This window comes from Lathyrus oleraceus, chromosome 5 (genome assembly GCF_024323335.1).
Source record: "Lathyrus oleraceus cultivar Zhongwan6 chromosome 5, CAAS_Psat_ZW6_1.0, whole genome shotgun sequence".
Taxonomy (NCBI): Eukaryota; Viridiplantae; Streptophyta; class Magnoliopsida; order Fabales; family Fabaceae; genus Lathyrus; species Lathyrus oleraceus.
Genome location: NC_066583.1, coordinates 487,707,082 through 487,779,170, shown reverse-complemented (window position 1 = coordinate 487,779,170; position 72,089 = coordinate 487,707,082). Strand labels below are relative to the sequence as shown.

The window sequence follows — 72,089 nt, the reverse complement described above, 5'->3', positions numbered from 1 at the left end:
AAAGTGCTCTCGCTGTTTTTAAACTCAATGCCTAATTTTTACTATCTAGCTCGAGCCTCACGCTCTCGTGATTGTTGGTTCTCACCTTAGTTAATTTCCCACTCTCGTGGCAAAATCGTATTAAATAGCTTCTCACGCTTTTGTGATAATGTTAATTAAATTTAAATTAAAAACCTCAGCCTAAAAGATTGTTTGAGAAAAAGAGTTTCACCGATTATTATTAAATCCCATCTAATTAAATTGTTACATACCGATACCGGTAATTTAGCCGGACATGTTAAAAAATGCAAACACAGAGTATAAACAGATTAACAGTGCAACAGACATAATCATAACAATAACAAGGCAATAATAATAATTTAATAAAAACCTGGCAATTGGATTAACAGAGTACGGCGAATCTTCGAGTACTTGAGCAGTCCTCCACAAGGCGGTAGGATTCTGCTTCTTCAATACAATTGCTTACTAAATTAAATAAAGTGTAGTAGCTCCCCAAGTGTAGGAAACTACTACTATGGCTAACTAGAAAACGGAAAGGAAAAGGGAAAAGGAAATTCTAAAAAGAATGGCAAATGAACTAAGGCAACGGAAATAAAGTTGTTGAAAAGAAAATAACTAAAAAGCTAGAATGTTGTAAAAATTAATTGCAAAGCGTAAGTGTAGATTTCCCATTTTTTTCCAACTTTGGTCCTTTATATATTGCTCTGGTAGGTCTTGGCGGTGGAGAAAATTAAGGGAGAGTAGTTGAATGAGGAATCCATGGGGGAGTCAAGCTGTTGGAGAGAATTTAGGCACGTTTGGGTGCCTCTGATTGACTGTTTCAAAGCGTAAAATCTGGTCGGGTGACGCTCGTCATGGGCCTGTGACGGTCGTCACAGGCTGGGTCGTGACGGTCGTCATGAAGCTTGTGACGGTCGTCACATCAGCAAATTTTGCATTCTGGTTTTCTGCTCTTTTCTATGCTTTCTCATCTGTTTCTTCTTCTTTTTTTTCCTTTTCTTCATTTTGTTCTTTAATGCTTGGAGATTTAAATACTGAAAAAACAACTCGAATGCTTGCGGAATAATCGGAATATTAATCAAAGTGGTATGATCTTTGAGTATAAATCAAGGCAAATATCTGATGCATTTTCGCGTTATCAAACTCCCCTAAACTTGAATCTTTGCTTGTCCTCAAGCAAATACAATTTGAAAACAGAGTTATACTCTAATACATTACCCATTCGTACGTGGTTGTCAGGTGGATTGTTAAGATGGACGATATTTAAGTAAAACACTAAAGATACTGTGACAACACGAGCATTAAGCTTTAGCGTAGATCTCTCCTTTGCACAAGCCAGTTCGAATCATGCTATTATATCTCAACCTAGTGTCTCTCGTTCCTATTTTACCCGGTTTCATTCTAGCGCAATCACATTAAGACCTTTGCCTCCGCACGCACTTAGTGAAGTAGCCGGTTAGTGACTTTGATCCTTTTCTTAGCACGGGGGTCTGGTACACTAGTGTGGTACCCCTTTATATATCCTCTTTTTGAAGGTTGTGGGGGACCGAGTCGTAGTTCGCCCTACCGAGTCCAGTAACAGGTACCTCTGGACCAACCAACTGGGGTTTCTGTTCCTTCTTTTTGTATATCTTTGCAACCTTTTGTATGGTTCGTTTATCAATTTCTTGATAGCAACAGTATGAAGGAATTTCTTAATTTGTAGGCTATAAACACTTATGTTCATCGGCTCTCCATGTCGATTGCGCTTGAGACGGTGCTGACTGCTAGTATAAACTACTAGGGGTTAATCTATAATGGAGACTTAAGGTGTCGGTATAATGGTTATTCAAACTGATCTCGTAGAAGTGAGGGATCTAGGGTGTCGGGACGGTATCAATCTTGCTAGATCTTTCTCAGTTTTCCTAACAAAACCTCTTCAAGACAACCTATATACTCGTAGGGTATGCATTTAATCTTAAGGAAAAAAAATTGTTATGCCAAAATATGTATAAATGATCGATAAGGACAAACAAAAAATTTTGTATTAGCTGAAAATACTAACAATAGAAACAAGTAGAGGAGTGATAAGAATTTCCTCCCACATTTAATCAATGCATTGTCCTCAATGCGACAGTATACAGAATAAAAAGAAAGAAACAAATGCCACTACTCGTCGTTACGCTGTTGGCTTCTGCGTGCTCTGACTCTTGCTTTTGCGCGCTCACCTCTTCCTCGCTGGATAGGGTCCAACCCCACATGCTGAGTGTACTCCTGGATGGCATCTACGCGATAAGCCAGGGCACTCATCTGGTCTGAAAGCTCCGCCATCCCTCTGATCATGCCAGTTTGCATAATCGTGATGATCCCGCTGTATTTGCTGGATCGCTTGCATCATTTCCGTCTGGCGGTCTTCCATTCTTTGGTTGTGTCGCAGCATTTCGGCATAGATGTTTTCCATGGTGGCTGGTCTTCGCTCGCTTCTCCTCTATCCTCGGGAAGATGTCTCTACAACGTACTCCTGAGGTGGCTGTGGCATGCCTCGGTCAAGCTCCTCCTCGACTTCATCTGCTCCATTACCAAGATTTCCTTCATTTACCTAAGGGGCATCCTGATCAAAAATCCAATTTGCCATATCTTTCGGATCTGTGTTGTTCCTGTTGGGCATGATGATGCTTCGCACTATCTTGTTTCTGACAACAGGATGATACTTCCCATCGTCTCTGGCTTTGATCAGGTGTGAAGCACGGCAGTAGTCGATGTCGAGGAATTCTGCTGGCAAAGTTGGCAAGTTTGCGAGCCTATCTCCCAGATTCAAGCCTAGTGCTATGGAGGTGATGATTCCCCCAAAACAAAACGCATGACTGCCTCTCATGCACACAGCCTGGATGTTGGCTAGTAGGAAAGGAGTGACATTGAACGCAATTGGGGCAAACACACAGTGAAGAAGGGAAAGTTCCTTGGAGTTTACCTTATGATTGCTGACTCTTCCAAAAACTGTATGCCCCAGGACTTGGTGGAAATATCTAATGGTTGGGTTGTGAATATATGTTGCGTTAAACGTATCCCAGCTCGTGGCGTTCACGTTGGTGAGGTTGTGCCAAACTTGAAATGCTATCTCTGACCATCCGTCAGGGATACAGCAGCGAATTCCTTCTCCATGTCGGAAACCAGGCATTCGCACTATTTGGGTTTGATTTAGGGAATACTCGGTGCCGAACATTCTAAATGTGGCGACTCCGGTGAGAAATTGAGTTGCGCCAGGGGGGTGTGATATAGGAGTAGGAACTTAGAAATTCCAGGATCAGCGCTTCGTAGGTTGGCTTCGGTGTGGTACACAGTTGCGTCAAGCTGGAGTTTGTCAGCATCCACTCCACGCCCTCCAAAAGTCCTAGCTCCGCCAGGAATTCAATATCAACATACCTCGTGGCTTGAATTGAGCGTTGGTAGAACTTGAGGTAGTTGTCTCTTTGGCGTTCCCCGACTTCTCCGTTTCTGAATACGATGGTTGAGAGGTCGGGCGTAGCTCTTTCTTGACGGGCCATTGATAAGGTTTATGAAGCTTTTGGTGTTGGTGGGTGAGATGGAATATTGTGAGTTACACGCTTGAAAAAAATGTAAAGAATTGAATAATGGTGAGCAGAATGGTATGAGTGAGGTAATTGATGAGGAAGATGAGAGGAAAAGCGCCTGCATTTATAGGCGAGCTCTCTGGAGTTCGTGATGGTCGTCACATGGGTGTGACGATCGTCACGCACAACGGGTGCGTAACGGTCGTCTGCAACGGTCAGATACTCGTAACGGTCATTTGCATGCAGTGTGACGATCGTGGCAGATCCGTGATGGTCGTCACGTCTGTGAGATGGGCGTCACACTATATGTGACGGTCGTCACACGCTTCTTTTCAATTTTCTCATTGAAGGTTGCAACAATTTTAATTACAGTAGCATATGATAACAATATAGTATGATAACTGACCAATTGAATTTAAAAGCATAAATGAATAAATAAATAAATATAGAAGCATAAATAAATGAATAGCAATGTTATTGAATTAATAGATTGAAATTAAATGTAACATAAAAAATAATAACGATAACAGAGCATTAAACAAAAGTAATAAAATAAATGTGCTCCCTCCCCACACAAAACAAAGCAGTGTTCTCATTGCTTAGTGCGAGTAGGAGAAATTAGTGGTCAGTAGTATTAGCCACGGTTTTGTCCCAATGCAGCTACAGCCTGGTTCAAGTGATGAAACTGCTAGACGGCAATATCCATAAGGCCTAAGATATCAAAGCGCATGATCTTTATCTCTTCTTTCACAATTGTGATGTCATCTTGGAAATCATTCAGACGGGTCAGAAGCATGGCAAGATTATCAGCATATGATGGAGGAACCGGTTCATCAATTTTATAGTAGTTGGGAGGTGTTTCAGGGTCAGATTCTTCCATATGGATAGGGTCATTGATATACTCATATTTAGGCGGTGTCTCGGGAGGTGAAGGTGGATCAATAGGGTGTTCATCTAAGTCATAAAGCCAGTTATTACGGTTGTGAACACTCGTTCTCTCATGGTTAGTCAAGGTAAATAGTCGGACCACTTCGTTATTGATTAGATAATCAAAAGTATTCGGCCCAAGGTTGCCTATGATTCTACGGTTAAGGCAAAATTCGATATCCATGGGTCGGATGTTTCCAAATGGTACATGCTCGTAAAGTGAGCGTCTAAGTCTGATGGTGTCTGCTATCATGGTTACTAGGCCACCTATTATTATTGGGGTACGATTGTTCTTAGCAAGGTGAACAAATCTCTCCATCATGAATGTCACGATATTGACATATTGACCTTGACCGACACATAGCAAGATGAAAAGTTCATCGCGGGACACTATGGCGTTGTTCTCTTCCTTACCAAATAGGTTGTAGGCCAGTATTTTATGGAAGTAGCAGATAGCAGGGTTATGGATCATTTGTGAGTGCATCTCATTCGGGTTAGGGTTTGAGTCTTCAGTTAAGCTACCCCAAAAGTCATCTAGGTCGATGTCATCTATTAGATCCTCCTGGTGGGTAGTAAAAACGAAAGGGCCACTAGGAAATCCTAGGAGGTCAACAAGGTCTCGACGGCTATAGGTGAAGTCCATGCTAAACAGCCTAAAGGATATCAACCCTTTGTTAAGTCTGTAACCATGCTCGGGGTTGTAAACCAGGGAGCTAAGGAATTCTAAGGTTAGTTCTTGGTAAGTGACAAACCGTCTCTTAATAGCCGCATTCTCCCACCCTAGCTGGTTAAAAATAAATAGGATGCTATCTCGGATACCTAACTTATCCATGGTAGGTCCATCATAATATATGGTCAATGTCATATCCTTCCGAGCTAGATAATCATACCGCCTTCTCTGAACTCTGCCTCTGAAAACTGTATCTACTTGTTGCATGATGAAAGTAAATAACTAACTAGTTAGTAACTTTCCTGTTTATCAGTATCCAATATGTCTAAGTTAGTAACTAGAAGCAACAAGAATGACTGCAAAGAATCAAGAATAGGGGAGCAAAAGATAAAGAAGAAAATCAAAGAAGGAAAATAGTTTGTAACAAAGATAACAAAAAAAAGGAAAAAGGGTGGGTTGTCTCCCACTAAGCACTTTGTTTAATGTCGTAAGTTCGACAGTAGCGTCGCGGTGTACTAGGTTTGGGGTTGAGCGGGCAGCTCTATGAGTCTAAGACTGTTCGAATAGTCTCTACTTTCAATATTATGATAATTCTTTAATCGCTGCCCGTTTACTATAAAAGGTTCACTATTCCTACCTTTTATTTCTATCGCACCGCTTTTGAGGACTTTGGTGATCTCGAAAGGGCTGGACCACCTAGATTTAAGTTTTCCTGGAAAAAGTTTAAGTCTTGAATTGAATAGTAGCACTATGTCGCCGACATTAAACTCCTATTGGGGTTTTGTAAGCCATCCTATAGGCCTACAGAGCTGCGTTTAGTTTGGATGACCAGTCTTTTCTGGATATTCCTACAGTCTTCTCTAGAATTTGTTTTATTTCTCGATTCGAGACTTCGACTTGCCCGCTAGTTTGTGGGTGATAAGGTGTCTCTACACGGTGTCGAACTCCATACTTCAGAAGAAGTTTTCCAAATATATTCGATATGAAGTGGGATCCACCGTCACTAACTACTAGTTTTGGCACACCGAATCTAGGAAATATGATGTTCTTGAACAACTTAATCACTACTCGTGTGTCATTTGTCGGAGAGGCTATAGCCTCGATCCATTTGAAACATAATCGACAACAATGAGTATATACTTATTACCAAAAGAAGATAGGAATGGTCCCATGAATTCAATCCCCCATACATCGAAGACTTCTACTTCTAAGATTCCTGTTTATGGCATTTCATCACGTCTTGAGATGTTTCCAGTGCGTTGGCACCGGTCGCATTTTATAACCGCATTATGGACATCTTTCTATAGAGTAGGCCAAAAGAGGCCTGCTTGCAGGATCTTAGTACAGGTCTTTGAGGTACTTGCATGCCCTCCATAGGGAGCAGAATGGCAATGAGAGATTATATCATCTATTTCATCCTCAGGAACACATCAATGGAAAATACCGTCGATACCTCTTTTGAAAAGTAGAGGTTCATCCCAGTAGTATTGTTTTAGATCGTGAAAGAATTTTTTCTTTTGTTGGTAAGATAGGTCCGATGGAAGTACTCCGACAGTTAGGTAGTTGACAAAATTAGCATACCATGGCAGAGTTACATTCGTATGTATTTCTTCCACGGATTCTTCTATTTCTGTATCATTTAATGTTAGTTCAGACATATCGCTTTCCATTTGGGCTATGAGTCGTTCGTAAGGGAAATCATCATTAATTGGGATTTGTTCAGGTTTATTCCCTTTGATTCGGGATAAGTGGTCTGCTATTACGTTTTCAGTACCTTTCTTATCTTTTATCTCTAAGTCAATTTCTTGTAAGAGCAGAATCCATCTTAAAAGTCTTGGTTCGGCATCCTTCTTGCTTAGCAGATATCTAATAGCGGCGTGGTCGGTATAGATGATAATTTTCGCCCCTACCAGGTAGGAATGGAATTTGTCCAAGGCGAACACGACGGCTAAAAGTTCTTTTTCAGTGGTGGCGGAGTTCATTTGGGTTGGATCTAGTGTTCTACTTGCATAGTAAATAACATGAAGCTTCTTATCCTTTCTTTGTCCTAGCAATGTGCCTACTGCATAATCACTCGCATCACACATGATTTTGAAAGGTAATCTCCAATCAGGTGGTTGCATTATGGGTGTGGTGATTATAGATGTTTTTAGTTGGTTGAACGTTGTTAAACATTTTTCATCAAATATAAAATCAGCGTCTTTCATTAATAGACCCATAAGCGGCTTGGTAATTTTAGAGGAATCTTTAATGAAACATAGGTAGAAACCGGCGTGTCCTAAAAAGCTTCGTATTTCTCGTACGGTTTTCGGAGGTTGAAGCTTCTCTATGATTTCGATCTTAGCTTTGTCTACTTCAATTCCTCTATCAGATACCACGTGACCTAACACGATTCCTTGTTGAACCATGAAATGGCATTTCTCCTAGTTTAAAACGAGGTTTACTTTTACGCATCTTTCGAGTACCATTTCAAGGTTTGATAGACATCCTTCGAAACTTTGCCCACAAATAGAAAAATCGTCCATAAAGACTTCCATGATGTCGTCTATAAAATCGGCGAAGATTGCCATCATGCATCTTTGAAATGTTGCGGGAGCGTTGCACAATCCAAATGGCATTCGTCGGTAAGCGAATGTACCATAAGGGCATGTGAAGGTAGTCTTTTCTTGGTCGTCAGGATGGATTGGGATTTGAAAGAATCCTGAATAACCGTCTAGATAGCAGAAGTGATTATGCTTAGCCAATCGTTCAAGCATTTGGTCAATGAAGGGTAGAGGGAAATGATCTTTCCGAGTGGCTTTGTTTAGTTTTCTATAGTCGATGCACATTCTACTTCTGGTCACAACTCTTTGTGCTATAGATTCGCCCTTCTCATTCTTAACGACTGTAACACCCCCTTTCTTGGGTACTACATGAACGAGGCTAACCCATTAACTATCGGAGATCGGGTATATGATTCCAGCATCTAGAAGTTTCTTTACTTCATCCTTGACTACCGTACTTAGGATTGGGTTGATCCTTCTCTGGTGTTCTCTAGAGGTTTTACGGTGTTCCTCCAGCATAATGTGATACATACAGATAGAAGGACTTATTCCTTTTAGATCGGTGATGTTATATCCTAACGCAGTTGGATATTTCCTTAGGACATCTAGTAATTTCTCAGTTTCCATCTGTCCCAAGTCAGCGTTGACTATTACTGGTCTTTTTAGTTTAGTGTCTAGGAATTCGTATCTTAGGTTCTTTGGTAGTGCTTTTAATTCCAAGTCAGGTTTCTTTGGGTATGGCATGTGGTTGGGTGTAAGTGCTAAGCATTCGCTTAGACTTTCGTTTTGGTATGGTTCATGCCAATTATCGTCTTCAAAGATTGGAGGGATTTGGATTTTCATTATATCAAAGTATGTGGTTTCTAGCATCTCCATCTCTCTCACGCACTCGTCTATGACATCGAGTAGATAACAGGTGCCGTCTATAGCTGGCGCTTGTAAGAATTGGGTCAAGATGAATTCAACCATTTCCTCTCCAACTTCGAATGTCAGCTTACCTCTCTTTACGTCTATTATGGCTCTGGCGGTAGCCAAGAATGTCCTTCCTAGTATGATAGGTGTAACACCCCCTTTTTCTACCCCAAAATACTTAACATATAATCAGAGTAAATGAGCACGTATGTAAACAAAAGGGCGTCACATCGACGTTTTCAAAAACTAAAAGCTTCCAAAAACCAACATCATTCATCATCAATATGCAATACACCTGGTCATTTAAAATAACACATTTCACTTATCATGAATATTCATGAATATGCGTTCGCAGTGGAAAATAATGAATACCCATGCATTTCATAAAATGATCCATGTCCCATACCATGATCATCTCTCAATAATCTCTTCAAGATAAAAGAAGACCATATCCATAATATTTGGCACTACGGCCTCTCAAACAGCAATTGCAAATAAACATGTTCATAAGTAATAGCATAATGCATATCCAAATAAGATATGAGTTCAATACTACTAATCTACCTGGTGTTACATGACCAGAGCATTGACTCACTACCTAGTCTCCAAACTAGAATACGGAAGCTCTCCGGCTAAATCTCGAATGAGCTACCTTCCACTTACTTCAGCAATACTACTCTTGAGTATCTGCGCGATGCCCATGTAAAGGAAACATTCAAACATAAAGGGTGAGAATTCAAATCATTATGAAGAAGCATAATAAGGCATAATGATTAAATCAACAATTAAAGGAATTCATCACACGTCGTATAACCATGTAAATAATACTAACCAACATTTATTTCACATGTTTCCAACATCCATCAAAACTCAAGGAGTACAATATTAAAATCCAATACTATATTCCCAAAATATACACATAACTACAATTATCACATAATCACATATTTTGCCAAGTTATGTATCCAAACATCACCAAATTCAATTACCAAATCTCATACACACATCACAATCACATCAATGCATACACTCAATTATCACATAACTCTAATGTGACTCAATGCAAGACATGTGACTCTATGCATGCGGTACCTCAATGTGAACCCAACGTTTCACCGCTTTCCGATTCAATATCTAGAATCCAAGCCACGCTTCCGATCCGGACAAGATCAAAGCCACTACGTCTATTTCCAATTAAGGATCAACGTCTACTACGCCTATTTCCAATTAAGGATCAACGTATGCTACGCCTATTTCCTTTCAACGATCAATGTCTACTACGCCTATTTCCAATTAAGGATCAACGTACGCTACGCCTATTTCCATTCAAGGATCAACGTCTAATACCATGTGAACCCACAGTTTCACCGCTTCCACTATGAAGCCGACCATGCCATGAATGAATGTACAAATACAAATGCATATGCAATTAAGATCATCTCTACCATCTTAACATTCCACATATCACCATAATTCAACCTATGAATTATCCACCAATGATACATATACACACTCATAACAATATATTATTCACAAATATAGGCTAATTATCAAATACGCACACTTAGATTTCATTTCAAAATGAATACAACTTTTAAAATCTCAATTTTTCATTTTTCAACAGTGTTAACCGGTTAACGCATTTAGGTAACCGGTTAAGGTGTCGGTATAATGGTTATTCAAACTGATCTCGTAGAAGTGAGGGATCTAGGGTGTCGGGACGGTATCAATCTTGCTAGATCTTTCTCAGTTTTCCTAACAAAACCTCTTCAAGACAACCTATATACTCGTAGGGTATGCATTTAATCTTAAGGAAAAAAAATTGTTATGCCAAAATATGTATAAATGATCGATAAGGACAAACAAAAAATTTTGTATTAGCTGAAAATACTAACAATAGAAACAAGTAGAGGAGTGATAAGAATTTCCTCCCACATTTAATCAATGCATTGTCCTCAATGCGACAGTATACAGAATAAAAAGAAAGAAACAAATGCCACTACTCGTCGTTACGCTGTTGGCTTCTGCGTGCTCTGACTCTTGCTTTTGCGCGCTCACCTCTTCCTCGCTGGATAGGGTCCAACCCCACATGCTGAGTGTACTCCTGGATGGCATCTACACGATAAGCCAGGGCACTCATCTGGTCTGAAAGCTCCGCCATCCCTCTGATCAGGCCAGTTTGCATAATCGTGATGATCCCGCTGTATTTGCTGGATCGCTTGCATCATTTCCGTCTGGCGGTCTTCCATTCTTTGGTTGTGTCGCAGCATTTCGGCATAGATGTTTTCCATGGTGGCTGGTCTTTGCTCGCTTCTCCTCTATCCTCGGGAAGATGTCTCTACAACGTACTCCTGAGGTGGCTGTGGCATGCCTCGGTCAAGCTCCTCCTCGACTTCATCTGCTCCATTACCAAGATTTCCTTCATTTACCTAAGGGGCATCCTGATCAAAAATCCAATTTGCCATATCTTTCGGATCTGTGTTGTTCCTGTTGGGCATGATGATGCTTCGCACTATCTTGTTTCTGACAACAGGATGATACTTCCCATCGTCTCTGGCTTTGATCAGGTGTGAAGCACGGCAGTAGTCGATGTCGAGGAATTCTGCTGGCAAAGTTGGCAAGTTTGCGAGCCTATCTCCCAGATTCAAGCCTAGTGCTATGGAGGTGATGATTCCCCCAAAACAAAACGCATGACTGCCTCTCATGCACACAGCCTGGATGTTGGCTAGTAGGAAAGGAGTGACATTGAACGCAATTGGGGCAAACACACAGTGAAGAAGGGAAAGTTCCTTGGAGTTTACCTTATGATTGCTGACTCTTCCAAAAACTGTATGCCCCAGGACTTGGTGGAAATATCTAATGGTTGGGTTGTGAATATATGTTGCGTTAAACGTATCCCAGCTCGTGGCGTTCACGTTGGTGAGGTTGTGCCAAACTTGAAATGCTATCTCTGACCATCCGTCAGGGATACAGCAGCGAATTCCTTCTCCATGTCGGAAACCAGGCATTCGCACTATTTGGGTTTGATTTAGGGAATACTCGGTGCCGAACATTCTAAATGTGGCGACTCCGGTGAGAAATTGAGTTGCGCCAGGGGGTGTGATATAGGAGTAGGAACTTAGAAATTCCAGGATCAGCGCTTCGTAGGTTGGCTTCGGTGTGGTACACAGTTGCGTCAAGCTGGAGTTTGTCAGCATCCACTCCACGCCCTCCAAAAGTCCTAGCTCCGCCAGGAATTCAATATCAACATACCTCGTGGCTTGAATTGAGCGTTGGTAGAACTTGAGGTAGTTGTCTCTTTGGCGTTCCCCGACTTCTCCGTTTCTGAATACGATGGTTGAGAGGTCGGGCGTAGCTCTTTCTTGACGGGCCATTGATAAGGTTTATGAAGCTTTTGGTGTTGGTGGGTGAGATGGAATATTGTGAGTTACACGCTTGAAAAAAATGTAAAGAATTGAATAATGGTGAGCAGAATGGTATGAGTGAGGTAATTGATGAGGAAGATGAGAGGAAAAGCGCCTGCATTTATAGGCGAGCTCTCTGGAGTTCGTGATGGTCGTCACATGGGTGTGACGATCGTCACGCACAACGGGTGCGTAACGGTCGTCTGCAACGGTCAGATACTCGTAACGGTCATTTGCATGCAGTGTGACGATCGTGGCAGATCCGTGATGGTCGTCACGTCTGTGAGATGGGCGTCACACTATATGTGACGGTCGTCACACGCTTCTTTTCAATTTTCTCATTGAAGGTTGCAACAATTTTAATTACAGTAGCATATGATAACAATATAGTATGATAACTGACCAATTGAATTTAAAAGCATAAATGAATAAATAAATAAATATAGAAGCATAAATAAATGAATAGCAATGTTATTGAATTAATAGATTGAAATTAAATGTAACATAAAAAATAATAACGATAACAGAGCATTAAACAAAAGTAATAAAATAAATGTGCTCCCTCCCCACACAAAACAAAGCAGTGTTCTCATTGCTTAGTGCGAGTAGGAGAAATTAGTGGTCAGTAGTATTAGCCACGGTTTTGTCCCAATGCAGCTACAGCCTGGTTCAAGTGATGAAACTGCTAGACGGCAATATCCATAAGGCCTAAGATATCAAAGCGCATGATCTTTATCTCTTCTTTCACAATTGTGATGTCATCTTGGAAATCATTCAGACGGGTCAGAAGCATGGCAAGATTATCAGCATATGATGGAGGAACCGGTTCATCAATTTTATAGTAGTTGGGAGGTGTTTCAGGGTCAGATTCTTCCATATGGATAGGGTCATTGATATACTCATATTTAGGCGGTGTCTCGGGAGGTGAAGGTGGATCAATAGGGTGTTCATCTAAGTCATAAAGCCAGTTATTACGGTTGTGAACACTCGTTCTCTCATGGTTAGTCAAGGTAAATAGTCGGACCACTTCGTTATTGATTAGATAATCAAAAGTATTCGGCCCAAGGTTGCCTATGATTCTACGGTTAAGGCAAAATTCGATATCCATGGGTCGGATGTTTCCAAATGGTACATGCTCGTAAAGTGAGCGTCTAAGTCTGATGGTGTCTGCTATCATGGTTACTAGGCCACCTATTATTATTGGGGTACGATTGTTCTTAGCAAGGTGAACAAATCTCTCCATCATGAATGTCACGATATTGACATATTGACCTTGACCGACACATAGCAAGATGAAAAGTTCATCGCGGGACACTATGGCGTTGTTCTCTTCCTTACCAAATAGGTTGTAGGCCAGTATTTTATGGAAGTAGCAGATAGCAGGGTTATGGATCATTTGTGAGTGCATCTCATTCGGGTTAGGGTTTGAGTCTTCAGTTAAGCTACCCCAAAAGTCATCTAGGTCGATGTCATCTATTAGATCCTCCTGGTGGGTAGTAAAAACGAAAGGGCCACTAGGAAATCCTAGGAGGTCAACAAGGTCTCGACGGCTATAGGTGAAGTCCATGCTAAACAGCCTAAAGGATATCAACCCTTTGTTAAGTCTGTAACCATGCTCGGGGTTGTAAACCAGGGAGCTAAGGAATTCTAAGGTTAGTTCTTGGTAAGTGACAAACCGTCTCTTAATAGCCGCATTCTCCCACCCTAGCTGGTTAAAAATAAATAGGATGCTATCTCGGATACCTAACTTATCCATGGTAGGTCCATCATAATATATGGTCAATGTCATATCCTTCCGAGCTAGATAATCATACCGCCTTCTCTGAACTCTGCCTCTGAAAACTGTATCTACTTGTTGCATGATGAAAGTAAATAACTAACTAGTTAGTAACTTTCCTGTTTATCAGTATCCAATATGTCTAAGTTAGTAACTAGAAGCAACAAGAATGACTGCAAAGAATCAAGAATAGGGGAGCAAAAGATAAAGAAGAAAATCAAAGAAGGAAAATAGTTTGTAACAAAGATAACAAAAAAAAGGAAAAAGGGTGGGTTGTCTCCCACTAAGCACTTTGTTTAATGTCGTAAGTTCGACAGTAGCGTCGCGGTGTACTAGGTTTGGGGTTGAGCGGGCAGCTCTATGAGTCTAAGACTGTTCGAATAGTCTCTACTTTCAATATTATGATAATTCTTTAATCGCTGCCCGTTTACTATAAAAGGTTCACTATTCCTACCTTTTATTTCTATCGCACCGCTTTTGAGGACTTTGGTGATCTCGAAAGGGCTGGACCACCTAGATTTAAGTTTTCCTGGAAAAAGTTTAAGTCTTGAATTGAATAGTAGCACTATGTCGCCGACATTAAACTCCTATTGGGGTTTTGTAAGCCATCCTATAGGCCTACAGAGCTGCGTTTAGTTTGGATGACCAGTCTTTTCTGGATATTCCTACAGTCTTCTCTAGAATTTGTTTTATTTCTCGATTCGAGACTTCGACTTGCCCGCTAGTTTGTGGGTGATAAGGTGTCTCTACACGGTGTCGAACTCCATACTTCAGAAGAAGTTTTCCAAATATATTCGATATGAAGTGGGATCCACCGTCACTAACTACTAGTTTTGGCACACCGAATCTAGGAAATATGATGTTCTTGAACAACTTAATCACTACTCGTGTGTCATTTGTCGGAGAGGCTATAGCCTCGATCCATTTTGAAACATAATCGACAACAATGAGTATATACTTATTACCAAAAGAAGATAGGAATGGTCCCATGAATTCAATCCCCCATACATCGAAGACTTCTACTTCTAAGATTCCTGTTTATGGCATTTCATCACGTCTTGAGATGTTTCCAGTGCGTTGGCACCGGTCGCATTTTATAACCGCATTATGGACATCTTTCTATAGAGTAGGCCAAAAGAGGCCTGCTTGCAGGATCTTAGTACAGGTCTTTGAGGTACTTGCATGCCCTCCATAGGGAGCAGAATGGCAATGAGAGATTATATCATCTATTTCATCCTCAGGAACACATCAATGGAAAATACCGTCGATACCTCTTTTGAAAAGTAGAGGTTCATCCCAGTAGTATTGTTTTAGATCGTGAAAGAATTTTTTCTTTTGTTGGTAAGATAGGTCCGATGGAAGTACTCCGACAGTTAGGTAGTTGACAAAATTAGCATACCATGGCAGAGTTACATTCGTATGTATTTCTTCCACGGATTCTTCTATTTCTGTATCATTTAATGTTAGTTCAGACATATCGCTTTCCATTTGGGCTATGAGTCGTTCGTAAGGGAAATCATCATTAATTGGGATTTGTTCAGGTTTATTCCCTTTGATTCGGGATAAGTGGTCTGCTATTACGTTTTCAGTACCTTTCTTATCTTTTATCTCTAAGTCAATTTCTTGTAAGAGCAGAATCCATCTTAAAAGTCTTGGTTCGGCATCCTTCTTGCTTAGCAGATATCTAATAGCGGCGTGGTCGGTATAGATGATAATTTTCGCCCCTACCAGGTAGGAATGGAATTTGTCCAAGGCGAACACGACGGCTAAAAGTTCTTTTTCAGTGGTGGCGGAGTTCATTTGGGTTGGATCTAGTGTTCTACTTGCATAGTAAATAACATGAAGCTTCTTATCCTTTCTTTGTCCTAGCAATGTGCCTACTGCATAATCACTCGCATCACACATGATTTTGAAAGGTAATCTCCAATCAGGTGGTTGCATTATGGGTGTGGTGATTATAGATGTTTTTAGTTGGTTGAACGTTGTTAAACATTTTTCATCAAATATAAAATCAGCGTCTTTCATTAATAGACCCATAAGCGGCTTGGTAATTTTAGAGGAATCTTTAATGAAACATAGGTAGAAACCGGCGTGTCCTAAAAAGCTTCGTATTTCTCGTACGGTTTTCGGAGGTTGAAGCTTCTCTATGATTTCGATCTTAGCTTTGTCTACTTCAATTCCTCTATCAGATACCACGTGACCTAACACGATTCCTTGTTGAACCATGAAATGGCATTTCTCCTAGTTTAAAACGAGGTTTACTTTTACGCATCTTTCGAGTACCATTTCAAGGTTTGATAGACATCCTTCGAAACTTTGCCCACAAATAGAAAAATCGTCCATAAAGACTTCCATGATGTCGTCTATAAAATCGGCGAAGATTGCCATCATGCATCTTTGAAATGTTGCGGGAGCGTTGCACAATCCAAATGGCATTCGTCGGTAAGCGAATGTACCATAAGGGCATGTGAAGGTAGTCTTTTCTTGGTCGTCAGGATGGATTGGGATTTGAAAGAATCCTGAATAACCGTCTAGATAGCAGAAGTGATTATGCTTAGCCAATCGTTCAAGCATTTGGTCAATGAAGGGTAGAGGGAAATGATCTTTCCGAGTGGCTTTGTTTAGTTTTCTATAGTCGATGCACATTCTACTTCTGGTCACAACTCTTTGTGCTATAGATTCGCCCTTCTCATTCTTAACGACTGTAACACCCCCTTTCTTGGGTACTACATGAACGAGGCTAACCCATTAACTATCGGAGATCGGGTATATGATTCCAGCATCTAGAAGTTTCTTTACTTCATCCTTGACTACCGTACTTAGGATTGGGTTGATCCTTCTCTGGTGTTCTCTAGAGGTTTTACGGTGTTCCTCCAGCATAATGTGATACATACAGATAGAAGGACTTATTCCTTTTAGATCGGTGATGTTATATCCTAACGCAGTTGGATATTTCCTTAGGACATCTAGTAATTTCTCAGTTTCCATCTGTCCCAAGTCAGCGTTGACTATTACTGGTCTTTTTAGTTTAGTGTCTAGGAATTCGTATCTTAGGTTCTTTGGTAGTGCTTTTAATTCCAAGTCAGGTTTCTTTGGGTATGGCATGTGGTTGGGTGTAAGTGCTAAGCATTCGCTTAGACTTTCGTTTTGGTATGGTTCATGCCAATTATCGTCTTCAAAGATTGGAGGGATTTGGATTTTCATTATATCAAAGTATGTGGTTTCTAGCATCTCCATCTCTCTCACGCACTCGTCTATGACATCGAGTAGATAACAGGTGCCGTCTATAGCTGGCGCTTGTAAGAATTGGGTCAAGATGAATTCAACCATTTCCTCTCCAACTTCGAATGTCAGCTTACCTCTCTTTACGTCTATTATGGCTCTGGCGGTAGCCAAGAATGTCCTTCCTAGTATGATAGGTGTAACACCCCCTTTTTCTACCCCAAAATACTTAACATATAATCAGAGTAAATGAGCACGTATGTAAACAAAAGGGCGTCACATCGACGTTTTCAAAAACTAAAAGCTTCCAAAAACCAACATCATTCATCATCAATATGCAATACACCTGGTCATTTAAAATAACACATTTCACTTATCATGAATATTCATGAATATGCGTTCGCATTGGAAAATAATGAATACCCATGCATTTCATAAAATGATCCATGTCCCATACCATGATCATCTCTCAATAATCTCTTCAAGATAAAAGAAGACCATATCCATAATATTTGGCACTACGGCCTCTCAAACAGCAATTGCAAATAAACATGTTCATAAGTAATAGCATAATGCATATCCAAATAAGATATGAGTTCAATACTACTAATCTACCTGGTGTTACATGACCAGAGCATTGACTCACTACCTAGTCTCCAAACTAGAATACGGAAGCTCTCCGGCTAAATCTCGAATGAGCTACCTTCCACTTACTTCAGCAATACTACTCTTGAGTATCTGCGCGATGCCCATGTAAAGGAAACATTCAAACATAAAGGGTGAGAATTCAAATCATTATGAAGAAGCATAATAAGGCATAATGATTAAATCAACAATTAAAGGAATTCATCACACGTCGTATAACCATGTAAATAATACTAACCAACATTTATTTCACATGTTTCCAACATCCATCAAAACTCAAGGAGTACAATATTAAAATCCAATACTATATTCCCAAAATATACACATAACTACAATTATCACATAATCACATATTTTGCCAAGTTATGTATCCAAACATCACCAAATTCAATTACCAAATCTCATACACACATCACAATCACATCAATGCATACACTCAATTATCACATAACTCTAATGTGACTCAATGCAAGACATGTGACTCTATGCATGCGGTACCTCAATGTGAACCCAACGTTTCACCGCTTTCCGATTCAATATCTAGAATCCAAGCCACGCTTCCGATCCGGACAAGATCAAAGCCACTACGTCTATTTCCAATTAAGGATCAACGTCTACTACGCCTATTTCCAATTAAGGATCAACGTATGCTACGCCTATTTCCTTTCAACGATCAATGTCTACTACGCCTATTTCCAATTAAGGATCAACGTACGCTACGCCTATTTCCATTCAAGGATCAACGTCTAATACCATGTGAACCCACAGTTTCACCGCTTCCACTATGAAGCCGACCATGCCATGAATGAATGTACAAATACAAATGCATATGCAATTAAGATCATCTCTACCATCTTAACATTCCACATATCACCATAATTCAACCTATGAATTATCCACCAATGATACATATACACACTCATAACAATATATTATTCACAAATATAGGCTAATTATCAAATACGCACACTTAGATTTCATTTCAAAATGAATACAACTTTTAAAATCTCAATTTTTCATTTTTCAACAGTGTTAACCGGTTAACGCATTTAGGTAACCGGTTAAGGTGTCGGTATAATGGTTATTCAAACTGATCTCGTAGAAGTGAGGGATCTAGGGTGTCGGGACGGTATCAATCTTGCTAGATCTTTCTCAGTTTTCCTAACAAAACCTCTTCAAGACAACCTATATACTCGTAGGGTATGCATTTAATCTTAAGGAAAAAAAATTGTTATGCCAAAATATGTATAAATGATCGATAAGGACAAACAAAAAATTTTGTATTAGCTGAAAATACTAACAATAGAAACAAGTAGAGGAGTGATAAGAATTTCCTCCCACATTTAATCAATGCATTGTCCTCAATGCGACAGTATACAGAATAAAAAGAAAGAAACAAATGCCACTACTCGTCGTTACGCTGTTGGCTTCTGCGTGCTCTGACTCTTGCTTTTGCGCGCTCACCTCTTCCTCGCTGGATAGGGTCCAACCCCACATGCTGAGTGTACTCCTGGATGGCATCTACACGATAAGCCAGGGCACTCATCTGGTCTGAAAGCTCCGCCATCCCTCTGATCATGCCAGTTTGCATAATCGTGATGATCCCGCTGTATTTGCTGGATCGCTTGCATCATTTCCGTCTGGCGGTCTTCCATTCTTTGGTTGTGTCGCAGCATTTCGGCATAGATGTTTTCCATGGTGGCTGGTCTTTGCTCGCTTCTCCTCTATCCTCGGGAAGATGTCTCTACAACGTACTCCTGAGGTGGCTGTGGCATGCCTCGGTCAAGCTCCTCCTCGACTTCATCTGCTCCATTACCAAGATTTCCTTCATTTACCTAAGGGGCATCCTGATCAAAAATCCAATTTGCCATATCTTTCGGATCTGTGTTGTTCCTGTTGGGCATGATGATGCTTCGCACTATCTTGTTTCTGACAACAGGATGATACTTCCCATCGTCTCTGGCTTTGATCAGGTGTGAAGCACGGCAGTAGTCGATGTCGAGGAATTCTGCTGGCAAAGTTGGCAAGTTTGCGAGCCTATCTCCCAGATTCAAGCCTAGTGCTATGGAGGTGATGATTCCCCCAAAACAAAACGCATGACTGCCTCTCATGCACACAGCCTGGATGTTGGCTAGTAGGAAAGGAGTGACATTGAACGCAATTGGGGCAAACACACAGTGAAGAAGGGAAAGTTCCTTGGAGTTTACCTTATGATTGCTGACTCTTCCAAAAACTGTATGCCCCAGGACTTGGTGGAAATATCTAATGGTTGGGTTGTGAATATATGTTGCGTTAAACGTATCCCAGCTCGTGGCGTTCACGTTGGTGAGGTTGTGCCAAACTTGAAATGCTATCTCTGACCATCCGTCAGGGATACAGCAGCGAATTCCTTCTCCATGTCGGAAACCAGGCATTCGCACTATTTGGGTTTGATTTAGGGAATACTCGGTGCCGAACATTCTAAATGTGGCGACTCCGGTGAGAAATTGAGTTGCGCCAGGGGGTGTGATATAGGAGTAGGAACTTAGAAATTCCAGGATCAGCGCTTCGTAGGTTGGCTTCGGTGTGGTACACAGTTGCGTCAAGCTGGAGTTTGTCAGCATCCACTCCACGCCCTCCAAAAGTCCTAGCTCCGCCAGGAATTCAATATCAACATACCTCGTGGCTTGAATTGAGCGTTGGTAGAACTTGAGGTAGTTGTCTCTTTGGCGTTCCCCGACTTCTCCGTTTCTGAATACGATGGTTGAGAGGTCGGGCGTAGCTCTTTCTTGACGGGCCATTGATAAGGTTTATGAAGCTTTTGGTGTTGGTGGGTGAGATGGAATATTGTGAGTTACACGCTTGAAAAAAATGTAAAGAATTGAATAATGGTGAGCAGAATGGTATGAGTGAGGTAATTGATGAGGAAGATGAGAGGAAAAGCGCCTGCATTTATAGGCGAGCTCTCTGGAGTTCGTGATGGTCGTCACATGGGTGTGACGATCGTCACGCACAACGGGTGCGTAACGGTCGTCTGCAACGGTCAGATACTCGTAACGGTCATTTGCATGCAGTGTGACGATCGTGGCAGATCCGTGATGGTCGTCACGTCTGTGAGATGGGCGTCACACTATATGTGACGGTCGTCACACGCTTCTTTTCAATTTTCTCATTGAAGGTTGCAACAATTTTAATTACAGTAGCATATGATAACAATATAGTATGATAACTGACCAATTGAATTTAAAAGCATAAATGAATAAATAAATAAATATAGAAGCATAAATAAATGAATAGCAATGTTATTGAATTAATAGATTGAAATTAAATGTAACATAAAAAATAATAACGATAACAGAGCATTAAACAAAAGTAATAAAATAAATGTGCTCCCTCCCCACACAAAACAAAGCAGTGTTCTCATTGCTTAGTGCGAGTAGGAGAAATTAGTGGTCAGTAGTATTAGCCACGGTTTTGTCCCAATGCAGCTACAGCCTGGTTCAAGTGATGAAACTGCTAGACGGCAATATCCATAAGGCCTAAGATATCAAAGCGCATGATCTTTATCTCTTCTTTCACAATTGTGATGTCATCTTGGAAATCATTCAGACGGGTCAGAAGCATGGCAAGATTATCAGCATATGATGGAGGAACCGGTTCATCAATTTTATAGTAGTTGGGAGGTGTTTCAGGGTCAGATTCTTCCATATGGATAGGGTCATTGATATACTCATATTTAGGCGGTGTCTCGGGAGGTGAAGGTGGATCAATAGGGTGTTCATCTAAGTCATAAAGCCAGTTATTACGGTTGTGAACACTCGTTCTCTCATGGTTAGTCAAGGTAAATAGTCGGACCACTTCGTTATTGATTAGATAATCAAAAGTATTCGGCCCAAGGTTGCCTATGATTCTACGGTTAAGGCAAAATTCGATATCCATGGGTCGGATGTTTCCAAATGGTACATGCTCGTAAAGTGAGCGTCTAAGTCTGATGGTGTCTGCTATCATGGTTACTAGGCCACCTATTATTATTGGGGTACGATTGTTCTTAGCAAGGTGAACAAATCTCTCCATCATGAATGTCACGATATTGACATATTGACCTTGACCGACACATAGCAAGATGAAAAGTTCATCGCGGGACACTATGGCGTTGTTCTCTTCCTTACCAAATAGGTTGTAGGCCAGTATTTTATGGAAGTAGCAGATAGCAGGGTTATGGATCATTTGTGAGTGCATCTCATTCGGGTTAGGGTTTGAGTCTTCAGTTAAGCTACCCCAAAAGTCATCTAGGTCGATGTCATCTATTAGATCCTCCTGGTGGGTAGTAAAAACGAAAGGGCCACTAGGAAATCCTAGGAGGTCAACAAGGTCTCGACGGCTATAGGTGAAGTCCATGCTAAACAGCCTAAAGGATATCAACCCTTTGTTAAGTTTGTAACCATGCTCGGGGTTGTAAACCAGGGAGCTAAGGAATTCTAAGGTTAGTTCTTGGTAAGTGACAAACCGTCTCTTAATAGCCGCATTCTCCCACCCTAGCTGGTTAAAAATAAATAGGATGCTATCTCGGATACCTAACTTATCCATGGTAGGTCCATCATAATATATGGTCAATGTCATATCCTTCCGAGCTAGATAATCATACCGCCTTCTCTGAACTCTGCCTCTGAAAACTGTATCTACTTGTTGCATGATGAAAGTAAATAACTAACTAGTTAGTAACTTTCCTGTTTATCAGTATCCAATATGTCTAAGTTAGTAACTAGAAGCAACAAGAATGACTGCAAAGAATCAAGAATAGGGGAGCAAAAGATAAAGAAGAAAATCAAAGAAGGAAAATAGTTTGTAACAAAGATAACAAAAAAAAGGAAAAAGGGTGGGTTGTCTCCCACTAAGCACTTTGTTTAATGTCGTAAGTTCGACAGTAGCGTCGCGGTGTACTAGGTTTGGGGTTGAGCGGGCAGCTCTATGAGTCTAAGACTGTTCGAATAGTCTCTACTTTCAATATTATGATAATTCTTTAATCGCTGCCCGTTTACTATAAAAGGTTCACTATTCCTACCTTTTATTTCTATCGCACCGCTTTTGAGGACTTTGGTGATCTCGAAAGGGCTGGACCACCTAGATTTAAGTTTTCCTGGAAAAAGTTTAAGTCTTGAATTGAATAGTAGCACTATGTCGCCGACATTAAACTCCTATTGGGGTTTTGTAAGCCATCCTATAGGCCTACAGAGCTGCGTTTAGTTTGGATGACCAGTCTTTTCTGGATATTCCTACAGTCTTCTCTAGAATTTGTTTTATTTCTCGATTCGAGACTTCGACTTGCCCGCTAGTTTGTGGGTGATAAGGTGTCTCTACACGGTGTCGAACTCCATACTTCAGAAGAAGTTTTCCAAATATATTCGATATGAAGTGGGATCCACCGTCACTAACTACTAGTTTTGGCACACCGAATCTAGGAAATATGATGTTCTTGAACAACTTAATCACTACTCGTGTGTCATTTGTCGGAGAGGCTATAGCCTCGATCCATTTTGAAACATAATCGACAACAATGAGTATATACTTATTACCAAAAGAAGATAGGAATGGTCCCATGAATTCAATCCCCCATACATCGAAGACTTCTACTTCTAAGATTCCTGTTTATGGCATTTCATCACGTCTTGAGATGTTTCCAGTGCGTTGGCACCGGTCGCATTTTATAACCGCATTATGGACATCTTTCTATAGAGTAGGCCAAAAGAGGCCTGCTTGCAGGATCTTAGTACAGGTCTTTGAGGTACTTGCATGCCCTCCATAGGGAGCAGAATGGCAATGAGAGATTATATCATCTATTTCATCCTCAGGAACACATCAATGGAAAATACCGTCGATACCTCTTTTGAAAAGTAGAGGTTCATCCCAGTAGTATTGTTTTAGATCGTGAAAGAATTTTTTCTTTTGTTGGTAAGATAGGTCCGATGGAAGTACTCCGACAGTTAGGTAGTTGACAAAATTAGCATACCATGGCAGAGTTACATTCGTATGTATTTCTTCCACGGATTCTTCTATTTCTGTATCATTTAATGTTAGTTCAGACATATCGCTTTCCATTTGGGCTATGAGTCGTTCGTAAGGGAAATCATCATTAATTGGGATTTGTTCAGGTTTATTCCCTTTGATTCGGGATAAGTGGTCTGCTATTACGTTTTCAGTACCTTTCTTATCTTTTATCTCTAAGTCAATTTCTTGTAAGAGCAGAATCCATCTTAAAAGTCTTGGTTCGGCATCCTTCTTGCTTAGCAGATATCTAATAGCGGCGTGGTCGGTATAGATGATAATTTTCGCCCCTACCAGGTAGGAATGGAATTTGTCCAAGGCGAACACGACGGCTAAAAGTTCTTTTTCAGTGGTGGCGGAGTTCATTTGGGTTGGATCTAGTGTTCTACTTGCATAGTAAATAACATGAAGCTTCTTATCCTTTCTTTGTCCTAGCAATGTGCCTACTGCGTAATCACTCGCATCACACATGATTTTGAAAGGTAATCTCCAATCAGGTGGTTGCATTATGGGTGTGGTGATTATAGATGTTTTTAGTTGGTTGAACGTTGTTAAACATTTTTCATCAAATATAAAATCAGCGTCTTTCATTAATAGACCCATAAGCGGCTTGGTAATTTTAGAGGAATCTTTAATGAAACATAGGTAGAAACCGGCGTGTCCTAAAAAGCTTCGTATTTCTCGTACGGTTTTCGGAGGTTGAAGCTTCTCTATGATTTCGATCTTAGCTTTGTCTACTTCAATTCCTCTATCAGATACCACGTGACCTAACACGATTCCTTGTTGAACCATGAAATGGCATTTCTCCTAGTTTAAAACGAGGTTTACTTTTACGCATCTTTCGAGTACCATTTCAAGGTTTGATAGACATCCTTCGAAACTTTGCCCACAAATAGAAAAATCGTCCATAAAGACTTCCATGATGTCGTCTATAAAATCGGCGAAGATTGCCATCATGCATCTTTGAAATGTTGCGGGAGCGTTGCACAATCCAAATGGCATTCGTCGGTAAGCGAATGTACCATAAGGGCATGTGAAGGTAGTCTTTTCTTGGTCGTCAGGATGGATTGGGATTTGAAAGAATCCTGAATAACCGTCTAGATAGCAGAAGTGATTATGCTTAGCCAATCGTTCAAGCATTTGGTCAATGAAGGGTAGAGGGAAATGATCTTTCCGAGTGGCTTTGTTTAGTTTTCTATAGTCGATGCACATTCTACTTCTGGTCACAACTCTTTGTGCTATAGATTCGCCCTTCTCATTCTTAACGACTGTAACACCCCCTTTCTTGGGTACTACATGAACGAGGCTAACCCATTAACTATCGGAGATCGGGTATATGATTCCAGCATCTAGAAGTTTCTTTACTTCATCCTTGACTACCGTACTTAGGATTGGGTTGATCCTTCTCTGGTGTTCTCTAGAGGTTTTACGGTGTTCCTCCAGCATAATGTGATACATACAGATAGAAGGACTTATTCCTTTTAGATCGGTGATGTTATATCCTAACGCAGTTGGATATTTCCTTAGGACATCTAGTAATTTCTCAGTTTCCATCTGTCCCAAGTCAGCGTTGACTATTACTGGTCTTTTTAGTTTAGTGTCTAGGAATTCGTATCTTAGGTTCTTTGGTAGTGCTTTTAATTCCAAGTCAGGTTTCTTTGGGTATGGCATGTGGTTGGGTGTAAGTGCTAAGCATTCGCTTAGACTTTCGTTTTGGTATGGTTCATGCCAATTATCGTCTTCAAAGATTGGAGGGATTTGGATTTTCATTATATCAAAGTATGTGGTTTCTAGCATCTCCATCTCTCTCACGCACTCGTCTATGACATCGAGTAGATAACAGGTGCCGTCTATAGCTGGCGCTTGTAAGAATTGGGTCAAGATGAATTCAACCATTTCCTCTCCAACTTCGAATGTCAGCTTACCTCTCTTTACGTCTATTATGGCTCTGGCGGTAGCCAAGAATGTCCTTCCTAGTATGATAGGTGTAACACCCCCTTTTTCTACCCCAAAATACTTAACATATAATCAGAGTAAATGAGCACGTATGTAAACAAAAGGGCGTCACATCGACGTTTTCAAAAACTAAAAGCTTCCAAAAACCAACATCATTCATCATCAATATGCAATACACCTGGTCATTTAAAATAACACATTTCACTTATCATGAATATTCATGAATATGCGTTCGCAGTGGAAAATAATGAATACCCATGCATTTCATAAAATGATCCATGTCCCATACCATGATCATCTCTCAATAATCTCTTCAAGATAAAAGAAGACCATATCCATAATATTTGGCACTACGGCCTCTCAAACAGCAATTGCAAATAAACATGTTCATAAGTAATAGCATAATGCGTATCCAAATAAGATATGAGTTCAATACTACTAATCTACCTGGTGTTACATGACCAGAGCATTGACTCACTACCTAGTCTCCAAACTAGAATACGGAAGCTCTCCGGCTAAATCTCGAATGAGCTACCTTCCACTTACTTCAGCAATACTACTCTTGAGTATCTGCGCGATGCCCATGTAAAGGAAACATTCAAACATAAAGGGTGAGAATTCAAATCATTATGAAGAAGCATAATAAGGCATAATGATTAAATCAACAATTAAAGGAATTCATCACACGTCGTATAACCATGTAAATAATACTAACCAACATTTATTTCACATGTTTCCAACATCCATCAAAACTCAAGGAGTACAATATTAAAATCCAATACTATATTCCCAAAATATACACATAACTACAATTATCACATAATCACATATTTTGCCAAGTTATGTATCCAAACATCACCAAATTCAATTACCAAATCTCATACACACATCACAATCACATCAATGCATACACTCAATTATCACATAACTCTAATGTGACTCAATGCAAGACATGTGACTCTATGCATGCGGTACCTCAATGTGAACCCAACGTTTCACCGCTTTCCGATTCAATATCTAGAATCCAAGCCACGCTTCCGATCCAGACAAGATCAAAGCCACTACGTCTATTTCCAATTAAGGATCAACGTCTACTACGCCTATTTCCAATTAAGGATCAACGTATGCTACGCCTATTTCCTTTCAACGATCAATGTCTACTACGCCTATTTCCAATTAAGGATCAACGTACGCTACGCCTATTTCCATTCAAGGATCAACGTCTAATACCATGTGAACCCACAGTTTCACCGCTTCCACTATGAAGCCGACCATGCCATGAATGAATGTACAAATACAAATGCATATGCAATTAAGATCATCTCTACCATCTTAACATTCCACATATCACCATAATTCAACCTATGAATTATCCACCAATGATACATATACACACTCATAACAATATATTATTCACAAATATAGGCTAATTATCAAATACGCACACTTAGATTTCATTTCAAAATGAATACAACTTTTAAAATCTCAATTTTTCATTTTTCAACAGTGTTAACCGGTTAACGCATTTAGGTAACCGGTTAACGCGTAACAAAATGCACTTCCTGGCAGATTTCAACAGTGTTAACCGGTTAACGCATTTGGTTAATCGGTTAACGCAAAACAAAAAGAAATTCCTGGCATATTTTCAACAGTGTTAACCGGTTAACGCATTTGGTTAATCGGTTAACGCAAAACAGAACACAATTTCTAAGCAGATTTTTAGCAAGTAACCGGTTAACGCTCGGTGGGTAACCGGTTACCACAAAAACAGAATGCAGAATTTTCTGCGTTTTTCATCGTTGGAGGACTTTCCGACCTCCGATTTCGATTCCGTAAAAAGCCAAACGTTCAGAAAATTATAACTCATACAATACTCTAAGTATATAAGGTTAATTTACAGTTTTAACACAATTAAATCGCCACAAATCAAAATACTCATCAAAACCTAACAATTTCAAACAACCATACAAAATTAGGGATTTTAACCTAAACATACTTCTACCCATTGACCCAATCATACTAACCCATAATAATAAGGATTCCCCCCTTACCTCTTCGATTTTCTGGAAACGCTAGCTCCTCTATTGTTCTTCCCCTCTTCTCCTTACTTTTCCTCTTCTCTTTCTCTATTGTTGTCAAATGATCAAATGAATCCTAATTCTCACTCTCCTCACCTCTTATATACTAGTATTACATTTGGGCTTAAGGAATGATACCTCTAATTTAATTAATAGGCCCAATAATACCTAGTATTATAATATCTCTATTTAATTCAAATAAATTAAACCAACACAATTAACACACCAAATTAATTAATATAATTAATTATTCAATTATATCTCATATCAACTAAATAATTAATTAACACACCAAATTAATTAATATAATCAATTGTTATACTACCTAACAACCAATTAATTAATTAACACTCCAAATAAATAAAATAAAATATAGTAATAATAATATAAGAAATAATTACTAAAATTAGGTTGTTACAATAGGTGTGCTGGCATCTTCTTTGGTGTCCATGATTATGAAGTCTGTAGGAATGTAAAATTGTCCTACACGTACGGGGACATTCTCTAGTATACCGACATGATATTTGATTGAGCGGTCAGCTAATTGAATAGACATCTTAGTCGGTCTTAATTCTCCCATACTGAGCCTTTTACAGATGGTTAAGGGTATTACACTAATGTTGGCTCCTAGATCGTATAGAGCTTTGTCTATGACGAATTTTCCAATGACACAGGGTATGGAAAAACTACCTGGGTCTTTTAGTTTGGGAGGCATGTTGTTTTGGATTATTGCGCTACACTCGACAGTAAGTGTAACTGTTTCGTTATTCTTAATCTTTTTCTTATTGGATAGGATTTCCTTAAGAAATTTGGCATAAGAGGGCATTTGTGTGATGGCTTTTGCGAAGGGTATCATAATGTTTAGTTGCTTCATAAGTTCAACAAATTTCCTAAATTGACTCGCAGTTTTAGAACTTGTGAGTCTTTGAGGATACGGAATGGGTGGTTTATAACGAGGCGGAGGCACACAAGGTTTTTCTTTCTCTTCGGCCTCTTGGGTATTATCTTCTATTTCCTTTGGTTCATTCACCTGCTCAGTTGAGGTTTTGTCTGGTTTTTGGTACATGGCAGGGTTTTGGAGTCTTGGATCCACGGGTCTGTCTATTTCTTTTCCACTCCTCGGTATAACGGAATTTGCATGTCCTTTTGGATTAGGTTGCGGCTGTCCAGGAAATGTTCCAGCTGGAGCGGCTGTAGATGCTTGATGTTGAGCCACTTGTGAAATCTGTGTTTCAAGCATTTTATTGTGGGTGGCTAAGGCGTCTACTTTGCTCGCTAGTTGTTTGAGTTGCTCGCTGGTATGTATGTTTTGGTTTAAGAAGTCTTTGTTTGTATGAGCTTGGGTAGCTATGAAGCTTTCCATCATTACTTCGAGATTTGACTTCCTAGGCATGTTAGGAGCATTATTAGTTGGCTTTTGATATCTAGGCGGAACAGCTGGTGCTTGGCCAGGTGTATACAGGGCATTGTTATTCTTATACGAGAAATTAGGATGGTTTTTCCAACCTGGGTTGTAGGTGTCCGAATAGGGATTTCCTTGTGTTTAATTCACTTGATCGGTTGGGACTCCTGCTAATATTTGACATTCTTGTGCAGTGTGTCCAGGGTTTCCACATAACTCACAGTTTGGAGTTACAGCAGCCACGGTGGTTGTGGGTGATATGGTCAAGTTATCTAATTTTTGAACAAGGGCATCTACCTTTGCATGAACATGGTTAAAGCTACTGATTTCGTACATTTCACCCTTTGTCTGGGACTTTTCCACTGGAGTTCTTTCACCTCCCCATTGGCAATGGTTTTGGGCCATGTTTTCAATGAGTTGATAGTCTTCGTTGTAGGGCTTGTCCATAAGTGCACCGTCCGTGGCAGCGTCTATTATCAGCCTTGTGTTATACATAAGTCCATTGTAAAATGTGTGAATGATCACCCAGTCTTCGAGACCGTGTGTAACACCTCAAAATTTGCCCTCCTCTCTTGGGACTAGCTAACATATTGCATATCATTTTTTTTAGGTCATTAAGCATTGCATGTTGCATATCATGTGGTTACATTGTGCAAGTCATTCTCTCAAGTCTTGGTCAGAAGATGAGGAAGTCAAAGTGCAAGCTAGGGTTTCATTGGACTGGTCATTAATCATCTGAGGATGTGGAGGTCCAAATTAGGGTTTCATGATTCTCAAAAGATATTGGTCTTCATCTTGTTTGAAATGATTCATCATCATCATCATGGTTTGACATCATCAAGTGTGGGATCAGATACCTTGAGATTAGGGTTTTGACCACTGGTCAACCCTAATCAGTTGCATTGGGCCAATCAGGGCATGGTTAGGAGATGGGGTTTATGATGGCTATGGGGATCATCCCATGATTTTATGGAGATTATTGAGGCTAGGGTTTCATCCTTGGGGCCATTTCATCAGAGAATTGGAGCTCAGATTGATCTATGCATTGCCAAATTCATCTATCAGTTGAAAAAGTCAATTGTGGTCAACTGTGCATGATTTAATGGATTTGGAGGTGAAATTGAGTTGGATACACTTCATTCATGTTGAAACAAGTGTTATTTGACATTGCAAAGCTTAAGAATGAAGAAAATCAAGTCAGGACAAAAATTGCCAAAAATAGAAAGTGACTTGTAATGGAAGTTTCCAAAAATGGAAAGTTTTTGACCACAAATTTACATGTCCAAGGAAGCTTCAAATGAAAATTTGTTCAACATGAAAGTTGTAGATCTTGGTCTCACCTTTCTAAAAAGTCCAAGAACTTGAAATTCCCATGTATGGTTGGCAAGTTATGGTCCATTCAATTTCAAAAATGACCCATAATCAAAGTGGCATAACTTCCACATGGAGTGTCCAAATTGAGTGATCTTTTTATGTGCAAACTCCATTTGACATGTACTTTCATGATGCATAATTGGAATTCATCAAAAATGGTCAATGTAAAAAGTCAATTTTCAAGTGTACAGTTAAAAATCCAAGGGCAAAATGGTCCAAGTTGAGAAATAATTGGAATTTTGGCATGGGAGTTTTTGCAACACCCCACAAATGCAAATTAGAGATGGTTTCAACTGTCATAACATGTTAAGGTGCAATATTTGGCAAAGGCATTTTGGAATTGCATTTGAAATTACACAAAGTGGCATAACATGGTGAAAATGAAAAATACAAAACCAATTGCCATGAGACAAGTTGCAACACATCACAAATGGAATTTGGAGAGTGTGTGAGCTGTCATACAGCTGTCACAGGGCCTATGTGAAAAGTCCATTTTGCCCTTGCTTAGTAAAATGCATTTTTGCTAATCACATTTCATTTTGGTTAATTCATGATTAAGAGGTGATTAAATGGAAGTATAAACACCTAATCATAACTAACTTTTGATCATAATCACAAATCACAAGAAATTCCAACTGTTTTTCCCTCCAATTCTCCAAAAACTCAAGAATCTCAAGAATTTCAATTTCACATTTTTGATCCAAGCTTTCTCAATTCTTCACCAAAGTGCAAAATTCTTTTTGCTTCGTGCTCCAATCATCTTCTTCTCCAACTGTTGCATCAATCCATGGCCAAAAAGATCAAGGTTCGTGACTGTTCAAAGTGTGTGCATCAATGGTGAACTGAAATTTCTCACACTTGGATTAACATTGGATCAAGCTAAGCATTCCAATCATCTTCCTGAGCTTCATGCTTCATCTGTTTTTGCTTGCCACGCCTTGAAACATCAAAATTCCACACTGTCTTCAATTTAAGGTGCCAATTCGAATTTCGCTATTGCTTAAATTGAGATATGTGTTTTGTAGTGTGTTCAGTGTAGATCATTGTGATACTCGTGTTTTTGATTTTGATTAAGTATTGAAGAAGATATTTCGATTTGAAGTTTTGTTGTAAAACCTTTAATCGCTCGATCCGTGAGATATAGTGAGTGTTAGAGAAAATCATTAGCATATCCTTGATGTACGTTGCAAGAGGAAGAGAATGATATAAGGTTTATGCGATTTGGTGGAGAAAAGTTCATGACGAATTCTGGAGTTGGATGAAGATGAACGCGCGATGAAGGAGATGTTTTCTGGAAAATTTCATGGTTTGATCCGTTCGTGGCCTGGCTTTGTTTGAATAGAGTGTTTACCGCCTGTGTGGACCAATAGGAACATTTCGTTGCCATTAAGCCATACGACACCGTTTTGGTCTGGAACGCTAGAATTACATTTTTGCCACTGAATCCATTTAATTAATTAAAACATTTCAATAATTATTTAATAATTCAACAAAACTTTAAAAAATCATAAGAAATTCATTATTAATCCAAAAATAGTGAGACTTTTTTTGATAGATCCCAAATTCTCTCTAGTTTTTTATAGGCATGGTAACATAAGTTGTGCATGGAGAAATGTTGACCTGGCATGTTGATCTTTGACTTGTGTACATTTTTTGCATGTTTTGCCATTTTCATCATGAAATTCTCATACATTTAAAGAAATGATTGAAAATTTTTGTGCTCATTCTGGACATGTTGATGGTGATTTCCATGTAAAGTTTATGATTTTTGGATACCTGATGATTGAGATATGATTTTTTGAATCTAGGTGTGACAATTTGTGTCACACCTAGCTAGGTCAACTTCATGAATTTATTTGCATGACCTATGATTGTTGGATTGGATTGAAATTTTGCATGAATGATCATTGATGTGTTAAGATAACATGTGAATTGTTCTGGATTTTTCTATGGCATTTTCCAATTGATTGATAATTTTCTTCACTGTTGGTTCATTTTGCAACATTATGTGACACATGTTTGTATATTGTTTGTGAAATTCTCATATGGTTTTGGATGAAGATGAAATTTGGTATGCTGATTTTAGACATATTGTAGGACATCATGTTTTTGGTCCCATTCATTTCTAATATGTTGTCACTGTTTTATGAATTATTGAAGTGAATGCATGTGTTGATATCTTGGTTTGGCTTGAATAATTGTGTCTGGATTTCTTGATTTTCATTGACCTACTTTCTTTTGTCCAATTGAGCTGAAAATTGACATGCTACTCATTGAGTGTGTCCTGTTTAGGTGTGAATTATTTGAGGATTTTTGGAATTGTTTTGGTATGCTTTTGATTGAAGTCATTCTGTTTGGACTTTTGGTGTTGTATTTGACCTAGTTTGTACCAAATTGTGCATGAAATGATATTGGAGAATGGTATGAGCATGGGACCAATTGCATTTGCTTTTGAATTGCTTGAATTTGATTTTAGTTGAGAATCATTTGCTGTTTAGAATTTTTTCTCCCTTTTGGACCCTAGGCTTGGCCTAGTGGTCTAGTTTCTCACATTTGGTTTGACTTTTCAGGATGAAATGCATAATGCTTAAGGAGAATGCTTCAAGTCAATTAAATTGAGATTGTGTGATGTTGAAAACTAACATGAATTTGTTTTGTAGGTTGTGAAGCTTGAGCTTGAGCTTATAGCTTGCACTTGTGTGCATTAACCTGTGTTGTTTGTTTGTACAGATTAACTGATTAACATTTGCTGTTTACTGTTGGTTTGTCTGAGTACTGATGATACTTGATTGATTTCAGGTACATTAAGTTGCTTACAGTTCTTTAAGAACTTGCTTGCTGCTGCTTGGTTTTTAAACCACTTGAGGTAGGACTTCTATTCTTCATGTAGTCTGGGAGACCCGGCCTGTTACTTGGCCGGGCAAATGTCTGAAGTCCTCCTTAAGAGGCGATGTTTGTGGTTGTTTACATTTGTGCCAAGCAGGTAAAGACCTCTATGAGGCAATTGGTGGATCAAAGGGATATGCAATCTATCCCCCACTATTCTGTGAGTCGTCCCTCTGCTCACACGGCTGTGTGTTGATGCATTGGGACACAAACCCAAGATCTTGTACTTTGTACAGTCGAGTCAAAGTCTTTAAGCGTAGAAGGGTCCCTCCATTCTGGACCCACGCTCCTTTGTCTGAAGCTCCCCCTGACCGGGGATAGGAGCTGTGAAGTCTAATCTTCACTCACCTTTCATCTGCTTCACCTTAGCCCCGCAATGGCAAGGTTAAGAGCGAGCAACACCCATGTACAGATGACTTGCTTCGGCAGTCAAACCCATTGTTTGAGCCTCACTTGATTGGTTATAGTGTGTGCTTTGTGAATATTTGTTTGCTTGTATGCTTGTATGCTTGCTTTCTTCCTGGATAGGGTTAGCTTGCAGTTGTGCAAGTAGGTAGAAACCTCAACTTAGGGCAATGATGCATGACAACACTAGGCTCGAGTACAGCTCCCTGGTAGTGTGTCTTCCCTTGGTTTCTGGCTAGATTTTCTTTCCCTTGAGGGGGAACTACATCGCCCTGATCCTCGTTCCAGACGAGGTATGTAGGCAGGAGACCGTGCGAGGTCTCTCCGGGCACTTTTTTTTCTTTTTGTGTGTGTTTGCTTGTTATCTTCTTGTGCGTGTTTGGTTCGGATGCCGACGTAAGTCCAGTGATTGGCGGTCGGGCTCCACGTTTGCCCTCTTGTGTGTGTTTTGGTCCGGATGCTGATGTAAGCCCAGTGATTGGCATTCAGGCTCCACGTTTGCCTGTTTGGGTGCGTGTGTTGTTTGGCGTGCGTGAGCCGAACTACAGCAGCTCTGATTCTCGTTCCAAACGAGATATGTAGGCATAGGATGCGATGTCCTATCGAGCTCCCTTCTCTTAACCCCACCTGCGTTCCTTGTGTGTGTGTGTGATGTTTTAGCAACCTTTTCTTTTCTTAGAGCGTGGATCCCGTCGAGTACGACGGACGTGAGGGGTGCTAATACCTTCCCCTTGTGTAACCGACTCCCTTACCCTTTCTCTTTGGTCGCGAGACCATTTCCTTTCCAGGTTTCTCTGAGCGTTTCCTTTCCCTATCTTGGGATAAATAACGCGCAGTGGCGGCTCTGTGTTGTTTTTGTTTCAGCCCGCCGGTTGTTTTTTCGCGGATGCGACCAGCTGGCGACTCTGCTGGGAACACTCGGATGTAGACCTGTGCTGGTCCATCTTCCCTAAGCGAGTCTTTCCTAGCGTTCTAGGATAGTTTAGGTTGCTTGTTTTGCTTTATTTATTGCATTTATTATTCTGACTGTGTATATATTTGCATAAATACTTGCATGCATCATACTATCATGTTGCCGTCCTCTGTGCAGGTGGATCCTCTGTTTTGGGGTGGGTGTTCTGAGTGGGGCTAAAACCTAGGCCCGAGTATACACCTAGGATTAGTGTGGTCTCATGTTGCCTCTTTCATGTTAAGTCAATATGTGCCTGGCAGCATGATGTACCACAAGCCGGACGAGGTTCATTTGATAGTGCTTGCCTCTGTGGGTATTCCACTTTGGTTGAGTTACTTCATCTGAACTGTTGACTCTGGTGACCGATCATTTCCCGGATCTTTGGTTTAGACGATCTCAGGAGAGCTACAATGGCACACCCGAAAGGGCAAACCCATTGAGTATCTCTGCCCGATTGTCGAGACTATTATCCGCTTTAGGATGACCTGATTAGAATTTACCTGTGAGGGGAGGGTGATTCTTACAGATGCGTGTTCAGATGCATGTTCAGATGGTGACTTTTTGTTCCGTGGATCAGAGTCCTATTTATAAGTCGGATTTATGGCCATTTATTTCTGAGACGCCGGAGTGCTGTCCAAGTTATTTACCAGTGGGGATCCGTTTATTTCAGGATTCCCCGGGCCGAGTTACTTATCAGTGGGGATCCGTTTATTTCAGGATTCCCCGGGCCGATTCAGAGGTTTTCAGGGTATCTGCTCAGAGATTGTTTGGTGATGATGATGATGGTGTATCTGTCTTCCGTTTATTTCGGAACCCTTGAGTTGGATTTGTGGTTACATGTTCCCTCAGATGGTTGTGATCAGTTCAAAGATCAGAGGCTTCTGTACAGTTGATGATTAGATGACTTGGAGGATGGCAATGCATTGCATCTACATCATTCTCATTTTGCATTCATCTGCATCAAACCTACATCTAGCCATATGGGGAGTATTATGGATTGAGAATCTGGTTGAGAGACATCTGGATGTCAAAATGTTATTGGTGAAATATTATCTGTCTCGATGAAACCAGAATCAAAGGACAGAATCTTCCTCGTATGGATAGACGTTGCATTCATGCATATTAACCTGTTTGCTGTTTTGCAGGAATCATTGCTCGTGCTCGTAGAACTGTACCTTTGCACTCAACACGCCCGCACAGATACTTCACCAGACGCAATACTCCTAGACTGATGGACCTCCCAAACACAGATGTTCTCGAGCTGAAAGAGAAAATGAATGAGCTGATCAACATCATGCAGGGTTTTGCAGTTGGTCAGAAAGCTTTGGCTGATAAGGTTGAGAAGCTCGAGCGGGCTTCAGCAGCGAACAGTGGGGTTAATCTGGATGGTGTCTCCAACCAGGGGCTCGGTGGATCCAGAGACGGTGAAAAAAGAGCAACTGTAGGTATGGTGAACAACGCTGCTGGTTTTGGTGCTGCTACTGGTGGTGGGCCCGGTCTGGGGCATAATCTGAAGGATAGTCTGTTCCCTCCATTCTTTAGGGCTGATGACGATAAAGAGGAGGACCGAGAAGCTGATCAATTCTCCATGCACAATGAGCCATTTGGTCAATATGGTGCTCAGCCACAAAGCAAAGAAATTCAGTTACTGGCAGAGAAGGTAAGGGCTCTGGAAAGCCATGCTACTCCGGGGTTTGTCAACATGTCCAACATGGGGCTGGTAGAGGGGATTGTGGTCCCACAGAAGTTCAAAGCGCCCTCATTTGACAAATATAATGGAAGTTCCTGCCCTGAAACCCATCTCCAAGCTTTCGTTCGCAAGATTTCTGCGTACACGACGGATCAGAAGCTGTGGATGTACTTTTTCCAGGACAGCCTGTCCGGAGGGTCCCTGGAGTGGTACACCAAGCTAAAATCTGCTGACATCAAGAGCTGGCAGGATTTGGGAGATGCATTCTTTAAACAGTACCAGTTCAATGCTGACATGGCTCCTAGTCGTACCCAGCTGCAGGGTATGTCTCAGAAGTCAAGTGAAGGGTTTAAAGAATATGCCCAAAGGTGGAGGGAGTTGGCTGCCAGAGTTCAACCTCCATTGGTTGATAGAGAGATGTCTGATCTCTTTATGGGTACCTTGCAAGGGGTTTTTGCTGAAAGAATGGTTGGATGCCCGGTTACCAACTTTGCTGATATTGTGGTGGCCGGAGAAAGAATTGAAAGTTGGCTGAAAATGGGGAAGATTCAAGGTAATGCTTCGTCATCAGCATCGAAGAAGCCATTCGGGAATGGTCAGCGCAAGAATGAGGGTGAATCAAGTGTTGTGTATGCCCAGGGAGGACACGGTAGGGATCGTTACTACCAGCACACTGCTGCTGTAACCATCCCTGCTGGTAATCAGTCAGTACGACAGCAACGTCAGCCACCTCAGCAGAGAGCCGGGTATCAAGTAAGGGGAAAATCGATTGATCGTCAGTTCGATAAACCGCCCGTGACTTACGCTTCTCTGTTTAAAAAGTTGATGGATCTTGGATTGGTACGGCCAAGGGTGTTGACTCCGTTGAAACCTGATCAGAGGCCTGCCGGCTATGATGAGAATGTCAGGTGTGAGTTCCATGCTGGGGCACCCGGACATCACATTGAGGATTGCAAAGCTTTTAAGCATATTGTCCAGGATCTGGTAGACTCCAAGGCCATCAATTTTGCGCCATCACCGAATGTTAATGCCAATCCCATGCCGGCACATGGTCAGGCAATGGTGAGTGCAATTGCTGAAGATTCAGATCACACCTGTACGGTGGGTGGAGAGAACGACAGTGACTGCAAGTTTGATGGTTGGATAAAGTCGTGTGTACCAGGAAGCTGGAAGGCTTAAAAGATCAGCACTGACACTTGTCCGGAAGAGTAATATTTCTTGTTTTCAGTTTTATATGCATGAAAGCCTTACGTTTTGCCCGAAACGTATTGATCCATTGTAAGGGCCACCTCATGTTTAAATTTGCATTTCTGCATCATTAATAAAAGGATGTTTTTCAGTCAAAAAGCGGTGTTCCCTGTTTTTCATTTATTTTTGCAGTTTAAAAAACAAATAAAAATGGCAATGTTTGTTTTCATTTTTCTTTTTTGATTTGTCTTGTTCCGAATTCGGAAAAGTAATTCTCCGGATCTCATTGACGACAATTTGGTTACACCTCATATGACTTCGACAAACCGATCTATCATGCCGAAGAAGAAGGCGAAGAAGATTGTGATCTGCTGGAAGATTAGCCAGGTTGTTAAAACAAGAGGGGAAGGTGATTCAGCCGCACGAGGAGCGGGTTGAGGTTGTTATTCCAAGCACCGACGAGGTTAAGAAAGAAGTGAAAATCGGGGCTGCTTTGGAGGAAAGTGTTAAGAGCGGATTGGTAGTGTTGTTGAAAGAGCATGTGGATACCTTCGCCTGGTCGTGTCAGGATACGGCAGGGTCGGATACCGGTGCCGTTGTGTACAAGCTACCATGGAGAGAAGATTGTCCTCTAAAGAAGCAGAACGCCAATGCCTGTATCAGAGATCCATGGTGACTTTGTTTCATGATATGATTCATCATGAAATTGAATGCTATGTTGATGACATGATAGCAAAGTCCCAAACAGGAGAGGGGCATCTGGCAGATCTGGCCAAGTCGTTTGACAGATTGAGACAGTTCAAACTGAGGTTGAATTCAAGTAAGTGCACTATCAGAGTGCGGTCCGGTAAGTTGTTGGGTTTCATTGTAAGAGAGGAATCGAGGTTGATCCTGCTTAAAAAAAAATAAAAAAACAGGAAAAAAAGAAAAAAAAGAGAAATGCCTGAACCGAGAATGGAAAAAGAGGTTCGTGGTCTATTAGATAGATTGAACTACACGTCATGGTTCACATCTCATCTAGCAGCCACGTGGGAACCCATTCAAGAAAAAAAAAGGATCAAACGGTCAGGTGAAATAATGGTTGCCAAGGGGCATTGAAAAATAAAAGAATAAGTTGTAGGAACCTCTGATTCTGATACCTCCTGTGGAAGGAGCAATTGTTAATCTGGTACTTGACGACCTTCGAGGGGTCTACGAGGTGTATTGGGTCAGCATGACGAGTCTTGTCGAAAAGAGCATGCAATTTACCTAAGCAAAAAGTTTACCGACTGTGAAACAATACATTCACTGCTCGGGAAACTTGATGTACTTTGGCATAGGCTGCTCGCCGACTGAGACAGTATATGCTGATTCATACCACTTTGTGGATTTCGAGATGGATCTGATCAGGTAGATTTCTGAAAGAGCCAGCAATGACCGGACGGGTTGCGAAAGGGCCAATGATTTTGTTTGAATACGATATTCGATATATCTCTCAGAAAGCAATCAAGGGGTGTAGTGTCTGATTACATCGCCCAGCAACCCGTGGAGGATTATCAACCGATGAAGTTTGAGTTCCCTGATGAGGACATCTCGAGGTGCTCTAATCGAAAGATTGAGAGTAACCGATCCCGGAGGAGGGGCCTGACCCTGAATCCGAACGGATTCTGATGTCTGATGGGGAGGTTAAGGTGAATGAGCTTTTGTTGCCCGGATAACGCTTGAAGGCACCAACAGGGTGGCTGAGTATGAAGCTTGTATCCCGGGTATCGGACGTCGGTGCGTACGCCTACTGGGGCAAATCCTTTCTCATTGGTATATGGAATGGAGGCTGTATTACCAGTTGAGGTCCAGATTCCCTCTTTGAGAGTCCTGATGGACGTGAAGTTGCAAGAGGCTGAATGGGTAAGGACCAGGTACGAAGAGTTGAGCCTGATTGAGGAAAAGAGGCTAGCAGCCATCTGTCATGGGCAGTTATACCAGCAACGGATGAAGCGTGCTTTTGACAAGAAGGTACGACCTCGGGTGTATCACGTGGGTGATATGGTGCTGAAAAGGATCCTTCCTCCTCAAAACGATCGTAGGGGCAAATGGACACCGAATTATGAAGGTCCATTCGTGGTTAAGAAGGTTTTCTCTGGCGGAGCCTTGTTGTTAACGACCATGGATGGAGAGGATTTTCCATCCCCTGTGAATGTGGACGCAGTTGAAAAATACTTCGTGTAAGAGACCCGCTGGACGAAAAGAATAAAATAGTCCAGGCAAAAATGGGCATCCCGGCGAACCAAAAATAGAAAAAAGGGTTCGGGCAAAAGTTAGGGATAAAAAGGAAAAAATGTACACCTGGCAAGTCGAAAACCTGAAAAGGCGACTTGGGAAAAAAAGGGTATCCCGGTGGACTGAAAACCCGAAAGGGCGGTCCGGGCAAAAGAGGGATTGAAACGAACAATTGCGTCTAGCATGATCGTTTGCGCTTTGGTTAAGGCATCATGGATAATACCCGGTGGGGATCAATCAGAATCGTCTTGTTCAGAAGGCAGAAGGCGCGGAGAGTCTGAGGACATAGGGGGTGTAACCGAGTTGGAACTCGATGAGATCACGGGTTTCACATTGCCATTAGGATAGATTTTTCCTTTTGTGCAATTACCTCTTTTCAGGAATTGCTTCCTTTGTATTGCTCATTCGAGCCACACTTTTCCAATCAATAAAATGCATATTCAGTCAAATAATTTTGTTTTTGTTTTTCATTACCGCTTTGATTGCAAAAACATCCAGATATTTTTGATAAAGAATCTTGCATTTTAATACATACAGGTCCCTTCCAATGCATGTTTATAAGATTGAAAGCTTGAAATCTTATTCGGAAGGTTGAGTGACCCAAGTGTTGAAATCTTGACACGCCTGGGGCACGGTTTTATCTGACGATCTGTTTTGCGGGTACTGTTGGATATTTTCACTCACTTGCAGGTTGTGATGAGGAAGCTGTTGATGAAACAAATCCCCATGGAGTCCAATCGGGGACGAGAGAATGTGAAGGGATGACGAAGACGTTGAGACGTACGACGATCCTTGATATTAATCAAGAAGACTCTTCAAAATCGGAAGATTGGAAAGTCTGTAGAAATTCCCCGCAGGGTCCAATCAGGGACGAATGAATGGGTAGAGAAGGACGGAGAGACGACGAGACGTCCGACGACCTTTGGAATTAATCAAGAAGACTCTTCAAAGTCGGATAATTGAAAGTCTGTATAGCCCCAGGAGTTCGTTCTCCGTCGAGCGCGGAGCGATTTTGGAATACAAGATGATGGAGCAGAAAAGGTCCAGACGAGTCTGGGAGTTCTCAAAAGTGGAAAACTGATGCGAGATCGGGAGATGGATACCATGGTTCGATGAGTCGACGGGTGTTCTGTACCAACTTTTCTCATTTTCCCAGCGAGGTCCCCAAGCAGAATTAGAGGACCAACTCCCTAGCAGATCCAAGGTCTATGGATCCCTTAGCCGAGTCGAGGTGGTTATCCCCGGCAGGTTTAAAGTGATGTTTCCTTGGCAGCCAGGTCAGAAGGTTGCTATTCCCCGAGTGGAGCGGGTTTCAATGAAATATATCTCCAGCAGTGTTCATCCTACCAGTGGATTGGACAAGTTTCCGTAGCAGGCCGATATCTGCATCCCCAGCTGAGTGTATCCTACGTGTGGATTGCATGGGTTGTCCCCAGCGGAGTGGCATTCGTTTCCCCTAGCAGGGTCAGGGGGGATTATCCCCCAGCAGATGTCAAATTGATGCTTTCCCCAGTCGCCAGTTCTGGAGGTTGCTGTTTCCCCAGTGGAGTATCTGTGAACATTCCCCCAGTAAAGTCACCGGGTATCTGTGAGTTGTTCCTAAAGCAGAGTCGGGATTGTTATCCCCAGCAAGTCAAAGACTGTTGTATCCCCACAGAGCGTGGGTGGTGCTTATCCCCAGCAGTTTCTAGATCGGATTGGGTGCAAAGGAGTTTTTTCCAGCAAGGGTTGCCTTATTCCCAACAGCAGTGCTTATTCCCCAGCAGGGTGGAGATCGGAGTATTGACGAGTTCCTCAGCAGAGTGTCTCGTACTCCTCAGAAGAGTCCCTTGAGGGGATACCTTTGTATACATTCATCATAAAAAATAGCATAGCATGTTGCATAAAAAATAATAAATCGCGTAGCATTTCCATGATTAGGGAGCATTACGCAGAAAAAATCAATCATGCATCATATTGCAAGCATAAGCTAGTTTCAAACCGTGGTTACTGTTTGAGAGGTGGTGTTATCCGCAAAGCCAGATGTCACTCCAAGGAGTTCAGCATCGTGATTGAATCAAGGTGTTCCCCAGTAGTGCGATACTGGAGGAGATTTGCTTTTCCGTCGGACAGAGATGGGAAGTGTTTTGCGATCAGCGCAGTTCAAGCCGTGGTTACCGCTTGGAGTTTTGTTTCGCCGGATGGTGAAGATGTTACTCTGAGGAGTTTGCATCATGACGTCAGATCAGCAGTGTTCCCCAGTAGTGCGATATTGGTGGAAATGTTTCCGTCGGACAGAGATGGAAATAAAATCAGAGGATGTTACGCGATCAGCGCGATTTCGGGGTTCAAATGGAGAAAAGGAAATGTGGAGACATTTTCTGGAGATCGGGGTTCAAATGGAGAAAAGGAAATGCTGAGGCATTTTCTGGGGTTGATATGGAGATTGGAGTTGAAGATTGTATCCGGGATGAGGTCCTCAGGATTATCTTATGTTCATGTGTCACCTTAGACTTTGGCGGATGCCAGTGGAGGTCGTTACAGGTGTCTTCGGAGGAAGAGATACACATGTTACCTTCCTTAGTGAAGGTATACCCTCTGACATGTCGCCCTCAGAGTGGTTTGGTGTTATTTCCGGCGTTGCCAGCGGAATTATCACGGAGAAAAGGAGATGTTGAGGCATTTTCTGGAGACGGGGTTCAAATGGAGAAAAGAAGATGTTGAGGCATTTTCTGGAGACGGGGTCCAAATGGAGAAAGGGAAATGTTGCGGCATTTTCTGGAGAACGGGGTTCACAATGGCGATCGCAAGTTATCGTCAGGCGACTGGGGTTCAAACTGGAGAATGGGGTTCATTATTTTGGCAAACAGGAGAGTGGGGTTCAAATGCGGTGATCCGAGGATCATTTGCGCAAGAGAAAATTTTGGGGTTCAAGAAAATGAAAAAAATTATCAGAAAAATTCTGGGGTTCAAGAAAAGCATAAAAAGAAAGGAATAATAATCCCGAGCGGATGAGTGGTGTTCAGGCCATGGTTATCCCTGCGTTACCATTTATTTTGGTATCCAGGTCGACGTTGCTGTTTCGGTGATCAGGCCAGCTTTTTTCGTTCCAGACGGATTCTTCCTTCAAGGTTGTTATTCGCCGATTCTGACAGGTGTTGTTAATTATTATCCCGTCAGAGTGCAAATTGTTCGTCTGTTCTTGGTATTCAATCACTCTTCATCCTGATCATCTGAAAGCCGAGGCTGTTCATATCGACAGGTTCACAGTGGATTGAATAGGGGCAGCTGTAACACCTCAAAATTTGCCCTCCTCTCTTAGGACTAGCTAACATATTGCATATCATTTTTTTTAGGTCATTAAGCATTGCATGTTGCATATCATGTGGTTACATTGTGCAAGTCATTCTCTCAAGTCTTGGTCAGAAGATGAGGAAGTCAAAGTGCAAGCTAGGGTTTCATTGGACTGGTCATTAATCATCTGAGGATGTGGAGGTCCAAATTAGGGTTTCATGATTCTCAAAAGATATTGGTCTTCATCTTGTTTGAAATGATTCATCATCATCATCATGGTTTGACATCATCAAGTGTGGGATCAGATACCTTGAGATTAGGGTTTTGACCACTGGTCAACCCTAATCAGTTGCATTGGGCCAATCAGGGCATGGTTAGGAGATGGGGTTTATGATGGCTATGGGGATCATCCCATGATTTTATGGAGATTATTGAGGCTAGGGTTTCATCCTTGGGGCCATTTCATCAGAGAATTGGAGCTCAGATTGATCTATGCATTGCCAAATTCATCTATCAGTTGAAAAAGTCAACTGTGGTCAACTGTGCATGATTTAATGGATTTGGAGGTGAAATTGAGTTGGATACACTTCATTCATGTTGAAACAAGTGTTATTTGACATTGCAAAGCTTAAGAATGAAGAAAATCAAGTCAGGACAAAAATTGCCAAAAATAGAAAGTGACTTGTAATGGAAGTTTCCAAAAATGGAAAGTTTTTGACCACAAATTTACATGTCCAAGGAAGCTTCAAATGAAAATTTGTTCAACATGAAAGTTGTAGATCTTGGTCTCACCTTTCTAAAAAGTCCAAGAACTTGAAATTCCCATGTATGGTTGGCAAGTTATGGTCCATTCAATTTCAAAAATGACCCATAATCAAAGTGGCATAACTTCCACATGGAGTGTCCAAATTGAGTGATCTTTTTATGTGCAAACTCCATTTGACATGTACTTTCATGATGCATAATTGGAATTCATCAAAAATGGTCAATGTAAAAAGTCAATTTTCAAGTGTACAGTTAAAAATCCAAGGGCAAAATGGTCCAAGTTGAGAAATAATTGGAATTTTGGCATGGGAGTTTTTGCAACACCCCACAAATGCAAATTAGAGATGGTTTCAACTGTCATAACATGTTAAGGTGCAATATTTGGCAAAGGCATTTTGGAATTGCATTTGAAATTACACAAAGTGGCATAACATGGTGAAAATGAAAAATACAAAACCAATTGCCATGAGACAAGTTGCAACACATCACAAATGGAATTTGGAGAGTGTGTGAGCTGTCATACAGCTGTCACAGGGCCTATGTGAAAAGTCCATTTTGCCCTTGCTTAGTAAAATGCATTTTTGCTAATCACATTTCATTTTGGTTAATTCATGATTAAGAGGTGATTAAATGGAAGTATAAACACCTAATCATAACTAACTTTTGATCAGAATCACAAATCACAAGAAATTCCAACTGTTTTTCCCTCCAATTCTCCAAAAACTCAAGAATCTCAAGAATTTCAATTTCACATTTTTGATCCAAGCTTTCTCAATTCTTCACCAAAGTGCAAAATTCTTTTTGCTTCGTGCTCCAATCATCTTCTTCTCCAACTGTTGCATCAATCCATGGCCAAAAAGATCAAGGTTCGTGACTGTTCAAAGTGTGTGCATCAATGGTGAACTGAAATTTCTCACACTTGGATTAACATTGGATCAAGCTAAGCATTCCAATCATCTTCCTGAGCTTCATGCTTCATCTGTTTTTGCTTGCCACGCCTTGAAACATCAAAATTCCACACTGTCTTCAATTTAAGGTGCCAATTCGAATTTCGCTATTGCTTAAATTGAGATATGTGTTTTGTAGTGTGTTCAGTGTAGATCATTGTGATACTCGTGTTTTTGATTTTGATTAAGTATTGAAGAAGATATTTCGATTTGAAGTTTTGTTGTAAAACCTTTAATCGCTCGATCCATGAGATATAGTGAGTGTTAGAGAAAATCATTAGCATATCCTTGATGTACGTTGCAAGAGGAAGAGAATGATATAAGGTTTATGCGATTTGGTGGAGAAAAGTTCATGACGAATTCTGGAGTTGGATGAAGATGAACGCGCGATGAAGGAGATGTTTTCTGGAAAATTTCATGGTTTGATCCGTTCGTGGCCTGGCTTTGTTTGAATAGAGTGTTTACCGCCTGTGTGGACCAATAGGAACATTTCGTTGCCATTAAGCCATACGACACCGTTTTGGTCTGGAACGCTAGAATTACATTTTTGCCACTGAATCCATTTAATTAATTAAAACATTTCAATAATTATTTAATAATTCATCAAAACTTTAAAAAATCATAAGAAATTCATTATTAATCCAAAAATAGTGAGACTTTTTTTGATAGATCCCAAATTCTCTCTAGTTTTTTATAGGCATGGTAACATAAGTTGTGCATGGAGAAATGTTGACCTGGCATGTTGATCTTTGACTTGTGTACATTTTTTGCATGTTTTGCCATTTTCATCATGAAATTCTCATACATTTAAAGAAATGATTGAAAAATTTTGTGCTCATTCTGGACATGTTGATGGTGATTTCCATGTAAAGTTTATGATTTTTGGATACCTGATGATTGAGATATGATTTTTTGAATCTAGGTGTGACAATTTGTGTCACACCTAGCTAGGTCAACTTCATGAATTTATTTGCATGACCTATGATTATTGGATTGGATTGAAATTTTGCATGAATGATCATTGATGTGTTAAGATAACATGTGAATTGTTCTGGATTTTTCTATGGCATTTTCCAATTGATTGATAATTTTCTTCACTGTTGGTTCATTTTGCAACATTGTGTGACACATGTTTGTATATTGTTTGTGAAATTCTCATATGGTTTTGGATGAAGATGAAATTTGGTATGCTGATTTTAGACACATTGTAGGACATCATGTTTTTGGTCCCATTCATTTCTAATATGTTGTCACTGTTTTATGAATTATTGAAGTGAATGCATGTGTTGATATCTTGGTTTGGCTTGAATAATTGTGTCTGGATTTCTTGATTTTCATTGACCTACTTTCTTTTGTCCAATTGAGCTGAAAATTGACATGCTACTCATTGAGTGTGTCCTGTTTAGGTGTGAATTATTTGAGGATTTTTGGAATTGTTTTGGTATGCTTTTGACTTTTGGTTTTGTGAATTCTCATATGGTTTTGGATGAAGATGAAATTTGGTATGCTGATTTTAGACACATTGAAGTCATTCTGTTTGGACTTTTGGTGTTGTATTTGACCTAGTTTGTACCAAATTGTGCATGAAATGATATTGGAGAATGGTATGAGCATGGGACCAATTGCATTTGCTTTTGAATTGCTTGAATTTGATTTTAGTTGAGAATCATTTGCTGTTTAGAATTTTTTCTCCCTTTTGGACCCTAGGCTTGGCCTAGTGGTCTAGTTTCTCACATTTGGTTTGACTTTTCAGGATGAAATGCATAATGCTTAAGGAGAATGCTTCAAGTCAATTAAATTGAGATTGTGTGATGTTGAAAACTAACATGAATTTGTTTTGTAGGTTGTGAAGCTTGAGCTTGAGCTTATAGCTTGCACTTGTGTGCATTAACCTGTGTTGTTTGTTTGTACAGATTAACTGATTAACATTTGCTGTTTACTGTTGGTTTGTCTGAGTACTGATGATACTTGATTGATTTCAGGTACATTAAGTTGCTTACAGTTCTTTAAGAACTTGCTTGCTGCTGCTTGGTTTTTAAACCACTTGAGGTAGGACTTCTATTCTTCATGTAGTCTGGGAGACCCGGCCTGTTACTTGGCCGGGCAAATGTCTGAAGTCCTCCTTAAGAGGCGATGTTTGTGGTTGTTTACATTTGTGCCAAGCAGGTAAAGACCTCTATGAGGCAATTGGTGGATCAAAGGGATATGCAATCTATCCCCCACTATTCTGTGAGTCGTCCCTCTGCTCACACGGCTGTGTGTTGATGCATTGGGACACAAACCCAAGATCTTGTACTTTGTACAGTCGAGTCAAAGTCTTTAAGCGTAGAAGGGTCCCTCCATTCTGGACCCACGCTCCTTTGTCTGAAGCTCCCCCTGGCCGGGGATAGGAGCTGTGAAGTCTAATCTTCACTCACCTTTCATCTGCTTCACCTTAGCCCCGCAATGGCAAGGTTAAAAGCGAGCAACACCCATGTACAGATGACTTGCTTCGGCAGTCAAACCCATTGTTTGAGCCTCACTTGATTGGTTATAGTGTGTGCTTTGTGAATATTTGTTTGCTTGTATGCTTGTATGCTTGCTTTCTTCCTGGATAGGGTTAGCTTGCAGTTGTGCAAGTAGGTAGAAACCTCAACTTAGGGCAATGATGCATGACAACACTAGGCTCGAGTACAGCTCCCTGGTAGTGTGTCTTCCCTTGGTTTCTGGCTAGATTTTCTTTCCCTTGAGGGGGAACTACATCGCCCTGATCCTCGTTCCAGACGAGGTATGTAGGCAGGAGACCGTGCGAGGTCTCTCCGGGCACTTTTTTTTCTTTTTGTGTGTGTTTGCTTGTTATCTTCTTGTGCGTGTTTGGTTCGGATGCCGACGTAAGTCCAGTGATTGGCGGTCGGGCTCCACGTTTGCCCTCTTGTGTGTGTTTTGGTCCGGATGCTGATGTAAGCCCAGTGATTGGCATTCAGGCTCCACGTTTGCCTGTTTGGGTGCGTGTGTTGTTTGGCGTGCGTGAGCCGAACTACAGCAGCTCTGATTCTCGTTCCAGACGAGATATGTAGGCATAGGATGCGATGTCCTATCGAGCTCCCTTCTCTTAACCCCACCTGCGTTCCTTGTGTGTGTGTGTGATATTTTAGCAACCTTTTCTTTTCTTAGAGCGTGGATCCCGTCGAGTACGACGGACGTGAGGGGTGCTAATACCTTCCCTTTGCGTAACCGACTCCCTTACCCTTTCTCTTTGGTCGCGAGACCATTTCCTTTCCAGGTTTCTCTGAGCGTTTCCTTTCCCTATCTTGGGATAAATAACGCGCAGTGGCGGCTCTGTGTTGTTTTTGTTTCAGCCCGCCGGTTGTTTTTTCGCGGATGCGACACCGTGATGTGGACATATCCTCACCATGTCCTTGTATCTCTCCCACGCTTCGTAGAGAGATTCTACATCTTTTTGCCTAAATTCGTTGATTTGAGCTCTCAGCATAGCAGTTTTGCTCGACGGAAAATATCGGGATAAGAAGACATTCTTCAGTTCTTCCCATGTTGTAACGGAGTTGGAGGGAAAGGATTGCAACCAAGCCCAAGCTCTATCCCTTAGTGAAAAAGGAAAGAGGCGCGGTCTTATCACATCTTGAGATATACCATTCGCTTTTACAGTGTCTGCGTACTGCACAAACTTGGTCAGGTGTTCATTAGGATCGTCCGTAGGATTTCCAGTAAATTGATGTTGTTGGACGGCTAATAATAGTGAGGTCTTCAGCTCGAAATCGTTTCGATTGAGAGCGGGGGCAGCAATGTTGTTGTGAGGTTCTTGTTGGGACGGGGTAACGTAGAATTTAAGAGGACGATTATATGGTCCTTCTTCAGCCATGGTTGGTTTTTCTTCTGGTTTAGGAGGAGAGAAGATATCGGGAATATCGTACTTTTTTTGATATTCTTGTATTCAGCGTCTTATGTATAAGAAACGCTTTAGTTCTTGGACTGATGGTGCTAAGTTATCGCCTGGACATTTGTATAAGTGAGATTGTAAGTCTCATATTCCTCATGGTATTATGTGAAATTTTTTCTCCTTTTCCATTTGTGAGAGGTAGTGGCATACTTGTTGATTTTATCCAAGTTGGAGCCCTTCTCATAAATGATGTATAGGTTCATACTTTCATGCTTGTGAGTGGATAGTTGAGTACTCTCCAAAAAGTGACCAAAACATATTTTGTTCTTTACTAACATTTACTAACATCTTATTATATTAACTTTATTTTAGTGTCATTTACTTCATGCTTTTTATTTCTTGTTATTTACTTTATAATTTTATTTTATCATCTCATATCATATTTGCTCTTTGTCTATGTGGACCTTTGTTTATGTTTATGTTCTTTTTCCTTTGTCCATTTGGACTTTCATTTTCTTTTAAAATTCATTAATAAAGGAAAAAAACCCTAAAAGGAACTTGGTTATCTTGATTCATGGACTTGTGGTTACTATCCTTGGCATCTTTGTGGAGTTATGGACTTAGAATTAGGATCTTGACCTTTGCTTGGGACTTGTGACTTGAGACCCTGGAATCCATCCGATACTTTTGACTTTTGACTTCTCTATGAAGACTTGGCTTGGTTACTTTGGTTTCATCTGACACATGGATTACTATTCTGGAGTCTTAAGCCAGACGAGGGAATTCTTACTTGACTTTTGTCATAACGCTTTCTATCTCTTGGTTAGATCTTTCTTCTTTAGCTTTTACTTTACTGCTTTAGGATAGTCTCTTCTTCTCCTCCCCCTTCTTTAGTTTTCAAAATCTTATCTCTTTTTCAAAACCTTCTTGTTTTTAACTTGAATCATTTTTCTCAACAAACCTTTACTTTTGTCAAGTGATTTTCAAAATCTTTTTCTTAATAAATGTCAATCCATCTTAAGCATACTTAGACCACATTCAAAGGACTTAAAAAATATCTAACTCATTCAAACCATTTTGTGCCTTTTGTGAACTTTTCTCTTTTAAACTTTTTGTCAAGGCATTAGACATGAGTCATTTCCATAGTTGAGTTGTAATCCTCATATCTCCTTAGTATTGATGATAATTATTTTCCATCTGTGAGAGCTAGTGGCATACTTGTTGATCCTTATCCAAGTTGGATCCCTTCTCATGATGATGCAAAGTTATCATACTTGTAGGTGACTAGTTGAGTATTCTCCTTAAAATGACAAAATGTCTTTTTCCATAAAAATGAATCAAAACAAACTCCTTTTTTTTTATTTTTACCATGAAGTACGAGGTTTTGATCCTCCATTGCACTTTGTTGGTACGTAGGCATGAGACTTTAAAAGTCTTGACAAATACCAAATCATAATAAAAATGCTTATTTTCCCATCCCTCCAATCTTTTAACAAACAACACCTTTTTCAAGCTAAAATGTGCATATTTTCAAAGAGGTTCCCATGGAGTACAATTGATGTTTAGGATGTTAATACCTTCCCTTTGCATAACTAACCCCCAGACCTTTGTTCTATTTTTCTTAGTTTTGTTTTAAAATTTCTTTGGGTTTTGTTCGTATTTTTTCCCTTTTCCTCTGGAAACAATAAAAGCGCGGTGACGACTCTTGCTTTGCGAGTTAAGTTAATCACTAGCTTAATCTCAAAAATTTTACCGCTACAGCTATTCGCCACTGTGAGCTAGCCCTCACCCCCCAAACTGTAATATGCCTACTAGAACTTCTGAGTCTCTTTGCCCTTGCAGGGGAAACACGCACACCATGTACCTTTTGGACAGTAAATATTAAAAAATGGTGGTGTAGTTAGAAAATATTTTTTGTCGGAATTCATATTCCTCCTGAGATGATTATTCCTTAAAAAAGAGTTATGCTCTGATACCCTTTGTAGAACTTAAGACTTCACGTACAAGAGGAAGGGGATGAATTATGTGGTTTGAAAAATTTTGGTTACCATCTTTTGGACTTGAGACTTCACACAATGGGGCAGAGTGAATTGTGTAGTTTGAAAAAATAGGGAGTCAACCTTTGGGATTAAGGTGACAAAAAAGAAGGTAAAGATACATGGGAGAGAGGCAAACAAATGAAACTAGTCAAACATAACCATTATATCATCTTTAAAGAGAGGCCAAAACCTCTTGAAAAAATAAAAGTTGAAGCAATCAGGCTTAGGGCTCTTATTGGGGACTCATCGATATCAGTGAATAAAACGATAGAAGATTGATTGATGTGTTAATAGGAGTAGACATAGCATCTGGCCCTGTGTGGATGGAGTACATATGCTTTCTAAAATCATTGTCGGTTAGTTAATCGTTAAGTTTTTTGCAATTATATATTTTAATAAGTTTTGTTTCTCCTATTGTAATACTTATATGAAAGGGGAGAAATGAAATTATTGATTCAAATATAAAAAAAATATTATAAAATATTTTTGTAAAAATTATATGAAACAGAAGAATTATAATTCTTAATTCAAATATTAAAAAATAAAAATTTATTAATCATTGTTTTAAATATATAAACAAACCCGCTTATGAAACCAGGGGTTCTTTAGTAGTGTTTATGTAAAACATAATAGTATTTTGTTCTTATTGATAGATATAGAATTATTAAGTAAATATAGTATAATAATATTTTGTTTCTAGATATAGGATTGTGGAGAATTAGGTAACTGTTGTTTAAATATGTAATAAAATATTATAACGTTTTTTGGTAAAGAAATATTGTAGATTTAAATATTAGTTAGAAAAAATATTCTAGATATAATTTTTATTATATTATTATTTTTTTCTTTTTTAAGTACAAGCATTATCTCATCACAATATGCATATATAAATAGGCACGTCAAGAAGAGTATAGTATGTTATATCTAAAATCTAAAAAATGAAAAGTACAAGGAATTTTGCAATTACAATGTTATTTTTATTGGCTTTTTTCATCTTCACAACAGGTACGAAACAAATAAGCTAATTGATTAAATTGTATATTCTCATGTTGTAGTGTTTAACTTTTATATATTAATTTATGCTTTAAATCTTTGATTCTTTTCATTCAACACTAATCTTACACACATATTTTGGTTGAAAATGTAGATTTTTGCTTGGCATCCGAAAGAGACATTTCGTGTAAAATCGATCAAGATTGTCGGAGAATATGTGGTAACGAGAAACCAGAATGTATTCGTGGGCAGTGTGGATGTTTTTATCCACCATCTTCCACAAGGAAGATACCTAATATAATACCCCAATTTTAAATTAAGTTGAATATTGGAATGTAATAATTATGTACGAATAAAATTTTAATGTTAAATTAAAAATATTAAAGAGAAATAAATATTTTATTTTATAAATAAGAACTTTAAATCAGTCTTTTATAAGGATTGAATCGGTCGGTCGAACATATTGAACTAAGTAACAAGAATAAATGATTTAAGAAAACTGGCGGGTTAAATAGTTGTTTTTTTTCCTCCAACATAACGATTTAGTTTTGATAATTTTAAAAAATTAAATCTAATTAAAATATAAATAGACTCGGTTGAAAACTTACTTAGAACAATTTTCTAGAGCTTCTAATTAAATTTATTAAACACTGCACTTATTTGCACTTATTTTGTTATTCAGTTTAAATTGGAATTAGACTTTGTTAAAAATTTACTTAAATTTGCATTTTCTACTATTTTGTTGTGTGAGATGACTATATTTAAAATTTTAATTTAAAGAATAAACTTGTGAAGTTATGATATTTTGAAATTTTTAATTTATTTAAGTAACGTGATTGTTTTAGAGATCCAATGATCCAGTTAGATCGAATTAATAATTATATATTTTTGTTACAAAAATTGGTTTATTCAACCGAAACCAATAAATCAGTGACTCGGTACTCTCACAAGTTTGATCACCATTCCAACCGAAACCAATATATATACGGGGCATATCAAATGAGAATGCTACTTTTATATGATAAAAATAAAAATATTTATTAGTTTATAGATTATAAATAAATAATTGAGATTAAAATATTCAGGTAAGAACATGCGTGTGTCTCTTTCATCATTTAATATTTATATAAAATAGACACACATATTCCTTAAATAAATTTTTTAATCTCAATAATTTGTTTCTAATCTAAAGACTAATAAATATTCTTATTTTTATCATATAAAAATAGTATTTTCATTATAGATATGCCTCATATATATATCTTAATAAACACATATAAAATATTTTTAATATATATATATATATATATATATATATATATATATATATATATATATATATATATATATATATATATATATATATATATATATATATATATATATGAATCTTTATTATAATATTAATAATGAACTTTTAGTAAAATGGAACATGAAGAATTAAAACTTTTTTTTTCTTAGAGTTTTTCTATTTACAGAGAAATTCATAAGTAAAATTTTTATTTAAATGTTTGTAACAAAGTATTTTAATTAATAGATACCAAAAATTATAATTATAAAATATGATAATACTTTGCAATTCTTCATTTTTGTTTGACCTCACAACCACTCCAACTGAAACCATGTGTGAATCTATTTTTAATATAAGAAAATTAACTATTGATGCTTGTCGTGACTATATATAAAATATAGCCTATCGGGTACTTGACTGCAAGTGCACAGTCCAGTCGCTTTAGTTTTAAAAGATATTGATCCCACAGGGACCTATGATCAAACTAGTGTTACTAACGTCTTTATGTTTAGCTAAGGGAATTATTAGTAGAAGTTCGGGTGCAGAATATTAAATCTAAGGGAAATTTAGTTTTAAGAAAGAATTGATGGAAGGAATCAGTATGCAACGCGTTAATTGTCAGGGATTCGATAAGTCACCGGTGTATAGTTTAAATGCCAAATATCTCTTAGTAAAAAATATTTATTTAAAAAGATTTATCTCACACTCTCGTGATTGATGATTCGGCCTATAGCTTTAAGTCAGAATGTACACTCTCGTTGTCCCATTTGAAGTTAAAATTACTTTTTGAAAATAAATAAGTTCTAATTGCTTTTAAAGTGCTCTCGCTGTTTTTAAACTCAATGCCTAATTTTTACTATCCAGCTCGAGCCTCACGCTCTCGCGATTGTTGGTTCTCACCTTAGTTAATTTCCCACTCTCGTGGCAAAATCGTATTAAATAGCTTCTCACGCTTTTGTGATAAAGTTAATTAAATTTAAATTAAAAACCTCAACCTAAAAGATTCTTTGAGAAAAAGAGTTTTTACCGATTATTATTAAATCCCATCTAATTAAATTGTTACATACTGATACCGGTAATTTAGCTGGACATGTTAAATAAAGCAAACACAGAGCATAAATAGATTAACAGTGCAGCAGACATAATTATAACAATAACAAGGCAATAATAATAATTTATTAAAAACCTGGCAATTGGATTAACAGAGTACGGCGAATCTTCGAGTACTTGAGCAGTCCTCCACAAGTCGGTAGGATTCTGCTTCTTCAATACAATTGCTTACTAAATTAAATAAAGTGTAGTAGTTTCCCAGTGTAGGAAACTACTACTATAGCTAACCGGAAAACGGAACGGAAAAGGGAAAAGGAAATTCTAAAAAGAATGGCAAATGAACTCAGGAAACGGAAACAAAGTTGCTGAAAAGAAAATAACTAAAAAGCTAGAATGTTGTAAAAATTAATTGCAGAGCGTAAGTGTAGATGTCCCCCTTTTTTCCAACTTTTGTCCTTTATATATTGCTCTGGTAGGTCTTGGCGGTTGAGAAAATTAAGGGAGACTGGTTGAATGAGGAATCCACGGGGGAGTCAAGCTGTTGGAGAGAATTTAGGCATGTTTGGGTGCCTCTGATTGACTGTTTCAAAGCGTAAAATCTGGTCGGGTGACGCTCGTCATGGGCCTGTGACGGTCGTCACAGGCTGGGTCATGACGGTAGTCATGAAGCTTGTGACGGTCGTCACATCAGCAAATTCTGCATTCTGGTTTTCTGCTTTTTTCTATGCTTTCTCATTTGTTTCTTCTTCTTTTTCTTCCTTTTCTTCATTTTGTTCTTTAATGCTTGGAGATTTAAATACTGAAAAAACAACTCGAATGCTTGCGGAATAATCGGAATATTAATCAAAGTGGTATGAGCTTTGAGTGTAAATCAAGGCAAATATCTGATGCATTTTCGCGTTATCAAACTCCCCTAAACTTGAATCTTTGCTTGTCCTCAAGCAAATACAATTTGAAAACAGAGTTAAACTCTAATACATTACCCATTCGTACGTGGTTGTCAGGTGGATTGTTAAGATGGACGATATTTAAGTAAAACACTAAAGATACTGTGACAACACGAGCATTAAGCTTTAGCGTAGATCTCTCCTTTGCACAAGCCAGTTCGAATCATGCTATTATATCTCAACCTAGTGTCTCTCGTTCCTATTTTACCCGGTTTCATTCTAGCGCAATCACATTAAGACCTTTGCCTCCGCACGCACTTAGTGAAGTAGCTGGTTAGTGACTTTGATCCTTTTCTTAGCACGGGGGTCTGGTACACTAGTGTGGTACCCCTTTATATATCCCCTTTTTGAAAAAGGTTGTGGGGGACCGAGTCGTAGTTCGCCCTACCGAGTCCAGTAACAGGTACCTCTAGACCAACCAACTGGGGTTTCTGTTCCTTCTTTTTGTATATCTTTGCAACCTTTTGTATGGTTCGTTTATCAATTTCTTAATAGCAATAGTATGAAGGAATTTCTTAATTTGTAGGCTATAAACACTTATATTCATCGGCTCTCCATGTCGATTGCGCTTGAGACGGTGCTGACTGCTAGTATAAACTACTAGGGGTTAATCTATAATGGAGACTTAAGGTGTCGGTATAATGGTTATTCAAACTGATCTCGTAGAAGTGAGGGATCTAGGGTGTCGGGACGGTATCAATCTTGCTAAATCTTTCTCAGTTTTCCTAACAAAACCTCTGCAAGACAACCTATATACTCGTAGGGTATGCATTTAATCTTAAGGAGAAAAAATTGTTATGCCAAAATATGTATAAATGATCGATAAGGACAAACAAAAAAATTTGTATTAGCTGAAAATACTAACAATAGAAACAAGTAGAGGAGTGATAAGAATTTCCTCCCATATTTAATCAATGCATTGTCCTTAATGCGACAGTATACAAAATAAAAAGAAAGAAACAAATGTCACTACTCGTCGTTACGCTGTTGGCTTTTGCGTGCTCTGGCTCTTGCTTTTGCGCGCTCACCTCTTCCTCGCTGGATAGGGTCCAACCCCACATGCTGAGTGTACTCCTGGATGGCATCTACGCGATAAGCCAGGGCACTCATCTGGTCTGAAAGCTCCGCCATCCCTCTGATCATGCCAGTTTGCATAATCGTGATGATCCCGCTGTATTTGCTGGATCGCTTGCATCATTTCCGTCTGGCGGTCTTCCATTCTTTGGTTGTGTCGCAGCATTTCGGCATAGATGTTTTCCATGGTGGGTGGTCTTCGCTCGCTTCTCCTCTATCCTCGGGAAGATGTCTCTGCAACGTACTTCTGAGGTGGCTGTGGCATGCCTCGGTCAAGCTCCTCCTCGACTTTATCTGCTCCATTACCAAGATTTCCTTCATTTACCTCAGGGGCATACTGATCAAAAATCCAATTTGCCATATCTTTCGGATCTCTGTTGTTCCTGTTGGGCATGATAATGCTTCGCGCTATCTTGTTTCTGACAACAGGATGATACTTCCCATCGTCTCTGGCTTTGATCAGGTGTGAAGCACGACAGTAGTCGATGTCGAGGAATTCTGCTGGCAAAGTTGGCAAGTTTGCGAGCCTATCTCCCAGATTCAAGCCTAGTGCTATGGAGGTGATGATTCCCCCAAAACAAAACGCCTGGTTGCCTCTCATGCACACAGCCTGGATGTTGGCTAGTAGGAAAGGAGTGACATTGAACGCAATTGGGGCAAACACACAGTGAAGAAGGAAAAGTTCCTTGGAGTTTACCTTATGATTGCTGACTCTTCCAAAAATTGTATGCCCCAGGACTCGGTGGAAATATCTAATGGTTGGGTTGTGAATATATGTTGCGTTAAGCGTATCCCATCACGTGGCGTTCATGTTGGTGAGGTTGTGCCAAACTTTAAATGCTATCTCTGACCATCCGTCAGGGATACAACAGTGAATTCCTTCTCCATGTCGGAAACCAGGCATTCGCGCTATTTGGGTTTGATTTAGGGAATACTCGGTGCCGAACATTCTAAATGTGGCGACTCCGGTGAGAAATTGAGTTGCGCCAGGGGGTGTGATATAGGACTAGGAACTTAGAAATTCCAGGGTCAGCGCTTCGTAGGTTGGCTTCGGTGTGGTACACAGTTGCGTCAAGCTGGAGTTTGTCAGCACCCACTCCACGCCCTCCAAAAGTCCTAGCTCCGTCAGGCATTCAATATCAACATACCTCGTAGCTTGAACTGAGCGTTTGTAGAACTTGAGGTAGTTGTCTCTTTGGCGTTCGCCGGCTTCTCCGTTTCTGAATACGACGGTTGAGAGGTCGGGCGTAGCTCTTTCTTGATGGGCCATTGATAAGGTTTATGAAGCTTTTGGTGTTGGTGGGTGAAATGGAATATTGTGAGTTACCCGCTTGAAAAAAATGTAAAGAATTGAATAATGGAGAGAAGAATGGTATGAGTGAGGTAATTGATGAGGAAGTAGAGAGGAAAAGCGCCTGCATTTATAGGCGAGCTCTCTGGAGTTCGTAACGGTCGTCACATGGGTGTGACGGTCGTCACGCGCAACGGGTGCGTAACGGTCGTCTGCAACGGTCAGATACTCGTAATAGTCATTTGCATGCCGTGTGACGATCGTGCCAGATCCGTGATGGTCGTCACGTCTGTGAGATGGGCGTCATACTATATGTGACGGTCGTCACACGCTTGTTTTCAATTTTCTCATTGAAGGTTGCAACAATTTTAATTACAGTAGCATATGATAACAATATAGTATGATAACTGACCAATTGAATTTAAAAGCATAAATGAATAAATAAATAAATATAGAAGCATAAATAAATGAATAGCAATGTTATTGAATTAATAGATTGAAATTAAATGTAACATAAAAATTAATAACGATAATAGAGCATTAAACAAAAGTAATAAAATAAATGTGCTCCCTCCCCACACAAAACAAAACAGTGTCCTCATTGCTTAGTGTGAGTAGGAGAAATTAGTGGTCAGTAGTATTAGCCACGGTTTTGTCCCAATGCAGCTACAGCCTGGTTCAGGTGATGAAACTGCTCGACGGCTATATCCATAAGGCCTAAGATATCAAAGCGCATGATCTTTATCTCTTCTTTCACAATTGTGATGTCATCTTGGAAATCATTCAGACGGGTCAGAAGCATGGCAAGATTATCAGCATATGATGGAGGAACCGGTTCATCAATTTTATAGTAGTTGGGAGGTGTTTCAGGGTCAGATTCTTCCACATGGATAGGGTCATTGATATACTCATATTTAGGCGGTGTCTCGGGAGGTGAAGGTGGATCAATAGGGTGTTCATCTAAGTCATAAAGCCAGTTATTACGGTTGTGAACACTCGTTCTCTCATGGTTAGGCAAGGTAAATAGTCGGACCACTTCGTTATTGACTAGATAATCAAAAGTATTCGGCCCAAGGTTGCCTATGATTCTACAGTTAAGGCAAAATTCAATATCCATGGGTCGGATGTTTCCAAATGGTACATGCTCGTAAAGTGAGCGTCTAAGTCCGATGGCGTCTGCTATCATGGTTACTAGGCCACCTATTGTTATTGGGGTACGATTGTTCTTAGCAAGGTGAACAAATCTCTCCATCATGAATGTCACGATATTGACATGTCGACCTTGACCGACACATAGCAAGATGAAAAGTTCATCGCGGAACACTATGGTGTTGTTCTCTTCCTTACCAAACAGGGTGTAGGCTAGTATTTTATGGAAGTAGCGGATAGCAGGGTTATGGATCATTTGTGAGTGCATCTCATTCGGGTTAGGGTTTGAGTCTCCAGTTAAGCTACCCCAAAAGTCATATAGGTCGATGTCATTGATTAGATCCTCCTGGCGGGTAGTTAAAACGAAAGGGCCACTAGGAAATCCTAGGAGGTCAGCAAGGTCTCGACGGCTATAGGTGAAGTCCATGCTAAACAGCCTAAAGGATATCAACCCTTTGTTAAGTCTGTAACCATGCTCGGGGTTGTAAACTAGGGAGCTAAGGAATTCTAAGGTTAGTTCACGGTAAGTGACAAACCGTCTCTTAGTAGCTGCATTCTCCCACCCTAGTTGGTTAAACATAAATAGAATGCTATCTCGGATACCTAACTTATCCATGGTAGGTCCATCATAATATATGGTCAATGCCATATCCTTCCGAGCTAGATAATCATACCGCCTTCTCTGAACTCTGCCTCTAAAAATTGTATCTACTTGTTGCATGATGAAAGTAAGTAACTAACTAGTTAGTAACTTTCCTGTTTATCAGTATCCAATATGTCTAAGTTAGTAACTAGAAGCAACAAGAATGACTGCAAAGAATCAAGAATAAGGGAGCAAAAGATAAAGAAGAAAATCAAAGAAGGAAAATAGTTTGTAACAAAGATAACAAAAAAAAAGGAAAAAGGGTGGGTTGTCTCCCACTAAGCACTTTGTTTAATGTCGTACGTTCGACAGCAGCGTCGTGGTGTACTAGGTTTGGGGTTGAGCGGGCAGCTCTATGAGTCTAAGACTGTTCGAATAGTCTCTACTTTCAATATTATGATATTGCTTTAAACTCTGCCCATTTACTATAAAAGGTTCACTATTCCTACCTTTTATTTCTATCGCACTGCTTTTGAGGACTTTGGTGATCTCGAAAGGGCTGGACCACCTAGATTTAAGTTTTCCTGGAAAAAGTTTAAGTCTTGAATTGAATAGTAGCACTATGTCGCCGACATTAAACTCCTTCCTAGAAATGCGTTTGTCATGCCATCTTTTGGTTCACTCTTTGTATATCCTGGCATTCTCGTAGGCGTCCAGTCTCAGCTCTTCCAATTCGCGAATGTCCAGAATTTGTTTCTCGCCTTCGGAAGTATAGTTTATATTTAGGGTCTTAATTGCCCAATATTCTTTGTGTTCTAATTCCACAGGGAGATGACATGATTTACCATAGATTAGTTTAAAGGGTGTGGTTCCTATTGGGGTTTTGTAAGCCGTCCTATAGGCCCACAGAGCTTCGTTTAGTTTGGATGACCAGTCTTTTCTGGATATACCTACAGTCTTCTCTAGAATTTGTTTTATTTCTCTATTTGAGACTTCGACTTGCCCGCTAGTTTGTGGGTGATAAGGTGTCTCTACACGGTGTCGAACTCCATACTTCAGAAGAAGTTTTCCAAATATATTCGATATGAAGTGGGAGCCACCATCACTAACTACTAGTTTTGGCACACCGAATCTAGGAAAGATGATGTTCTTGAATAACTTAATCACTACTCGTGTGTCATTTGTCGGAGAGGCTATAGCCTCAATCCATTTTGAAACATAATCGACAACAATGAGTATGTACTTATTACCAAAATAAGATAGGAATGGTCCCATGAAGTCAATGCCCCATACATCGAAGACTTCTACTTCTAAGATTCCTGTTTGTGGCATTTCATCACGTCTTGAGATGTTGCCAGTGCGTTGGCACCGGTCGCATTTTATAACCGCATTATGGACATCTTTCCATAGAGTAGGCCAAAAGAGGTCTGATTGCAGGATCTTAGTACAGGTCTTTGAGGTACTTGCATGCCCTCCATAGGGAGCGGAATGGCAATGAGAGATTATATCATCTATTTCATCCTCAGGAACACATCAACAGAAAATACCGTCGATACCTCTTTTGAAAAGTAGAGGTTCATCCCAGTAGTATTGTTTTAGATCGTGAAAGAATTTTTTCTTTTGTTGGTAAGATAGGTCCGATGGAAGTACTCCGACAGTTAGGTAGTTGACAAAATCAGCATACCATGGCAGAGTTACATTCACATGTATTTCTTCCACGGATTCTTCTATTTCTGTATCGTTTAATGTTAGTTCAGACATATCGCTTTCCATTTGGGCTATGAGTCGTTCGTAAGGGAAATCATCATTAATTGGGATTTATTCAGGTTTATTCCCTTTGATTCGGGATAAGTGGTCTGCTATTACGTTTTCAGTACCTTTCTTATCTTTTATCTCTAAGTCAAATTCTTGTAAGAGCAGAATCCATCTTAAAAATCTTGGTTTAGCATCCTTCTTGCTTAGCAGATATCTAATAGCGGCGTGGTCGGTATAGATGATAATTTTCGCCCCTACCAGGTAGGAACAGAATTTGTCCAAGGCGAACACGACGGCTAAAAGTTCTTTTTCTGTGGTGGCGTAGTTCATTTGGGCTGGATCTAGTGTTCTACTTGCATAGTAAATAGCATGAAGCTTCTTATCCTTTCTTTGTCCTAGTACTGTGCCTACTGCGTAATCACTCGCATCACACATGATTTTGAGAGGTAATCTCCAGTCAGGTGGTTGCATTATGGGTGTGGTGATTAAAGATGTTTTTAGTTGGTTGAACGTTGTTAAACATTTTTCATCAAATATAAAATCAGCGTCTTTCATTAATAGACCCATAAGCGGCTTGGTAATTTTCGAGAAATCTTTAATGAAACGTCGGTAGAAACCGGCGTGTCCTAAAAAGCTTTGTATTTCTCGTACGGTTTTCGGAGGTTGAAGGTTCTCTATGATTTCGATCTTAGCTTTGTCTACTTCAATTCCTCTATCAGATACCACGTGACCTAACATGATTCCTTGTTGAACCATGAAATGGCATTTCTCCCAGTTTAAAACGAGGTTTACTTTTACGCATCTTTCGAGTACCATTTCAAGGTTTGATAGACATCCTTCGAAACTCTGCCCACAAACATAAAAATCGTCCATAAAGACTTCCATGATGCCGTCAATAAAATCGGCGAAGATTGCCATCATGCATCTTTGAAATGTTGCGGGAGCGTTGCACAATCCAAATGGCATTCATCGGTAAGCGAATGTACCATAAGGGCATGTGAAGGTAGTCTTTTCTTGGTCGTCAGGATGGATTGGGATTTGAAAGAACCCTGAATAACCGTCTAGATAGAAGAAGTGAGAATGCTTAGCCAATCGTTCAAGCATTTGGTCAATGAAGGGTAGAGGGAAATGATCTTTCCGAGTGGCTTTGTTTAGTTTTCTATAGTCGATGCACATTCTACTTCTGGTCACAACTCTTTGTGCTATAGATTCGCCCTTCTCATTCTTAACGACTGTAACACCCCCTTTCTTGGGTACTACATGAACGAGGCTAACCCATTGACTATCGGAGATCGGGTATATGATTCCAGCACCTAGAAGTTTCTTTACTTCATCCTTGACTACCGTACTTAGGATTGGGTTGATCCTTCTCTGGTGTTCTCTAGAGGTTTTACGATCTTCCTCCAGCATAATGCGATACATAGAGATAGAAGGACTTATTCCTTTTAGATCGGCGATGTTATATCCTAACACAGTTCGATATTTCCTTAGGACATCTAGTAATTTCTCAGTTTCCATCTGTCCCAAGTCAGTGTTGACTATTACTGGTCTTTTCAGTTCAGTGTCTAGGAATTCGTATCTTAGGTTCTTTTGTAGTGTTTTTAATTCCAAGTCAGGTTTCTTTGGGCATGGCAGGTGGTTGGGTGTAAGTGCTAAGCATTCGCTTAGACTTTCGTTTTGGTATGGTTCATGCCAATTATCGTCTTCAAAGATTGGAGGGATTTGGATTTTCATTATAATAGAGTATGTGGTTTCTTGCATCTCCATCTCTCTCACGCACTCGTCTATGACATCGAGTAGATAACAGGTGTCGTCTATAGCTGGCGCTTGTAAGAATTGGGTCAAGATGAATTCAACATTTTCCTCTCCAACTTCGAATGTCAGCTTACCTCTCTTTATGTCTATTATGGCTCTAGCGGTAGCCAAGAATGGCCTTCCTAGTATGATAGGTGTAACACCCCCTTTTCTACCCCAAAATACTTAACATATAATCAGAGTAAATGAGCACGCATGTAAACAAAAGGGCGTCACATCGACGTTTTCAAAAACTAAAAGCTTCCAAAAACCAACATCATTCATCATCTATATACAATACACCTGGTCATTTAAAATAACACATTTCACTTATCATGAATATTCAAGAATATGCGTTCGCAGCGGAAAATAATGAATACCCATGCATTTCATAAAATGATCCATGTCCCATACCATGATCATCTCTCAATAATCTCTTCAAGATAAAAGAAGACCATATCCAGAATATTTGGCACTACGGCCTCTCAAACAACAATTGCAAATAAACATATTCATAAGTAATAACATAATGCATATCCAAATAAGATATGAGTTCAATACTACTAATCTACCCCGTGTTACATGACCAGAGCATTGACTCACTACCTAGTCTCCAAACTAGAATACGGAAGCTCTCCGGCTAAATCTCGAATGAGCTACCTTCCACTTACTTCAGCAATACTACTCTTGAGTATCTGCGCGATGCCCATGTAAAGGAAACATTCAAACAGAAAGGATGAGAATTCAAATCATTATGAAGAAGTATAATAAGACACAATGATTAAATCAACAATTAAAGGAATTCATCACATGTTGTATAACCATGTAAATAATACTAACCAACATTTATTTCACATGTTTCCAACATCCATCAAAACTCAAGGACTACAATATTAAAATCCAATACTATATTCCCAAAATATACACATAACTACAATTATCACATAATCACATATTTTGCCAAGTTATGTATCCAAACATCACCAAATTCAATTACCAAATCTCATACACACATCACAATCACATCAATGCATACACTTAATTATCACATAACTCTAATGTGACTCAATGCAAGACATGTGACTCTATGCATGTGGTACCTCAATGTGACCCAACGTTTCACCGCTTTCCGATTCAATATCTAGAATCCAAGCCACGCTTCCGATCCGGACAAGATCAAAGCCACTACGTCTATTTCCAATTAAGGATCAACGTCTACTACGCCTATTTCCAATTAAGGATCAACGTATGCTACGCCTATTTCCTTTCAAGGATCAATGTCTACTACGCCTATTTCCAATTAAGGATCAACGTATGCTACGCCTATTTCCATTCAAGGATCAACGTCTAATACCACGTGAACCCACAGTTTCACCGCTTCCACTATGAAGCCGACCATGCCATGAATGAATGTACAAATACCAATACATATGCAATTAAGATCATCTCTACCATCTTAACATTCCACATATCACCATAATTCAACTCTATGAATTATCCACCAATGGTACATATACACATTCATAACAATATATCATTCACAAATATAGGCTAATTATCAAATACGCACACTTAGATTTCATTTCAAAATGAATACAACTTTTAAAATTTCAACAGTGTTAACCGGTTAACGCGTAACAGAATGCACTTCCTGGCAGATTTCAACAGTGTTAACCGGTTAACGCATTTGGTTAATCGGTTAACGCAAAACAGAAAGAAATTCCTGGCATATTTTCAACAGTGTTAACCGGTTAACGCATTTGGTTAATCGGTTAACGCAAAACAGAACACAATTTCTGAGCAGATTTTTAGCAAGTAACCGGTTAACGCTCGCTGGGTAACCGGTTACCACAAAAACAGAATGCAGAATTCTCTGCGTTTTTCATCGTTGGAGGACTTTCGGACCTCCGATTTCGATTCCGTAAAAAGCCAAACGTTCAGAAAATTATAACTCATACAATACTCTAAGTATATAAGGTTAATTTACAGTTTTAACACAATTAAATCACCACAAATCAAAATACTCATCAAAACCTAACAATTTCAAACAACCATACAAAATTAGGGATTTTAACCTAAACATACTTCTACCCATTGACCCAATCATACTAACCCATAATAATAAGGATTCCCCCCTTACCTCTTCAATTTTATGGAAACCCTAGCTCCTCTCTTGTTCTTCCCCTCTTCTCCTTACTTTTCCTCTTCTCTTTCTCTATTGTTGTCAAATGATCAAATGAATCCTAATTCTCACTCTCCTCACTCTTATATACTAGTATTACATTTGGGCTTAAGGAATGATACCTCTAATTTAATTAATAGGCCCAATAATACCTAGTATTATAATATCTCTATTTAATTCAAATAAATTAAACCAACACAATTAACACACCAAATTAATTAATATAATTAATTATTCAATTATATCTCATATCAACTAAATAGTTAATTAACACACCAAATTAATTAATATAATCAATAGTTATACTACCTAACAACCAATTAATTAATTAACACTCCAAATAAATAAAATAAAATATAGTAATAATAATATAAGAAATTATTACTAAAATTGGGTTATTACAATAGGTGTGCTGTCATCTTCTTTGATGTCCATGATTATGAAGTCTGTAGGAATGTAAAATTGTCCTACACGTACGGGGACATTCTCTAGTATACCGACATGATATTTGATTGAGCGATCAGCTAATTGAATAGACATCTTAGTCGGTCTTAATTCTCCCATACTGAGCCTTTTACAAATGGTTAAGGGCATTACACTAATGTTGGCTCCTAGATTGTATAGAGCTTTGTCTATGACGAATTTTCCAATGACACAGGGTATGGAAAAACTACCTGGGTCTTTTAGTTTGGGAGGCATGTTGTTTTGGATTATTGCGCTACACTCGACAGTAAGTGTAACTGTTTCGTTATTCTTAATCTTTTTCTTATTGGATAGGATTTCCTTAAGAAATTTGGCATAGGAGGGAATTTGTGTGATGGCTTCTATGAAGGGTATCGTAATGTTTAGTTGCTTCATAAGTTCAACAAATTTCCTAAATTGACTCGCAGTTTTAGAACTTGTGAGTCTTTGAGGATACGGAATGGGTGGTTTATAAGGAGGCGGAGGCACATAAGGTTTTTATTTCTCTTAGGCCTCTTGGGTATTATCTTCTATTTCCTTTGGTTCATTCACCTGCTCAGTTGAGGTTTTGTCTGGTTTTTGGTACATGGCAGGGTTTTGGAGTCTTGGGTCCACGGGTCCGTCTATTTCTTTTCCACTCCTCAGTATAACGACATTTGCATGTCCTTTTGGATTAGGTTGCGGCTGTCCAGGAAATGTTCCAGCTGGAGCGGCTGTAGATGCTTGATGTTAAGCCACTTGTGAAATCTGTGTTTCAAGCATTTTATTGTGGGTGGCTAAGGCGTCTACTTTGCTCGCTAGTTGTTTGAGTTTCTCACTGGTATGTATGTTTTGGTTTAAGAAGTCTTTGTTTGTATGAGCTTGGGTAGCTATGAAGCTTTCCATCATTACTTCGAGATTTGACTTCCTAGGCATGTTAGGAGCATTATTAGTTGGCTTTTGATATCTACGCGAAACAGCTGATGCTTGGCCAAGTGCATACAGGGTATTGTTATTCTTATACGAGAAATTAGGATGGTTTTTCCAACCTGGGTTGTAGGTATCCGAATAGGGATTTCCTTGTGTGTAATTCACTTGATCGGTTGGGACTCTTGCTAATATTTGACATTCTTGTGCAGTGTGTCCAGGGTTTCCACATAACTCACAGTTTGGAGTTACAGCAGCCACGGTGGTTGTGGGTGATATGGTCAAGTTATCTAATTTTTGAACAAGGGCATCTACCTTTGCATGAACATGGTCAAAGCTACTGATTTCGTACATTTCACCCTTTGTTTGGGACTTTTCCAATGGAGTTCTTTCACCTCCCCATTGGCAATGGTTTTGGGCCATGTTTTCAATGAGTTGATAGGCTTTGTTGTATGGCTTGTCCATAAGTGCACCGCCCGCGGCAGCGTCTACTGTCAGTCTTGTGTTATATAGAAGCCCATTGTAAAATGTGTGAATGATCACCCAGTCTTCGAGACCGTGATGTGGACATATCATCATCATGTCGTTCATTTGAGCTCTCAGCATAGCAAATTTGCTCGGCGGAAAATATCGGGATAAGAAGACGTTCTTCTGATCTTCCCATGTGGTAACAGAGTTGGAGGGAAAGGATTGCAACCAAGCCCAAGCTCTATCCCTTAGTGAAAAAGGAAAGAGGCGCAGTCTTATCACATCTTGAGATATACCATTCGCCTTTACAGTGTCTACGTACTGCACAAACTTGGTCAGGTGTTCATTAGGATCGTCCGTAGGATTTCTAGCAAATTGATGTTGTTGGACGACTAATAATAGTGAGGTCTTCAGCTCGAAATCGTTTCGATTGAGAGCGGGGGCAGCAATGTTGATGTGAGGTTCTTGTTGGGATGGGGTAACATAGAATTTAGGAGGACGGTTATGTGGTCCTTCTTCAGCCATGGTTGGTTTTTCTTCTGGTTTAGGAGGAGAGAAGATATCGGGAATATCGTACTTTTTTTTGATATTCTTGTATTCAGCGTCTTACGTATAAGAAACGCTTTAGTTCTTGGACTGATGGTGCTAAGTTATCGCTTGGACATTTGTATAAGTGAGATTGTAAGTCTCATATTCCTCATGGTATTATGTGAAATTTTTTCTCCTTTTCCATTTGTGAGAGGTAGTGGCATACTTGTTGATTTTATCCAAGTTTGAGCCCTTCTCATAAATGATGTATAGGTTCATATTTTCATGCTTGTGAGTGGATAGTTGAATATTCTCCAAAAAATGACCAAAACATCTTTTCTTCTTTACTAACATTTACTAACATCTTATTATATTAACTTTATTTTAGTGTCATTTACTTCATGCTTTTTATTTCTTGTTTTTTACTTTATACTTTTATTTTATCATCTCATATCATATTTGCTCTTTGTCTATGTGGACCTTTGTTTATGTTTATGTTCTTTTTCATTTGTCCATTTGGACTTTCATTTTCTTTTAAAATTCATTAATAAAGGAAAAAAACCCTAAAAGGAACTTGGTTATCTTGATTCATGGACTTGTGGTTACTATCCTTGGCATCTTTGTGGAGTTATGGACTTAGAATTAGGATCTTGACCTTCGCTTGAGACTTGTGACTTGAGACCCTGGAATCCATCCGATACTTTTGACTTTTGACTTCTCTATGAAGACTTGGCTTGGTTACTTTGGTTTCATCTGACACATGGATTACTATTTGCTTATTTTGCTTTCTTGAGGCTTAAGCCAGACGAGGGAATTCTTACTTGACTTATGTCATAACGCTTTCTATCTCTTGGTTAGATCTTTCTTCTTTAGCTTTTACTTTACTGCTTTAGGATAGTCTCTTCTTCTCCTCCCCCTTCTTTAGTTTTCAAAATCTTATCTCTTTTTCAAAACCTTCTTGTTTTTAACTTGAATCATTTTTCTCAACAAACCTTTACTTTTGTCAAGTGATTTTCAAAATCTTTTTCTTAATAAATGTCAATCCATCTTAAGCATACTTAGACCACATATAAAGGACTTAAAAATATCTAACTCATTCAAACCATTTTGTGCCTTTTGTGAACTTTTCTCTTTTAAACTTTTTCTCAAGGCATTAGACATGAGTCATTTCCATAGTTGAGTTGTAATCTTCATATCTCCTTAGTATTGATGATAATTATTTTCCATCTGTGAGAGCTAGTGGCATACTTGTTGATCCTTATCCAAGTTGGATCCCTTCTCATGATGATGCACAGTTATCATACTTGTAGGTGACTAGTTGAGTATTCTCCTTAAAATGATAAAATGTCTTTTTCCATAAAAATGAATCAAAACAAACTTTTTTTTTTATTTTTACCATGAAGTACGAGGTTTTGATCCTCCATTGCACTTTGTTGGTACGTAGGCATGAGACTTTAAAAGTCTTGACAAATACCAAATCATAATAAAAATGCTTATTTTCCCATCCCTCCAATCTTTTAACAAACAACACCTTTTTCAAGCTAAAATGTGCATATTTTCAAAGAGGTTCCCATGGAGTACAATTGATGTTTAGGATGTTAATACCTTCCCTTTGCATAACTAACCCCCAGACCTTTGTTCTATTTTTCTTAGTTTTGTTTTAAAATTTCTTTAGGTTTTGTTCGTATTTTTTCCCTTTTCCTCTGGAAACAATAAAAGCGCGGTGGCGACTCTTGCTTTGCGAGTTAAGTTAATCAATAGCTTAATCTCAAAAATTTTACCGCTACAGCTATTCGCCACTGTGAGCTAGCCCTCACCCCCCGAACTGTAATATGCCTACTAGAACTTCTGAGTCTCTTTGCCCTTGCAGGGGAAACACGCAAACCATGTACCTTTTGGACAGTAAATATTAAAAAATGGTGGTGTAGTTAGAAAATATTTTTTGTCGGAATTCATATTCCTCCTGAGATGATTATTCCTTAAAAAAGAGTTATGCTCTGATACCCCTTGTAGAACTTAAGACTTCATGCACAAGAGGAAGGGGATGAATTATGTGGTTTGAAAAATTTTGGTTACCATCTTTTGGACTTGAGACTTCACACAATGGGGCAGAGTGAATTGTGTAGTTTGAAAAAATAGGGAGTCAACCTTTGGGATTAAGGTGACAAAAAAGAAGGTAAAGATACATGGGAGAGAGGCAAACAAATGAAACTAGTCAAACATAACCATTATATCATCTTTAAAGAGAGGCCAAAACCTCTTGAAAAAATAAAAGTTGAAGCAATCAGGCTTAGGGCTCTTATTGGGGACTCATCGATATCAGTGAATAAAACGATAGAAGATTGATTGATGTGTTAATAGGAGTAGACATAGCATCTGGCCCTGTGTGGATGGAGTACATATGCTTTCTAAAATCATTGTCGGTTAGTTAATCTTTAAGTTTTTTGCAATTATATATTTTAATAAGTTTTGTTTCTCCTATTGTAATACTTATATGAAAGGGGAGAAATGAAATTATTGATTCAAATATTAAAAAAAATATTATAAAATATTTTTGTAAAAATTATATGAAACAGAAGAATTATAATTCTTAATTCAAATATTAAAAAATAAAAATTTATTAATCATTGTTTTAAATATATAAACAAACCCGCTTATGAAACCAGGGGTTCTTTAGTAGTGTTTATCTAAAACATAATAGTATTTTGTTCTTATCGTTAGATATAGAATTATTAAGTAAACATAGTATAATAATATTTTATTTCTAGATATAGGATTGTGGAGAATTAGGTAACTGTTGTTTAAATATGTAATAAAATATTATAACGTTTTTTGGTAAAGAAATATTGTAGATTTAAATATTAGTTAGAAAATATATTCTAGATATAATTTTTATTATATTATTATTTTTTTCTTTTTTAAGTACAAGCATTATCACATCACAATATGCATATATAAATAGGCACGTCAAGAAGAGTATAGTATGTTATATCTAAAATCTAAAAAATGAAAAGTACAAGGAATTTTGCAACTACAATGTTATTTTTATTGGCTTTTTTCATCTTCACAACAGGTATGAAACAAATGAGCTAATTGATTAAATTGTATATTCTCATGTTGTAGTGTTTAACTTTTATATATTAATTTATGCTTTAAATCTTTCATTCTTTTCATTCAACACTAATCTTACACACATATTTTGGTTGAAAATGTAGATTTTTGCTTGGCATCCGAAAGAGACATTTCGTGTAAAATCGATCAAGATTGTCGGAGAATATGTGGTAACGAGAAACCAGAATGTATTCGTGGGCAGTGTGGATGTTTTTATCCACCATCTTCCACAAGGAAGATACCTAATATAATACCCCAATTTTAAATTAAGTTGAATATTGGAATGTAATAATTATGTACGAATAAAATTTTAATGTTAAATTAAAAATATTAAAGAGAAATAAATATTTTATTTTATAAATAAGAACTTTAAATCAGTCTTTTAAAATCGGATTGAATCGGTCGGTCGAACATATTGAACTAAGTAACAAGAACCAACGATTTAAGAAAATTGGCGGGTTAAATAGTTGTTTTTTTCCTCCATGACATAACGATTTAGTTTTGATAATTTTAAAAAATTAAATCTAATTAAAATATAAATAGACTCGGTTGCAAACTTACTTAGAACAATTTTCTAGAGCTTCTAATTAAATTTATTAAACACTGCACTTATTTGCACTTATTTTGTTATTCAGTTTAAGTTGCAACTAGTAAAGGACCCGTGCAATAATTTATTTTAAAACAATTAAAATATAATATATATTTTTTTTTGTTTATATATATATATATATATATATATATAATATATATATATATATATATATATATATATATATATATATATAGTTGGACCAACGTACACAAATTTATTGCATAAGAGTTTTTTTTAACGTAATGGATGTTAAATGATCAATAAATGGGTTCAAAAAATTTCCACAAATAACTTTTTCCAGTTTTGGACATAATAAAGTAAAACATTATGAATTTATAGTAATATAATTTGCTTAATTTTTTTGTATACTATATTAAGGAAATAATCAAAAAATATAATACAAAAATATTTTTACAATTTATTGATATATTGATATATAATAAACATTCCATTGTTAATGTTATGAATAAGCATTCCATTTATCATTGAGATTTTGGACATAAGAAATAAAAATATATTTATTTAGTAATGGATGAAATTTTCCAATCTGTTACTAATTTGAGGTATAAAAGCGCAAATATTAACCTTCATAATAAATGATTATTTAACCAAAATACATAAACCATGTAAAAGAAATACCAGATCCTCATTTGTTTTAAAATATAGTAATGAATACTACCAAATGTTGAAATTAATTGCAATTGATACAATAAGGTTTAATGCAACAAAAGATATTGAAACAAAAGGTTCACAATTTTAGTTAAAATTGTGAGAAATAAGTCCAGCAACAAAAATGATTTAACTTCGTACAATTCTTTGGTCCTTAAAAAACTGGGTTTATACAAAACCTGCGCGCAACCTTTTAGGAAGTGATGATTCAAAACCTGTCCGCAACCTTAAAAAACTACAATAATAACTAATTTGATTTCAGGATATTGATTTCATTTTGGAATGATAAGATTGCAACAATAATAAAATAACAGTAATATTTTTTAGTAGTATAAATAGGTAATTTATTTTATCACTTTTTTCACTCACATCTAGTCTAAATTTGACCAATTTATTTTATTTAATTTTAATTTTTTTGTGTACACATTTCATTTGAAAATGAACCTCAATCAACATAACACATGCTCCAATTTTATGCAAAATG

General features: G+C 39.0%; 1 non-coding gene across 1 annotated transcript; it reads left to right on the top strand.

Moving 5' to 3' along the window:
- The first annotated feature begins 48,209 nt into the window (after positions 1-48,209).
- LOC127088816 (small nucleolar RNA R71) lies at positions 48,210-48,316 on the top strand. The gene has a single exon (XR_007790632.1). It is a non-coding gene; the product is annotated as a small nucleolar RNA R71 (small nucleolar RNA).
- The last annotated feature ends 23,773 nt before the right edge of the window (positions 48,317-72,089 follow it).